The sequence below is a fragment of the Rhipicephalus microplus genome, chromosome 6 (assembly GCF_043290135.1).
Source record: "Rhipicephalus microplus isolate Deutch F79 chromosome 6, USDA_Rmic, whole genome shotgun sequence".
Classification (NCBI taxonomy): Eukaryota; Metazoa; Arthropoda; class Arachnida; order Ixodida; family Ixodidae; genus Rhipicephalus; species Rhipicephalus microplus.
The window spans coordinates 8,606,162-8,678,250 of NC_134705.1; positions in this window are offsets into that span (position 1 = coordinate 8,606,162).

The window sequence follows — 72,089 nt, forward strand, 5'->3', positions numbered from 1 at the left end:
GTTTATTGTACTGTTCCTTCTCTTTTAATTCGAGAAGCAGATCTCCACTTGGAATCTTCGTGGCCTTATAAACGGTTCTAATGGTTTCTCTCAAGCACTTGGCCACAAGGAAGGGTGAGATTGCTCTAGCTTTGGTAGATGATTGTTCGCAGTGGAGGACATGGTATTTTGGGAAAGTTTCTCTGTTTTGGGGCCAAAGTAGTGAAGTTGCGTCGGTGCGTACTCTTTTCGAGGCACGATCAGTTAGAGAGGGGGTCGAGGATCCCGTGGGAAATGTGTATTTTTCAGTAACGGTGCCTACCGCCCGCCACGGAGTTCAACAAGGGGACGTGGCAGAGCATGAGGCATGTCTGCGCAACGCCAGCAGTACGCAGTTACTATAACTCAAGATGGTTTACCCTTTTTTGGATAGCCACACAAGGTTAACCCTTGCCGCCAGGAAAAAACAGAAGTAAATTGAAGAGGGGAGAGAACAGGAAAGATTGAAAGTAAGAGGCATAGACAAAGATGACGAGAGAGAGAGAGAGAGAGAGAGAGAAGAAAAGGCGACTGCCAGTTTCCCCTGAGTGGGTCAGCCCAGGGGTGCCGTCTAGATATAACTACCCAAGGTTGGGTAACTACACAGGGTTAAACATCGCTGCCAGGAAATTCGGAAATAAACGGAAAAGAGAAGATTACAGGACAGATAAAAAGTGAGAGATAAAGACAAAGATGTAGGAAGAGAGAGATAGGAAAAAGCGACTGCCAATTTCCCCTGGGTAGCCCAGGGGGGCCGTTTACGTGAAGCCGGGGCCAAAGGGGTGTGTTGCCTCTGCCGGGGGCCTTAAAGGTCTAATCACCCGGTGTTGGCTCAACCCCCAGGATCGCCTTTTCTCTAGACACGGCAAAGCCACGCACGGCTAGGCGTGGGAGGGAGTCAAAACTCCCCCGTTTTCAAGTTCAAGTTTCATTTTTTCCAAATACAAGGCAAAAATCTATGATAAACAGACGAGGGTTTAGGAGCCAGAGACTTTAGTGGGACCCTCGGTTTGTCAATACAAATCGACGGTAAAATTTATACAGAGTAACAGGAAATTCTTACAATATACGGACATCAAAATGCACTTTTATATCACAAATCAAGCCAAAACACGCAACAAGGAATAAAAAAACGAAGAACAAACGAGTCAAACAGGTAAACGATCACAAGTAAGGTTATTCTAAAAAATTATTTTTGACGGACTTTTTGAACGAAGGAATTGAAGTGCAACGCCTAAGGCTAGAAGGTAACGCATTCCAAAAGAATATCGCACCCAGTGAACTGGTTCACGTGGTGCAGGTGAATAGAACGGACCAATTGTCTGTATGGCAGGTGTTGGCTGCACCAGTGCCTCCTCTATACCTGGTTGAAACCAGGTTGAAACCTGGTTGAAACCAGGTAGAAACTGGTTGAAACCTGGTTCAAACGAGGTTAGCTACAGAAGCTATACACTTGGACAAGCCTCAGTCAAGGGTCTGCTCTCTCATCGTTAACGAAATGAGAATAAAAGAAAAGTTACAGTACCACAAGCAAAGGGATTGCTTTGTTGGGCACGTAGACGTTGATCTAGAACAAAAGAGCAGCAGCCCTGTTTTAGCCAATTCACTTCTTTGTTTCGTGATTAGTGGCATGAGCACAGCATACCGAATACCAGTGGCTTACTATTTTACGAAGGGACTTACCGGCGACTAACTCCATAAATTGATTGTTTTTTAATGAAGAAAGTGGAAGCATGTGGATTTAAGATTGTGCGGCTAGTGACCGACTATCACAAAGTTAATGTGAATGCCATCAAACTTCTCGGGAATGGATTGGTAACCTACAAAACTGAACATCCCTGTGACCCAGACAGACTCTTTTTCATGAGTTTCGACCCGTGTCGTGTGCTAAAGAACGTCCGGTCGCAACTGTTGTCGCATGATATTGGGCCACAATGTTAAATTTCTGCTTCCCTCATCAAGGATCTGTACGAGATGCAGAAAGGTTTAACTGTAAAACCTGTCCGATATTTGAGCCGGAAGCATGTTTTCCCTAATAATCATATAGAAAAATTGAACGTTGGTAGAGCTGTTCAGCTCCTCTCCCTAAGCGTGACGGCTGCTTTAGAGTACTTGAAAGGTCAAGCTGGGCATACATGCTCCAAATCATTTCTCCATGCAGGCCCAACCATTACCTTCATAAAGAATTTTTACCGCTCGTTTATACTGCACGACACAAGCAATACTGTGCAGCACATATATCAGAATTTTGCTGATGCTCGACACTATGACGACGTTGAAGATCCTAGGCTCGAATGGCTTGAAGTCACCTTTTCATTGTATTTGGATGGGCTGAAGAAGAGGTGCAACCATCCGCGAGAATTTCTTACGAAGGCGACGTACGAGGCTGTTCTCGTCACCATTTACTTTACAGTGGCATGTATAAGACACCGGCTCACAGATGAAAGCTTCTTCTTTGTTCTTACACGCGGGTTCAACAGTGACCCAATAGAGTCATTGTTTGGAACATTGAGGATGTGATCAGGCACAAATGACACGCTGGATGTTCGTGCTGCACTTTCGGGTCTAGTGAAAATCCTGAAGACCGGAATCGCTACGGCTAGCGCAGCATCAAATGTTGCTCATGCTGAGAGTTCAACATCAGTGCCCCTACCTGCCGGTGCTTCAAGTTCGTCACCGTCGTGTACTTTGTCCGTGCCGCTTCCTTCTACTGCAAACACAGATGTGCAAACACCACCTTTTTGAAAAAGGCAGTTCTGGCGTTGCAAAGGCTAACGTTACACTTCTGTGTTGCCTCAGTACATGCCATCTCTTCAAATATCGGCCACAGCATATGTAGGGGGCTACATTGCCTATGTGGTGAGTGAAAAGGGGAAATGTGAAAACTGTGTCTCTGTGTGTTCAAAGCCAGCCAGCAACCAGCCGCTCCTGCAGCTGACACGCCACCAGGACCGAGGTGGTTTGCTGTATCCATCTGACCAGAACCTTTTTGTCCTTGATACTTTGCGAGCTTTTGCAGACTGTGCGCTCAAAGACAACCCGACTTTGGCAAAGCTACTCAGTACCTTGACAAAGTACACAATTCCAGCCCTCTTTGCATCAAGGCTCCTTAAGTGCCACAGTGATGGCAGCTATGACCACAGGATGCAACTCATGAACATCATATGTATTTACTTCCTCAGGCCACTCCTCTCGAACTATGCGTTTAATGCGACTGACAAGCAGGATGCTTGCAAGTATTTCGCGAGGAAGCCACTTTCAAGGAAGGATGTAAGGATTTGAGAAAGGTTGTGTCCTTGTGTATTATGTGATATTTTATTTTGTCAACAAATATTTTCATTGCAAGCCATTTTATGCAGCGCTGTGATAAATATTCTCTTATGCAATTGATAATATTTTTTCTTGTCAGCGAATGTTTTAACCTTATGCTATTGTATGCATGGCTTTGAAAAATAGTTTTGTGCAATTTATGATCCTTTTTCTTGTCAGCAAATGTCTCACTCTTAGGCCAATGTATTCATGGTTGTGAAATATTGTTTCCTTGTGCAGTTAACGTTTTTTGTTAATTGCCACCAAATGTTTCACTATTAGGGCAATGGATGTAAGGGTGTGAAAATAATTGTGTGTGTAATTTTATATTTATTTTTGTGCGCAAATGTTTTAATAGCGGGGCAGCATATGTACGGCTGCGAGAAAGGTTGCTTTCTTCCAATAATTTTTTTCCTTGTCACCTGGTGATTTAATCCTAGGCAGTAGGTTGGACCCTGGACAAAGAAACAGCCCGCCTTTTTCTTAATTTTGGGTTAATAATTCACAAGATACTTCGAATTGCGACAGCAAATTGGTTCAGTTGTATTTGGTTAATGGTGGAACGTAGACTCATTTTGAATCGTGTTTTGTATAAACTTGCTCCGCGGCCAAGCACCAAGTCAGCAACTGCGGGTTTTGCCAAGTCTTGTGTTTGTTGCGAGCGAGCTCAAGAGCTTAGCGATCGAGTAGGCATTGCTTCTACCGATCATTGTCAGCATTTCAAGAAACCCTGAAGTCGAAAAAATCGCGACACGAAACTAGCAGCCGCACCTACGCAACTGATGCGCGGGCAGCGAGCGAAAGCGGCGAAAGACCGCGAAGCCCTGTTTGGGTGGCGGCGCCTGGCGCGGAACGGTTGTACTCGCGCCGACGGTCGCGCCTTTTGTTCTTCTCCCCATCCACCAGCCACTGAAAGTTATAGAGGAGGCACTGGCTGCACCTATTCGCAATGGCAGCGTCTTCTGCGCCGCGCGACGCAGCAGCCAGCTTTACACAGAAGTGGCTTCTGCACCGCTCGGAAGTGACGTCACTTTAAATATTATTACCTAAAGCTAGTTAAATGTGTAAATTATTGGTGTGTAATGCGTTAAACCTACAAAAATTTTACTAAACAGGTGTTTAACGCGTCAATTAGCCTAGGTTTGTTATTTAAATACATATTACAAGTATTTTAAATACAGGTACGCCATGGGCGCTGCGGCTGCGAAAGGTAAACACTGCGAGATGGTAGCCGCCTGCGATGTGTTAGGTGGTGAAAACTCCGATGAAATCGTGGCCATGGCCTAGGCCACTCCCAAGGAGGACTGGAGTGTCGTCGCTGCTTCATGTGATTGCTGGATGCTTAGTTGAACCTGGTGGTTGGAGCTAGCGCGGCCGTCTACCGCGCCGCAGCTTCATCTGAGTGTGTGCGCCTTAAAGTTTCTCAGTATGATGTGCGGATAATAGTTGTTGGACGTATTGCATTTTCTAGATTGCAATGCCAAGCATGGTGTCAAAGGTGAAAGTGTTCTTGCTGCCGAGTTTTGCTTGTCGCGAAGGACGAAGTCGACGATAAAATAAATGCTTTCACACAGTTCACGTGTGACTGACCGGACGCACATGCATGAAACCCTAGTGCGTCGGCGAAGTGTTCATATGGTGGATGGAAACAACTTTCTTGTAATGTTCTTACGAAGCCTGTGATCTACGAAGGCCAGAACTACTGCATTTCCGTCTGTTTTGTCACGGCTGTTTTCATCTGTTGCTACGTGAATGCTCCCGTGCTGTCACAGGCCGCGCGTGTTATTGGGCTAGGCAGACGAGCTGTTTTATAGTTAGATGGGCTAACGCCGTCTGCACTTGCCCTTGGGCATTGTTTATCAAGTGCTGATTGCCTAGAACATTGTGGTGACACGTCAGTATTTTTAAAAAAGCGGCCTGCCGATCACCTCGTCAGGTGACCGGTACACTGAGCGACATAAAAAAAGTTGCCCGAGATTACGTGGCAGTGCACCTTTCTGTCATCAAAACTTTGATAAACCGAGGAAATCAACATTCCTGACACCTGTGCCGAAGAAACAAATGCAGCCAGCTGCATTCGAGTTTTTTGTGTCTTTTTGCGTCTCGCCGATTAAGAGCACTAATTCGCAAAACAATTTATCATAATAAATATAGTCAATCGTGCAAGAGTCATAGAAGATCCAATATTAAAGGCCCTGTGGACGGAACCACCACCAGCAGCAAGTCGGGCTGATGAGGAGGCGCAAATGTTAAAACAATACATGCGTGAACAAAAAAAAAAAGACAGAGTATCGTTAACAGCAATGGGACTTGAACCACCTACCTCTCACCACTTGATGTGTTGTTTTAACCAACTACGCCACAGCTGCATTTATATTCTTTATTGCATGTGTACATACAACATTCGGAAACATATATACATCACACAAAGTAGAAACGTCAAACAAAGAAAAGAGGTAAAAAGCGTCATATTTAACAGTTTTTAAAATTCCTTCGTCTGTAGAAGGCTTTCTACTTGATGAAGCCATTCGGGCACCTCTTGTTGAACCTTTTGTGATTCCGCGAACGAACAGACAGATTGAAAGAAGTATTGCCTAACCGGACGTGCATTAACATCAGCATGGCGCACTGCCATTCTGGATTGCCATATACCGTGCAGGCCCAGTAACATAACTAGGTCGAAAGGTACTCCTTCTTCATTTGATACTGGTAGAAATTTAGTGCCATAGGCATCGAGAGGCAGATCCTTTTTGAAAGTCCTTTGGAGAACATCCCAGAAATAGACTGCATCCCAGCAGTCAAGGAAAACATGTTCGATTGTTTCCGGCTTTTTGCAGAGAAGGCAATCAACACTCCAAAGAACGAATAAGCCTTTTTCTTGCATCTATGTTTTCACGGGCAAGGTCCCAAAGTGCAATTTAAAGAAAAAGGATTTCGCTCCAGGTGATACCTCCATTTTTTTTACACGGCTTAAGACATTTTGGCGTGGACCTACACGGTATGATGTTCTATATCGGGGAACAGGAAGAGCTGTTTCTACTAAATTTTTGTACAACATTTTACGCGAAACCGTACTGAGGTATTCCAATGAAAAACGCGTTTTTAGAAAGAGACATGAATCAACAACTTCTTTTAGGAAACCTCTAATGCTTGCTTTCATGTGAACAGATGCTACCACAAATTCTGGCAACCGTCTTCCAAGCCTAAGTTGTATAACAGTACGTATGAATGGGTCTCGATTATTTCGGGAAAACATCAACCGATTAACTAACTGACGAAGGTATAAATGACACAGACCAAGTCCTCCAGAGCGAACCTGTCTGAATAAGTTAGTTCTACTTGCTCGCTCCCAAGAAGAACCCCACAAGAAAACAGCAAATATTCGATGAAGCTTCTGTAGATTCACACGTGAACAATGCAATACCTGAAGGACATACCAGAGCTTACTGACTAAAAATACGTTACAAAAGGTCGCTCTGGCGAAAATTGATAGCTGGAAACCATTGAGTCAGCTTTTTCTCGTAGCTCCACGGCCTGACGTCGCCAGTACGGTTCACTGTCACAATAATATTCTAATGGCGCACCTAGGTATCTTACCGGAGTAGTAGACCATGAAATACCAGCCACAAATTGTGGAGTCACAGGCCATTCGCCGTGCCAGTAACCCAGGCACTTGCTCCAGTTTACCAAACTACCACTTCTACCATTTTTAAAAAATTGCCATTTTCATGGTTTCAGCGATACTGTCATAATCCTTAGAAAGCACAGCTATATCATCTGCGTATTCTAGTACCCGTACTTCAGCTTCTTGTAGTTTGTACCCCGCTATGTTACTGCTTTTCATGACTTTTTGGCAAAATAACTCTATATAAATTGAAAATAGGAGGGAAGACAAAAGGCAGCCTTGTCGTACAGAACGTCTGACATTAATTCATTTCCCAAGAACTTTGTTGATGATTAGCCGAGTTTTACATCCAGTATATGCCATTCGAACTGTATCTCAAATTACTTTGCCTACATTGACATGGTCTAACAAAAGAAAGAAAATTTCGTGCGGTACTCGGTCAAATGCTTTTTGTGAATCTATCTGGATCATCGCGATGTGATCGTTTGTGGCATCGCAGCACTCCGATACACTTCGTGCCTTGTGGATGTTTGTGAATATAGTGCGCCTTTTATTCCCACATGTCTGGTGGTCGCCAACAATGTTATTAATAACTGTCTGCAGTCTCCTTGCTAACACTTTCATCAAAATCTTGTAGTCGATATTTGATAGACTGATTGGCCTGTACGATTTAACTTCACGTAATTTAACTGCGTCCTCAGTTTTTGAAATTAAAATAGTATGAGATAGCAGAATAGAAGGTGGCAGAATTTTTATGTCTAAGGCTTCGTTAAAAACCGCTGCCAGGATAGGTGCTAGTTCGTGTTTGAATTTTTCATAAAATGCGGCTGTTAACCCATCAGGTCCTGGGGACTTTCTCAAATGGAGGGCAATGATTGCTTTTGTCACTTCCGGTTCAGAAATAGGACATACTAAGCTGTCTTTCCTGCACGCCTCAACCTTTGGCATTAATTTTAAAAATTCATTCTTGAAATCATATACATTTACTTTACATTTATCAAATAAAGTGGTGTAGTACTCGTTGAAAGCATCCTCTATATATCTTTGTTCACTTGTAACGTTACCCGTGTATTCAATCTGATGTATAACATTCCGATGAGCGTTTCGTTTTTCAAGACCAAGCATTCTTTTGGTCGGTTTCTCTCCTACGGTCATTTTCTCTGCCCTTGCCCTTATTTGCGCGCCACGATACTTCTCCTCGTCAATTTGTTCCAATTTGGATTTTACTGACAATATATCGTTTGTGAATAAGCCTGGCGTTTTGCTTTCCTCTGCTAGCAGTTCTTTCAGATTTAAGCGTAGGGTACTTTCTTCTTCACTCTTTTCGTGTTTTATTACACATGAGCGTTCTATAGCTTTCAACTTTATATTCTGTTTAAATTGTTCCCACTTCACTACGTATTTTTTTGTCTCCTCTGTCAATGTTTACCAATGCCTCTCAAACACTGTCTATAAATATTTCATCTTCCAAGAGATTAGAATTTAGCTTCCACGTGTCCCAGTTAAATACTGGTCTACGTCTATTTCTCAAACCTATTACAAATGATACTAAGCAACGATCACTAAATGAAATAGGGAGGACATTGTACTCACTGATAATCGGAACTAAATCCAGTGGCACGTAGGCCCTATCTAGACGCACATGACTGGAGCCTTGGAAATGCGAATACAGTGTTGTTCCTTTACCGATACCCTCTGCAACATCCTCAAGGCCTAAGTGAGAAATTAGATTCGTTAACGCGACTGTGCTTGAGTCGTTGAAATTGGATGTACTTGTTTTATCATCGGCACTGATCACACAATTAAAATTTCCCATAAGGATGACTATGCGATCGCATTCACAATAAGTACGAATTTCGTCAAATGTTACACACCGTTCATCAACTTTAAGTGGTGCATATAAACAAATCACTCGCCAATTAAGAGAAAAAAAGGCCAAATCACATACAACAAACCTTCCGGATGAATCAGACGTGACGTTTTGAACACTGGCACCTAAACTATTCCGCACAAAGATCACACACCCTGCCGACCTACCAACTGCATGACTGACGCTGGCGGTGTAGCGTCCGGTCAAACATGTTGCAGTAGGCTCTCGGTGGCGTCCACGCTCTCCACTTCGGTTTCCTGAACCGCAATAATGTCCAGGTCTTGGTCCATGGCTAGTCTGTAGAGCTGAGTCTCTTTCTTTCTGGAAGCCAGTCCTCGTACATTGAGCGTCGCTGCTTTCACGAACCCGCTCAGCGACGTGATCGGTGAGCAGGTTCAAGCTGAGAGCCCTGCATGTTCACTTATTGGGCTCTCGTCGTTCAGGGTGGATCCATGTTGTTCACCTTTAGTTTGAGCGGCCATCGTCGCGTTTGAGCGACGACGTCCGTTGTCGGGCAGCGTTTCGTTTCTTGCCTCCACTGACCACCTTCCACTGCACTTCCGACTTTACTTGCGTTTCGTCTACTTGAGCGCCGTCGTCTGAGTCGTGACGGCGTTTTGCAGACGCCGATTCTAATTCCATCTTTGAGGCATCCAGGTCACCAGGCAAATCCTCATTTTTGTGTGTTTCGTTCGCCAAAGAGTGCTGTGAAGCCGAGTTTAGAGGAGTCGAAGCAGCGTTGGCCTGGGACGCCGGCGTTTCAGGGCGCGTTGCTTGCAGCTGCGACGCGGCGTGCATCGCAGGCGCAGGACGCGTCTGTTCGCTAGTCGTTGGGGTCGCTGGACTTCCCATCTTCCGGCCGGCGTTCATGTCCAGGGCTGAAGAAACTTGCTTGTTTTTGTTCAGCACCGGCGTGTCGTCCGATGTCGTCTGCTTCTGTGGTGTCACAGGCAAAGACGCTTGTTCAGATTCCTCCTCATCCATGAGAAGTTCACTTTGTTGAGTCTCTGGTCGCCGCCCTGCAGCTCGTGCGTATGGACGGATGCCCTCGTCCTGCTCATGACCGAAAGAGTGGCATTCGCTGCACCTTGGGACCTTACAATCGCGTCGCATATGCACCGTGCTTCGGCACCGCAAGCGCAAAGGCGGTCTTCCCGGCACCACGACCAGTGCCGTACTGCTGCCAATACGCACCTGATGGGGCAGTTGATTCACAGAAACGCCGTCTCGCATTTGCAAGCGTATTACAGGAGTTGTCGATTCAACTCCTTCAAAATCTTCGACTCTCAATCGGTCACCTCCTTGACGTCGCCGTATTCATAGAAGGCACGTCGAATAGCGTCTTTTGTAACATCGAACGCTAGCCAGCGAAATTTCATCTTAACCTCTTGCCCCGTCGGGTCAATGACGAGACATAGCCGGTCTATAACTTTGAGAACGCCTGCGTCTGTCAGCGCTTTCTTTGCTTCTATGGTATTCATGTTCAATAGCCACACGTGCGACATCTGATATGCTCCAATGCCACTTACTTGCTGTATGACGCCTAAATATTTGCGAGGTTTCCTGAAGTCGTCGATGCGGTACGGTCGACCGCTGACGTCGCAGTGTAGGGCTACTGCTCGGCGCATCGCTTCACTTGATGGCAACGAAGGCAGAATAATCCTGTAGTCCTTTGGAACGAGGGGAGACGCTGTACCGCGGCCGCTTTCCATCCTGCGTCAACACCAACCGGCGTCCAGGAGCAGAATGACTACGCCACAGCTGCCGATCAGTTTGAGATGGCAAACAAGCCGGTTTTGTATTGTTGTCCTGCTAAACCTAACTAACATTGTTGTTCACTTTTTCGCTTGGACGTAATTTTAACTGCTTTTATCGTTATGTCTAGACGTACCGCTAGACACTCCCGACTATACAAACAAAGCAACTAACCGGAAAATGCATGACGTCACGTCCGTGCGGCGCAGCAGCCGTTTCTGTGTGGGGGTGGCCAGCGCCTCCTAGAATTTGCAAGGCCCCTTCACTCCCTTCGTTTCCTTGTCTGACGTCTGGAGTGGTTCTTAAGAGAAAGGAAGAGAAAAGTGAGCCCCGTTATTGTCTGCTTCAGTGAGCGACACCGCCACAGAGCTCACAAAGGGATGGGGGTAAGGAGGGATAAAAGGGTAGAAGTAAAGGCATAGGAAAGAGGAAGAAGAAGCAACAACAAACTGAGGGGATAGGAGAGACAGGAAAGATGGAAGAACGGTCACTGGAGTCCGAGGACGGGGTACACTTGCGAGAGATGTTGTCGGCGTCTGTAGATGGCGTAGAGCAGGACCAGTAAATCAGAGTTGCGCTGTCGTCGAAGGTCGTCGGTGACAGGAGATGACGTAGGGCGAGCCCAGTCGGCCAGAGCTACGATGACGCCGAAGGTCGCGAGCGCGCGGTGCGCGCGGGTGCACAACCGGTCGGCACGAAATCCAGGGAGCGTTTTTGTCTGACGTCAGCACACCTAGCCCGACGAACTGGTGGGCATTGTGAGGACCGGTTGGGGAATGCAAGCTCAGTGACTCCTTTCGTTAGGGCGAGCCTGTTAGAACTTGTTTGACCCAGGCAAAGCGAGGTGCTACGCTGCACAAGAATTTTTAAATAGTGCTGGGGGACGTTCTTCGGCGATATGTGCAAATTTTGGTCCTGGCTGTGTTATTTGGAGTCCAAGATGTGAAGTTTGTTCGCGTAAAATTACCAGGAAGTTCACAGGATGGGCCGCTGCTGCGTGCCGAGCTGTCGTGGAAATTATGACGGTGGACAGAAGGTCCGCTTGTTCTCCTTCCCTAAAGACGACCGCAGGATAGAATGGAAACGCACTATTCGTCGCGAGGACGTCGACATCGACACTCTGCGTGATCCGAAGGTAAGAATTTAAAATTTTTACCGATAAACCTTCACATAAAGCGGATTCTGTGTCGCAGATCTGTGCTAGTGCAGTGCATTACGGAGCAGCGTCACTCTAGATCCCAATCCTTGCTAATTATAACGTTCTAGAATGCAATCAGGCAGAAAAACATATATAAAATGTTGCTAAAATATTTTAAAACATTCTTTTTGCTTTTGCATATCGCAGGTCTGCGAACTTCATTTCATAGCAGAGTATTTGAGGACTAACACCACTTACACGGATAGCAACGGAAAGACTATAGAAGTTCTGATGAGCCTTACTCGACTAACCGAAGATGCAGTGCCGACGATGTTTCCGAACAGTTCCGCTTACCTATTCGACTGTGCTAGAAAAGCTGACCTCGAAAGAGAACACCGCCTGGTTTCACGCAGCACGGCACCAAAGGCAGCTTCTCAGTGTGGTGAAGCACCTTTTAATTGACAATGAAGATTTGGACATTTGTTGCAAAGGACACCATCCAGAAACAGTGCTTCACAACATCTTGTGGGCAGCCACCAACACCTTCCTAAAAAACTACGTCCAAATGAAAATCGGCAAGTCAACGGCGGCAAAGAAGGGCGCAACACTGAAGAGGACACTGAAAACGCTCAGTTAAGCTACCTTCAACGTCTTGAATATTCACGTTAGAATAAATAAATGATGTAGACTCCACGAAATATATTGTATCGTAGTTTATTTCTTTTTATTCAAGGAAATCTAAATGCGCCATACCACATTCTGGCACACTTCTAACGCTACGGTTTTCGGGCACAATAATCAAAGCTTCTTTTAGCATGTCTTAGTTTGATATAACTTGCCCTCAAATTTATATCTGCACGCTTGGCAGAGAAGTACATATATGTGATTAGCACTCTGCGACTTGTGGAAGGCAACCCCACACATCTAGTGCATGGAAGTGAGTACAGCCTGGACGGCTAGCAGACAAACTTTTTCGCGAGGCGTGGCCCACTCGGGCAAAATGCGTGACGTCACGGAGGGAGTGCGCAGGCCTTAACCTGTTCTAGGTGGCTTTGGGGTGGCTCGAGCGCCGCGCGGTGCAGCAGTCTCTGTCATTCGCAATGCACACAGACGGTCGCGCCAAGTAGCGGCCGGTGAGAGCAAAATCTCAGAGATGATCAGTTGAGGAGTGGAGCCAGGCGGGGTTCTCATTTCTTGCCAACTGTCATGCACGCGAAGGCAAAAAAATCTAAAAGCAACAGGATGTGTTGCGTGCCTCAGTGCACGAACAGAGCGGCGAAGGATGAGATAAGCCTTCATTCGTTTCCGCTGGACGTGCGACTCAAGAAGAAGTGAGTGGTGAAGCTCCGTATAAGCAAGCCTGTGACGCCGCCAGTGAAAGTTTGCAGCGCACATTTTGTCACCGAAGACTTATTTTGGAGCAGCATTGGTAAGCCTAATGCTAATTGTTGAATTTTTTCACAAAAGCATAAGGATTACGCTCTAACGATATTGTTGAAATGAACGGCGCCGTCGATGCGGGACGATGGACGTAAACACCGCAACACTTGATTGTTGCTTTTGGAGAGTTAGGAAGCTAGTCCCTAGCGTCTGTCGCCCGCATGAAATGGAGAGAGCGTTAATTTTGGCATTCTGTCGGTCTTTTTAACAGACCGTATTGCGCGACTGCACTTTAAAGTGTCTTTCGTTGCGGGCTCTTTCATTGTGAACAGGGCCAATCCGGATCGGATTTTGTAATCTACACTGACCGCTGTTACACGGCAAAAACCTGTCCGGATCATGTTTGGTGCAGACGTCAACGAAACCACGATCATATCAATCCCAATCACACTTAAACGCAAGTGGCATTGTAGGGGCGATTGATCTGGACCGAGCCCGATGCAAGTCGGCCCTGATCGCGAGAAAAATTTCCTTGTGACACAGGCTTTGCTTTCCAGCGCGATAGCTTTACGACTGGTTTTTAAGTCTCATTAGTGTGCATTAGCAATTTCGTTTAATCAACAAAACAATTTAATTTTTAATTCCACCTATGGCCGATGCATCGTTATGAATGCAGAATCACGTAAAATGATTGGCTACCACGCATGCATTGAATGCTCGTTTAACAGTAAGGTATTCGAAATGTCTTTTTTTGTATTGCACCAAATTAGATTGTTGTTGTGGCACATGAAATTGCAGGATTTCATTTTAATCCTCATTTTATGTAGATCTAAAATTATGGACGCCTAATCAAAGACCACTGAAGAAGACTGCTTCCCGCGGAGCTTGCCCATAAGAACACATGAAAAAGAAGACCTGGCAAGGATTCAGGATGCAGCAGCGCGAGATGCCCGTGCCTCTGCTAGACATGAGCATGGTATGTTTGTGACTATTAACATTTATTATGACACGCCACACAGGGCATACAACAAAGAAATTTTGGAAGGCTGTGGAATCGACCATAAGTGGGTCACACTGTGGGATATTGTTTATTAGTCTGCACTTGTTCTGCTAGATTAGAAAAGATAGTAAGCCTGTAGATAGTCATATTTGAAAGGTTTTTTCAGCACGCAAACACAGCTAAAAAGGGGCAGGACAGGGTCCACAAGGCTGAAGAGTTTACGACACTTCTTTTGTTTAGCTACTGTGCGATGGTTACCGAGAAGTTGTATTTGCAGGGCTTGACGGTACAGGCGAGCCTGCCGAAGCTATTCCGAGCGTAGAATCTTGGATACTCTTAAACCATTGCCAACAGAGGGAGTGAGGCCACCAAACAATGCCTTGATTCGGAAAGTGTCTTTAGCCGGATGCAACACGCCTGAAAGCAAGTGCAGCAAACAACCACACTAATTAAACTGACAAAAACGGCTCGTAGAAAAGGAGATGTAGATGCCCGATGTACTAGAAATGCAACTAAAATGTAAGATAGTCAGTTGTAAGAAAGTAGTCAGTTGTGTGATGTCAAACCAATTCATTTCCGTTCTGGAAGTGCTGTAAGCTATTTAAGCACTACTGGCTGTCAGCGATCTCTACACTATCCATAGGCAAAGGTTTCATCTTTCCTAGATTTTCTAGGATTCTAATTTCTTCTGCAACTACCATGATGTTGCAGTCACTGCAAAACAATGCTACCCGACATTAAGGCTACCACTGAATTGTGCGTCATTGAACTGCTAAGAATGCACACAATGAAACTCATGAAAAGTGTCATAAGTGCATGACACCAATATTAGCAATTGGTTGAAACGTGCACTCATCACTTCCAGAAACAAAGGCACAAAGAAGACACACACAGAGCGCGTTTTTGTGTCTTTGTTTGTCCTTATGTAGCGCTCACACTGCCTTTGTGTCTCTGTTTGTCTTTTGTGTTGAGTTCGTGCCTTGCAATCACATTTGAAAGAAACTTAAAAGTGCCTAAGTCTTAAAAAAATGCAACAGCTGGCTGCAAAAATGCATGGCTGACGAACCTTAAACGAGCCAGACTGATTGGCAGCCAAAACCTATCGCTCTGACTATTTGACGTGAAAAAGCTGCTGTGCAGTTTCAAGTGCATGTTTTAAAAAGTCTGTAGCAAAAAAAACTAACAAGGAATAGAATGTGTCTTGTGACATTGTCCAAAGGGCAATTTCTCATGCTCCAGCTCAAGCAGTGAAGAAATGACAGGACAGGAAGTGAGAGCTTTCAGTTACACTCCTTTACTCTCCAAAAATTAGCTTCTTTGCAGTGATTTCAGGTGGTCACAAGACGTAATAATGCCAGACGCATGTCAGCAAAACATGTGGAGCTCACTCACGCTCGGCAAATACATTTTGCCCTTAGGGCTCATTCGGCCTCAGGCTTACAAAACATTTTTTTTAATCAGACTCAAATTGACAAAATACTTACCCCGACTCACTCATACACAGACTCACCACTTCGAGTTTGAGCGAGTTCACTTGTGAGTTTGCCAACCTTTGATGCCAGATAATATCTTGAAATTCAGGACACAACAGGGCTAATTTAAAGCATTACTCACATGCCTTGACTATATTACTGTAAACAAGAATAAAAATGTGCTGCTCAGTAGAGCTGCTTGCACACATCTGGGGCAGGAAAATGTAAACCAATCTACAAATATTCAAAGTATACCTATGTCATGCTATGGCCAAGATAAAGCAGTTTTCAATCACTCTTTAATATAAACTGCCTCAGGCTTGCATGTTCAACATATCGTAAGTACACTCTGAGCTGTCACTGTGCCTGTATACTCTTTTGTAATGCAGTATGTTTACGAATTCTTTCATTTTACTTTTGTGCATGATCAGCTTCTCAAGGAACATGTGATGAAGCCCTTTGTGATGCAAAGGCTCAATCATATGCTGTAATATGTAGTGCTATTGTAGTTATATGCATCCAGGGTGAATGCTTGGAAACTAAAATAAGGATTTATACTAACCAGAGAGAGAACAACCTTATGTCAATAGCTTGAAGCAAGTATCCCTCAAAGCATTGTTACGCCCTCTCGCAACTTTTTTACCACCATAAGCCATACACTGATCTAACCTTCGATATTTGCACGATTAATAGCTGGCAGGACTACAGCGGAGAATAAAGTGAGCAACACGAGCTAGTATGCAAGGTATGCTCAGAGTAAAACTACAAAACGGTTCAAGGTATGAATATCAACTTATGCACTATCATCGAATATAAAGTGAAAACTTCTACTGATTTTCAGAGACGCTTCAGGAAAAAATATACCACTTTCACCTATTGCAAGCATTCATACTCTTGTTTCAAAATAGGGTTGTTGCAGCATGTACCTTAAATGTTCTCATATTTTTCTCCATAGTCGAAAATCTCAACATGCCACTTTATCACAGAAAGAATGAGTCAAGCAGCTGACAAGATAAACAAGGAGTGAAAGGCCAGAACACTGATACAGTGGAACTCAATTATAACAGACACTAATATAAGAAACAATTGAATATAAGAGACACTTGTGTGTGTAGATTTAAATAGGGGTTCATAAGAAAATGCTCACGTGGTACCCTGCTCATAGGACTTCTCATGTACATGACAAGAATCGCTGCCCGGTGTATGCCTCTTATAATAGGGTTCAACCGTATGCACAAATTGATATAAACAGTATAATATCATGGCATCCCACTATCGCACGCATCATCAATCGTTGGGCAACTGTGTATACATGTGATGCTATGAAGCATTTAAAAACAATTACAAAGCCAAACGAGCTATGTAATTGCTTTTTATAGCAATTAAGCCAAAACAAGTTAAATCATTTTGACGTCATTTCTTCAAAGAATTAGAAAATTCTCAGCTCTCTTGCATTGGCAAGAGAGCTGAGAATTTTGTCTGAGAAATCTGTCTTTACGGGAAATCTTTCTTGCGTGCAGGTACAAGAGCAGGGCCAGGAAACTGCATCGCATCCATGTGCTAGTGGTGCAACTGCTACAGCTGTATCAACAGTGGAGGTTGCAGAAGCCCTTCTTCAGCTTTCGCAGTGCATGAAGGGTGTACCAGACATCATGTGCACATAAGACAAAGGCATCCAGGTCGATGTAGACTCCATTATAGGGAAGCTGTTAAGGCTTGTAGATATGCTGACATCAGATAATACTGTGCTTGCTTTTACTGGTGTGTCATCAATGAATTTGCTTGTAGCCATTAGCACAGTCCCTCAATGCCGTTCTGGTCACGAAACTTCTCCGTCACTCTATGGGAGAGCTTGATATGGTGCCAAGAGCGGCCGCTACGCGGCGCAAGCCATCCTAGGGGGGCCATCGCCCCGCTGCGCCCGGCGGGGCACACTGGCCGCGGCGGCATCCCGAAGGCGTTGTGTGCTGGCAGCTCGCGGTTTCTGCATCAGCGAAACGCGAACTTCATGTGCCAGTGCACCGTGCTCAAGGTGGGCGGCATGAAAATTCGAATGAACAATGCCTAAACGTGCTGTGTAACGGGTAGCAGCTCCGGATACCGAAGCAACAAAGAAAAGGCGTCGCTCTTCTGTTTCCCAAGTAGCGCCGAACTCCGAGAGAAATGGAAGCGAGCTATACCGCGCTTGGAAGCTGGCGGTTTCAGCTTCGAAAGTAAGAACGTTCGTGTGTGTGAAAAGCATTTTGACGCTAGCGACGTTGTGAGAACCGACGAGCACATCGTGAACGGGGTGGTCGTGTCGCTTCAGCGAGAGAGACCGAGGTTTCGCACGAACGCCGTTCCAGGAATTTTTGACGGGCTTTCTGACAGAATTTTTGACTTTCTCCCCATTACATGCACCATATGTGAATCTCCCATTCATAAGTACACACCTGGCTACTAGGCGTCGTATCATTAGCACCAAATTTAAGATTTATTGCATGCCTTAAATCATAACCGCCCTTCCCCCCCCCTCCCAACCAAAAAATAAAAACAAATGTGTGGTGAGGTACCTCGGCAGTGGCAGAGGTGGCCAAGCGGCTAGCACTGGCATCAAAAGGAACTCCCAGATTAGGCTGCAGTACTTCCGTTCCCGGAGAAATCATGGGTTGTCGGCCGGTAAATAATAATGCCCTAAACAGTAACACACAAGGAAACGTCAAGCGGCGGGTGTCCCGTGTAAACTGCGTGGAAAGAAGTGATCAATCAAATGTTCAACACGTTTAGAGCGGTCGCGAAAGCCCTCGGCATCGAAAGTCCCCGCGTCAAAAAAGCGATCGGCGTTTACAAACGTGCGTCCAATACAACTGCGCATTTGGGTATAAACTCAATTGAAAGGTCTGGAATAAAACTTCTGGCTCAACCATTCAGTTCATTTGAATACTTGGGTAGTAGCGCGTGAGAGGCGAGCCGGATATAAACCAATGTGATTGCTCCAGTACTACCAAGTCGTGTTTCATTTCGTTCACCTTCCTTCCCCTATTAGCGGCCCTACCAGAATATAAAGCTTACCTACCGCATAAACATAATCGCCCTTTGGCCGGGCGCAAATACAAACATGTTGTCGAGCAGATCAAGCAGTAGCTGCTCGCATCAAGAGCATGGAGCATAAGCATCGTCTTTCAACACTTGCGAGCTATAGCTCGCAAGTACCGCTTCGGGGCATCGTAAGTATGCATATAATTGGGCTATGAGACAATTGTTGACACAATGCGTTATCGCGCGGTGTGAGAACACTTTTAATGCGCTGCTGTTTATAAGGTGGGCCCGCACTTCCAAGTAAACTACGCGTGCGTTCCAAAGTAAACAGCTCTCATTCGTCGTCGACACTGGATCCCGTTTCAACTTATTTATCTGGTGGCATTGATGCGTTCAGAGACGTTTAAAAAAAGTAACAGGCAGAACAGCAACCACATAATCGCGTCGAAACGTCGGCCGCAGTGCGCATACAAGCCCAGCAGTGGCGGCGGCTTGTGGCCCCCATACGACGGGTGGCGCCTCTAGCGACAGATTTTGTCCCTATATCAACCTTCGGGCGGAGTTTCGTGACCAGAAGAGCATTGAAGGACTCTGCCATTAGTAATGAAGTGAGCAGGATTGAAGACGCAGTAGCTGAAATGTCTACTTTTGAACGAGTCATTCTCGTTCTTGTGTGATTGAAAACTTACTTACCCTTTGTGTGTATTGCACCACTATTTTCTGTGAGCCGCACAACCATCTCTCGCCACTTCTACAGCCCACTGTGTAACCTTGCAGCGGTACTGAATCGTGCAATTTCATGGCCAAACAAACAAGAAATTGCAAGCAATCTGCCTCGATGCTTTCAAGAATATAAAGAGGTACGTGTTGTGCTAGACTGCACAGAGGTTGCAGTCGAAAAATCACACTGTGCTTTTTGTAGGAGTTTAACATACTCTCATTACAAAGGTACACACACAGCAAAGCTTCTTATTGGCGTCTCACCTGCTGGCTTAATTCTGTGAGCTGTGGTTTCGGAGGCCCAGCGTCGGACAGGACTTGCGTAGAGAAATCGGGAGTTTTAGAAACACTCCACAGTTTTAAAGATGATGTCACGGTTGACAAAGGTTTCAACTTGGGCTCGCTATGCGAAAACCTTGGGCTGGGGGTTGTGCACCCTCCGTTTCTTCGTGGACAGCTGCAGTTCACGACAAAAGATTCAGAAAAAGACTCTAAAAGTAGCCAGGGCATAAGTGCACGTCGAGCGTGCAATCCAGAGGATGAAAGTTTTTAAAGTTCTGAAGGAACCTGTACCTTGGGAAGTCGTCGGCGCCCTTGATGAAATCTTTATTGTGATCGGTGGAATTGTAAATCTCTCCTCCCCTATTCTCTCTGAGAAAAGGTTCGAGTGATATTATGGAACTTGTGTTCACAATGAAATGTAGTAGAACTTATTATGCAGGTAGTCAGAAACAGAGGTCAATGAGGAAGCTAAAGAAGCTGAGCACCACAACATGAGGGATAACACACTATTGTGCTATGTAAAGGCTATTAAGTTGATGGACCGACACACAGGGTCCCTTGGGCCATCACCTAAGAAGACTTGAAAACGAAAGCCACCTTCCTTTTCTTCTATGTCGATGCACAGTTGTACCCCCCACCCAGGACACATGTGTTTGTGAAGACAGTTATTTTAACTGCATTTCCGAGCTGAGGAAGTTATTTTCGATGTACTCCTAAGCATATGCATAGCTGTGTGGTAGAACACCTGCTAGCCACGCAAATGCCCTGAGCTCAATCCTCACTCGGACCCGGAAATTCATTACTTATTTTATTCGCATATGTCTCGATTTTTCAATCATGGACAAGATGATTGGTCACTCACAACCAACGATCCCGACGCCGGAATTTCTGTGAAACGAGCTCTTCATTGCTACCGCATTAATAATCGCAAACCCATTGATGGTTCCGACTGCTCACACCATGGCCGTGTATAGAGCACATGACGAGTGACATTACACATATCTTAAGGGCAGAGGGTAGGCCCAAATCTCCCATGTATTCTAAGGCTTCAGTAGCATGCATTTTTTTACTGCACGTAAAGTGTTTGGGTTTGTTTCATTTTGTGCATTAGTATATTATTGCAGTGGAACTAAATGATAATAATCTATTCACTGTGGATATTTTTCACATTTGTTTAGCGAATCATGTACATTTCATCATTACCTCATCATAGTTCGGTAGCTTCGTATTGATGTTTGGTTTATTTGAAGAAAAATTGATCTTCTGTCTTAAATTGGAAGTATTTCTCAGTGAACTGCAGGCCATCTGTCTCGCCGCCTAAGCTTGGATGCTATGCCTCATGATCGCCTTCTTGACTTGGGGTAGACCAAAATGAGTAGGGAAGGATAAGAGGGTTTTGAGAATATATGTGGCTGATCATAATATGAATAACGGGACAATCATGTCACGTACATCATCTAAACCTTTCTTCAAGACACGTGTGGTCCATACCTGTTATAATGGGTCGCGGTAGACTGGTAATGCGAGAAAGGTTATTGACAGTTTTTATTCACTCAGGAATGGCGAGAAAAAACATTGGTGATTCTTTGGGGCATTCAAACATTCTATCATAGTACCACACTAGGTCTCGAAACAGTTTTAGAAAAAGGCCCTGTGTAGCCATAATGCCAGTGCAGTGTCAATTGTGATGCTCACTACCTAATTATATAAACCTAAATATTACCCATGTACTGTAATGATGCAGGCGTCATGTTGAGTTAACGTCATTTGGAGCTAGGCGCCATCTTTCAAAGTTGGTTTAGGTTGCATTAGCCAGGACTACTGTCCTCGCAAGCATAAGGGATACATATCAGTTAACCACTTCTGATGTTGGTAATATCCACATTGCTGTTGGAATTGTTACGGAACTCTTAACAAGTGGTTATATAAAACACATGTGACTGTGTGTGCGCCCAACATTTGTGCATATCTTTAGCATCAGTTTGACTTGATTGCTTTCAATATGGTGCATTCTGCCAAGCTGATGCAGAGCCAATGCACTCTCGTGTGCTGTCGCAATCAGTCGCTGACGTATTTCCTCTTGTTGCTCGGTGCCCAGAACTGGCAGCGGTTAGGACTGTACATGGCATAGTTTTTTTTAGTTTACAGGCCTCATATAGTGCATTTTTCTTTAACTTGCCTCAGGCTTGTGTAACATCAGTAGACGTCAGCAGGTCCAAGTTCTGGATGCCAGTCCTATTAATAAAATCAAAGGAACCACAACTAACACTCACGATAGCTTCTGCTACACTGCAGTGCTGCGAAATAGATTACTTGGGAAGCATGTGTCGAGCATGTTTTGCAAAGTCGCACATAAAGATTTACTGGTTAGTAACCTGTGATTTTGGCTCACTTTCTGAGACATGCCTGTTACACAGTTATCTTGAACATTTTGTTGTGCACGTCAATGTTCCCAGTTTTGAGAATTTATTTTGCTCTGTATCAATGAGTCTTTAGCAGTGGTTCTGGCATAAACCAAACAGCATGAAGAAACCATAATGAACCATAATATTACTTTTCCGCTCATTTGTAACTTTAGCTACTTATACAAAATATTTGTGTGCAGTCAGTCTTGAGCTACTTGATTGAGTAGAGGCAAATTGAAAAAAAAAATGCTGCAAAAGGTTTTCGCACAAATATTTTTGGTGGTACAGCTTCTGGTACTACCATCAGAGTTTACGAACAATTTCTGTTGAGACAGTAGCCCCGTTGAATTATACTAGAGGCACCAGAAGCATCAGTGCATTTGAATGCTGGCTCATCATCATCATCATCAGCCTGACTACGTCCACTGCAGGACAAAGGCCTCTCCCATGTTCCGCCAGTTAACCCGGTCCTGTGCTTGCTGCTGCCATTTATACCCGCAAACTTCTTAATCTCATCTGCCCACCTAACCTTCTGTCTCCCCCTAACCCGCTTCCCTTCTCTGGGAATCCAGTCAGTTACCCTTAATGACCAGCGGTTATCCTGTCTACGTGCTACATGCCCTGCCCATGTCCATTTCTTCATCTTGATTTCAGCTATGATATCCTTAACCCCCGTTTGTTCCCTAATCCACTCTGCTCTCTTCTTGTCTCTTAAGGTTACACCTACCATTTTTCTTTCCATTGCTCGCTGCGTCATCCTCAATTTAAGCTGAACCCTCTTTGTAAGTCTCCAGGTTTCTGCTCCGTAGCTGAGTACCGGCAAGATACAGCTGTTATATACCTTCCTCTTGAGGGATAGTGGCAATCTACCTGTCATAACTTGAGAGTGCTTGCCGAATATGCTCCACCCCATTCTTATTCTTCTAGTTACTTCAATCTCGTGGTTCGGCTCTGCGGTTATTACCTGCCCTAAGTAGACATGGTCTTTTACAACTTCAAGTGCACTATTACCTATCTCGAAGCGCTGCTCCTTGCCGAGGTTGTTGTACATTACTTTCGTTTTCTGCAGATTAATTTTAAGACCCACCTTTCTGCTCTCCTTGTCTAACTCCGTAATCATGAGTTGCAATTCGTCCCTCGAGTTACTCAGCAATGCAATGTCATCGGCGAAGCGTAGGTTACTAAGGTATTCTCCATTGACTCTTATCCCTAACTGCTCCCATTCTAGGCTTCTGAAAACCTCCTGTAAGCGCGCGGTAAATAGCGTTGGGGAAATTGTGTCCCCCTGCCTTACACCCTTCTTGATTGGTATTCTGTTGCTTTCTTTATGAAGCACTTTATGAATGCTGGCTACTGCAGCATTAAAAGCCAAAAGCCGAAAGTGGCGAAGGGAAAATTAGAACCACCTCTAATGTTTGTTTGTTTCTGAGTTTTGGACACCATGGATTTGAATGGTGTGTATGCTATGCCTGAGACTGTGAGAAGTCCAGTTGCTGTAAGAGGCAATACTTGTGATAGCAACAGATCAGTATCATCATTTGATAGTGAGTGCAAATTTGTGCATGCTTTTTGTAACCTGTTTGATTATGACCATGTGACTACATGCACTTGCTAATGTCTGTATCATGAATATATAGTGTAGGGTGATGATAAATAAAAGCTGAAAGTTGGCGCCTGTTCATGTTCATTCTTTCCAAGTCCCTGCCGAGTTGATAAGCACATACCAGTTTTACCTTCAAGTGTGAACCAAAGCGCCCAGCTACAAGTTTCATCACTGCAGAAAACATTGATGGAAGTTTAGATCGCGTTGTTTTGCTATCTGTATGCTAGGCTGGTGTTTTATACAATTGAATAAAATGAGAAAACTGCTCCTTGCCTGTTCACATGTAGCAACATTGCAATCATATGTTTGCAATGCTCAGAGTTTCCGGCCTTGCAGAAGCAGTGGCCCTGCAGAAGAAAGTAGGTTATGCACATAAGCCACCTTTGAGAACATGGTAGCACTTCTTCCAAATAAAGATTGCACTACTGCGTTAGTCACCTAGGCTCAGAAAGGAAAGCTGCTTCCAGATGGCGGATGGCAACTGTCAAACTTGGTCCACCATAACCACCCAAAGTTTACCTAAAAATACTTTAATTGGGTCAGTTATAAAAGCATAAAATCTGCAAACTAATTTTAGGTACTCCTACTACTGCGGTTTTGTTTACAACAAAAAATTTGGTTGCTTTGGGTAAAGTTTCATTATTTAGGAGCGCCATAATTATAGTGGGCTAAAATTGAGTTAAGAACACTGCTTGATCACTTGCATCATACACACAGTTTATCACCGCTGTGGATGGATTTTGAGTGTTTGATAGTTTGGCGAGAATACAATAAAATTTTGAAGTACAGAAGTGCAGCTCGCAATGCAGGAAAAAATGGCAAGGTACAGCCTGTTTCATACTCAACGGAATACCAGGAGCGCACTACAATGAGTTTTCACCGTAACGTACACCGATTAATGCTTGGGTTTCGGCTATTCGCGGCGCTTTTTTTCTAACCCACGTAGGTTGTACGATAGTGCTTTCAACCCCACCCCAAGCAACTTGCTTTGTTTTCGTTGCTGAGGCGGGCGAAAGAGAATAAGCAAATTTCATGCGCGGCACGCTGAAGCGCACGTCCTTCACCTCGCAGGCTCATTGCATACGAACTTAACAGGGTCCGCAGCTCCGCGCCGTCACTAGCTATCTAATCTATATCTTATATCGTGCACTAACTACCTTCGATCATAATCCGATTTGCAAACAAGAACAGCGTACTTTTTCTGGCCTACTTCGAAAACGCACACAGCCATATCGTAGTTTTCAGATACTGTGCGGTAAGATAAGCGCGTACGCACTTCTTGTTCGTCACGGCATGGTGGAGAGCACGTACGCATTACTTATTGAACATCCTAAACATCGATATTTACATAGGGTATGTGACGGTTCGGTGTAGACATATGCGCAGCCACTGTGACCGCATAAAGCTCACGTAGTACATACCTTGATGCAACTTTTCACGTCTTAAACAAGCTCCAGCTCATGAGGCTTCCCTCGAACATGGGACGTTTGCAGGCAGAGTCCTTGAATGGCAACGGCGTCGATGTTGCATGCTTAGACGCCACAACAAATAAGGTGGCCGGCGTTCAAAACCTCTTCTCCCTCGATGAGACACTGAATCCTTTTTTCAGAAGCTTCGAGGTGTGCCATAATACTAGCTAGTCATAGCTGCTTTGTAAAAGGCAGCGGAATTTTACAGCCGTTCAGAATCAACTCTGACAGAGACTACAAAAGGCCGGCCTGCTACGACACGCTACGTGCAGTGAACAAGTTGATCATCTCTCGGTCCTCCATCTTGAATCGCCACGCGCGTCACCTATAGTTTGTGTGCATTGCGAATAGTAACACTAGTCACGTGAAAGTGAGTTAAACGAAACCCTCTAGTCTTGAGGGGGTTGGGTTAAACCACTTTGCCCATTGGTATTTCTCATCATGGCGTCTGTCTATTCACCGAGTGGTGCTACGTGGAACACGCGGAAGTAGTGCCAATCTGCAATTCGGTGCTGGTACAAAAATAAAACCTTCTTGTATCTCTTCTTCAATGAGTCCATCAATTAAACCTATTCTAGGGGGCTGCATAGAAGACTATACACCTGACACACTTGGAAAAGTAAAGTACATTGTGAGAGATCACTTATGCTAATTGAAAGACGTGTAGACCATCCCCATCTACACTGTGGTGTTCTGCGGAAAGGTGTTGAGCCAATGACGTGCCGCATCAGGTTCTAAATTTAACATAGATGTGTCCAGACAGAAATATTCTAACAGCACATTAGCCTGCCCTGTGTACCGACTGTAAGTTTTTAAAAAAAAACGTTTTTTGTTTTACTCAGAAAAATAATTTTGAATTGGCGTTTTACTAATCTCAGTCCTCGCATGTGTTTACATAAAGAGGGTTAGTTTATACTTTAAGCAATGCATCTGAGCATTAGGTGCAAGCTGAGTGGAGCCCCGCCACGGTGGTCTAGTGGCTAAGGTACTCGGCTGCTGACCCGCAGGTCGCGGGATCAAATCCCGGCTGTGGCGGCTGCATTTTCGATGGAGGCGGAAATGTTGTAGGCCCGTGTGCTCAGATTTGGGTGCACGTTAAAGAACCCCAGGTGGTCGAAATTTCCGGAGCCCTCCACTACGGCGTCTCTCATAATCATATGGTGGTTTTGGGACGTTAAACCCCACAAATCAATCAATCAATCAAGCTGAGTGGACGCGAGAATCATCTAGACAGCATATCTAGCTCTCTAAGTACTTATTCCAATTATTTCCGTGCAAGTATTAACTTTAGTCAATGAGGAATCCGAATACATTTAGAGTGCGCCACGTGGACCTCTCGTGACACTGTGAAAGGATACCGACGTGTCAAGCACCTCGTTAAATACACCCAAACATTTATAAATTGATAGAGCGCAACGATCAATCTAGGAATCCACGAAAATAAAAAAGGTTTGCTTTGCGATGAATAAGTTGCAATTATAAACCAACACATAATTACTGGGTAATTAAACATGGTCACTCAAATACTATTGAGTTAGTTCATAACTGTGGCTTCTCTGCCATGCAACACAACACTTTTTTTATTTTCATAGATTTTTTGCTTTTGTCGCACAGGTTGGTATCACTTCCCAGTAAGTGGAGAGCTGCACGCGGTTTAAATGCACCCGGGTAGGGTTCGCATTTATAGTTGACTAAAGCTATAACAATGTGGTACTCGATATGCCGAAAATTAAAATGAAGAACTTTTGGAATGCCGAAATTTAGAACACCGAAAAATCAAAAAGTGTAAAATGTCAAAAAATCAAAACACCTAACTATCCAAACGCCGAAATATCACAATGTCTGCATCACCTAGCTACACTGGATAATGAATAACCTAGCTAAATTAGAGGTCATGCCAGCACACTCGTTCACTCTTATTTCTAGTTGACCCTTTACATTTTTCTCAAGCCTTCATAAAAATAGCAAACTATAAACTTTTCCACCTCCAATCGCACATCAGAGTGATTTCTTGCTTATCGCAAACAGCTTGTGTGCAATTCTTTGTCGAAAACTTGAAACGTCATTGTCCGGGTTGCCCAGAGCAGCATCAAGTGATTTTGCGTAACCCTTGATTCTTCCTCTGGAAACGGCGGGGTTGTCACTTCCTTGACGATGTCTTCGAGACTGGCTTGCTTCCTCTTCATGATATCAATAAGCCGTAAGAGCATGGCTGTCGTAGATCACTTTCTTCGAGATTGCCATACGAGTACCTTCTACGGGAAGGTCTGTAGCCGCTCTGGAGTTGCAGTTTCCTCACTTTTCGCACCTCCAATAGTGCCTAGAATACACCTTCTTGTCAAACACATAAACATAACCACAACTGCAACAAATTATTGGTTTTCCTTATTGGGAACACATCCCGCCACACCTTCGTTCATTTCCCTCCAGATCGGGGATATTCACGTGCATGGTTCAAGGAATTTTCAGCGATATGTCTTTCGAGAACTTTTATTTTCCAGCATTCGTTGTTTTGGCTGTTTCAATATTATGGCATTTAAGTTTTTCAGCCTTCTGACATTCGACCTTTTAATAAATCGGCGTCTTGATTTTCGGCATTTCGATAGAGACCCAAGCTAATACTCTCTAATAAATCACTCCAATCAGCCTAAAAAAAGCTCAATATGTCCTCTAAATGCTCCTCGTTTCCACGCAGCGTGTACTTCATGCTAGGATTCATTGTTACAAGGCATGGACACGTGCAAGCACACAGATAACTTAGGTAAGCCGAAGATAACTAGTGTACAATTTTCTCACCTAAAGCAAAACGTAAACAAAAGCTTTCAGTCAGTACGCAATGAAAATCACTACTAAATGAACTGTTCAGTATATTTTTATTTGGACCACGTCAATGTTACTTATGAGCAAAAAAAAGATTTTTTAGCAAATTTTGTCGCCAGTTATACACACTATTTTGCATTACGTACGTTTAAAATTATTTTTCGCCTACAGGAAAACTCCTCGACAATTCTTTAATACAATCTATTTCATTTCGCTATTATCTGTCTATGGAAAAAAATGTCCAATATGGGTCATATTTCTCTTCTTTAAGGCAGCGACAAACACCCATGAAAGAGTTCGTGAAAATTATTTCAAGTTAAAAGGACACCCCTGTGCAATTGGACAAACTTTTCTCTGTTTTTATATAGGAGTGAGTTAGTAAAAATTTTATTGAGAATGTAGAACGAATTTTTTGGCAGTACAATTTACGAGTCAAGCTTTAAGCTTTGCGAAAACGATTCGCATGCGTCTTACGGTACTGAAAAATGTATGTCAAGAAACATTTCATGGGAAAACCCCTTGCTCTATAAATAGATGATCCTCCGTTTTTTAAAGCTAATCTCTAATGATCAAGCGCCAAGGTTTGGAGAGATGGCGTGAAACAGCCCAGTGATAACACTTCCCACATAAAGCTGTTTGTTTGCTCCAGATGGAGGTATAAAGTTAATTTTCACTTGGAGCCCCACGTAATGTAAATAGCGTCTCAATGTGGACCCAAATTACGATTTTCTTAAGCCCGTGTTTTTTCTCACAAAAGTAAAAAAAAACTTTAGTCCTCTAAAAATATAGGCATAATATACCTTCCCCAAAGCAAGCATTTTCTTACTCAGGTATTTATGCATAGAGCAACAACAAAAAGAAATAAATCAGGGGCAGCATCAAGATTATTTTACCGATGGGGCACCCATGATAAGTGAGTTCCTTAAGGGTGGGCAGGGAGGCAGGGAACTTAGCCATTGTGTTGTGACTATGTTCCCTCTTGGGGGCAATGGGGGCGAGTGAAAATTGAGGGGGGGGGGAAGAGAGATCTCCAGCTCCACCGTGCTCACCCCTTGCACCGCTACCTGGAAGAAATGCAAACGGAGCATTTCGGCAAGATTTCTGGATGCTTGCATGACAGAAAAATAGCAGCAACATTGTTCAGCTTTTAACACCTGGAACAAACGATTTTGCTTAATATGAAAACCAAATTCGCCATTCAAACGAGCAAGGTTATAGTACATTTCGCAAACAACACTCAGACTACACGCTGCGGAATACGGAAAGATCCCACGTACGGCATAGGTTGGCAAAATAAATCGAACTCACTCAGACTAACTCAATAACCACATATAAAAATATTTTGCTTTGGACCCACTCGGACTGAGACTATCGAAATTTCACTCTAAATAAACTCACTCGGACTCAGACTCACCGATGTTTTTGTCAACCGGATCCACTAATACTTTCCTCAAATATACCAACTCATACTCAGACTCATCAAAACGTTCTTTCAGCGGACTCACTCGGACTTAAACTCACCAAAATAAAATAAAAATATAACTCTGGCAGACTCCTACTCACCAAAATTTCCCTGAAAAGGACTCGCTCGGACTCATAGATTCTCCAAATGTTTCTAAAACAGACCCACTCAGACCAAAAATGAGTGATATTCGACTTGTTCCGGCTCGTACAATAAACGTCGAAGAAGCGCCATTAAAAAACACATGTGAAAGAATTGCAATTGCAGAGCAACCTAGAAAAAATATACATAATAGCTTTCAACATACAAAAACAAGTTATTTCCCGTGCCTCTAAATATTGTATAAAGAAAAACTCAACATTACACGCAATTTCCGCAACAGGCACATGCGCGCTGATAGCACTAAATACAATGAGTACCACATGAATTGGCTGCTGTAAGTACCTGAGCTATTTTGAAATTTGGTGATACTATGCTGATAAATACATTCGCCAACGCTTTTAATTTGGTAATTGTGCGGAATGTTGTAATATAAAATTTTTGTCAGCAGAAAATCTGAGAACCATGACTTGACAGGGTTGCATTCTGTAATAAGTTTGTTACCTGTCCCGAGTTTTGAATCAGGTAAGGTACATTTATGGTTCATCATTCATCAAGTCTTCCTGCAAAACACTGCAAGAAAAACTATCTTTATTATATGCACTGGTGTTAGTGTACATGTACGCGTTATCCTACATAAGCATAGTCTTGCGACAATAACACGCCAGTTGCAATACAGCACCTGTGTTTGCGTCTTTTTAGGCGGGCATTATTTTGTTGTATTGTGTGCTGCTTTCTCAAAAAGAAAATAATGACTAAAGTATTAGCTACCTGCGGAGACGAAAAAACAAGATGCAACATTTTTTTCCGTCAATACTCCTCTTTCTACCCCCCCCCCCCCCACACACACACACGCACACCAGAGCTATAAGCGTCCAAGAAGGAAGAGGGGTTCTTTATGGTTGTGCACCTTTCATTCTTTCTCTAAATGTTTTAGTGTGAGGGGGTTTGCCGGAGCAGCGAGGATATAACGTACGACTGGAATCAAAGGTGAACGTTCGACATAAGTCTGCCTGTTTTGGATAGAAACAGAAGGAATGAGAACACCAGCTAAAATATGTTTAGGAAAAAAAAAACCCGATGTTTAGAAGCTGGTTCGGCTTCTTCCTCAGGGGTGAGAGATTGGCTTCAAAACGTCGGTTTTTTTTAAATATATTTTAGCTGGAGTTTTCTTATTACTTCAATGTACGACTAGAAGTGGGTATGATGGTGGTAAAAGAAAGGGTTGCCGTAGTGGCTTTCGCAATACTCCATTAGGCAAAATATCATCTCTTTCTGTCTTGCTGTGGAATCTCCTTGCGTTCTCATGTCTCTCGGCTAAGCTTTGTTTTGTGCTCGGCAGCTCACGGTGAGGTGAGTTTCCACGAACCTTATCTGCCTTACAAACCAGTTAAGGCAAGCAAGCTTCCCTTGAATGGATGAATGTCTGGTCGAAGAAAAGGAAAGAGGCACTATCTTTCCTTGCGAAAGCACTGCTCAGCACCTTGAAGGGAGGGGGAGGGGAGAAAAGAGTTTAGAAGTAGGTAGAAGGAGAATTTTTGGAAGAATAATTGATTAATATGTGGGGTTCAACGTCCCAAAACCACCATTTGATTATGAGAGACGCCGTAGTGGAGGGCTCTGGAAATTTCGACCACCTGGGGTTCTTTAACGTGCACCCAAATCTGAGCACACGGGCCTACAGCATTTCCGCCTCCATCGAAAATGCAGCCGCCGCAGCCGGGGTTCGAACTCGCGACCTGCGTGTCAGCAGCCGAGTACCTTAGCCACTAGACCACCGCGGCGGGGTAATTTTTGGAAGAACGTGACGGCCTTGGCTGCTAGAGCAGAAAGAGAACAGGGGCCGCTGGCAGAGCAGTCCGAATCGCACGACTCGGAAATGTGGAACTGCAACCACATACGCACATACGTATGGTCATTCCCACGAAAAAAAAAATATGTTCTAGATCACTTTTCTTGGGCAAGAATACAGAAAACTAGCTAAACGAGAAAACTGAAGTAAATAAATAAATAACCAATATTGCAACCACCAATTGTTACCACAGCCGGGGAAGGAAGGAAAAATGTAATCCGTGACCTCGGCACCAGCGGCTACACAGAGGCATTTATTCGCATAACACTGTGTATAGGAAAAGACGCGGGAAAATGACACATATGGCGCCGAAACGACGGCGCCTTTCGACCCAACTTGAGCTCACGGAACAGCGAACGGAGCGCAATGGCAGAACACTGCGACACCACTCGCAACATGTTTGCCCCATACCAGTCCCGACGGCACGGTGTACAGCTCGTTGCGTTGTTTTGTAGTATTTCTGAATTCCTTGAAGTGCACAAAGAGCGCGAAAGGTTGGTTAAGAGGAACTTGAACATAGAAAACGACTTTGCCATCAAGCCTTTTTGTACTGGACGAACGCAACGACAGGTAATGTTGAACAATAGGAATTCAGTTCTTATGCGCTTCAGAAATGACTATGAATGGAAACGTTTTTGAATGAATATGAAAAAAATCTTCAAAAACATGGGTATTGCTATGTCGGTGCAACAGAACTGCAGGCCTGTTAGAAAAAGATGGCAGCAATATCTCATAAAGAGACTGGAGAATTAAAAGCCTCTCTGATTGCCGAGAAGTAACAGAATTCTTTAATCACGTTACAGCTTGAATAAATTTATTTCCACGAGTAATGAAGGATCACGTATGGCATGAACGGTGCGTTTCTGCCTCCTTCCTTCTTGAAGTATCGCCGCGACAATTTTCATGGTAACCTAAATTACGCAGCCACTGTTTAATTGGTAGCAAATGACATGACAAAAACCCATGATCTGTGTCATCGCTACATTTTAACAAAACTTGAAATCCTGTGAGATGGCGCATTGCTATCGGGAAATTTTGAACGCTAACTAATGCCTCCACACGACGTTCACAAGCACTCGTCCTGTCTCTCTCATTCTTGTTAGCGCCTTGTTTGGTGATCACAACTTTCTTGATCGCCACATGTATTCAAAAAGAAATTGAAGTGGCATCTCAGGGCACACGCAGTTCAACGAAATAGAGCGAGAGAACGGGCGCTCGATTGCTCGCGAATCGCGCTGTTTTCTCGTCTTTGAAGCCACATTAATAATGAATCCGGAGCTTAGCTCTTATTCTCCGTTGATTAGGTACATAATCATAGATTAAGATCAGTGTTGATTCCGGTGTCATGTAATAAAGGTGACCTGGAGTGGCACATGTGTCACAGCATGCTGCAGGACCCAATTCCATGCCTTCGTACTGTCATGCTCGTTTAATACGAACGTTTGTAGATTGGACTACAGAAACAACATGAAAAGACCGAGAATTATTTAATTCTTCCGTTCGTTCGTAATGCACTTCCGATGCGTTTTTCTGTTCTCTGGGAGCATATCACGAGAGTTTTGTAGCATGAATTAACATAAATTGCTGTTTCTATTTCACCACAGTCGTTGAACGGTGCACTCTATAAACATATCATCTACAATAAACTTCGTGCCAGCACAATGCATAAAATGCTCAAATACATCGCCAAAAAAAAAACGGATTTCGCCGAAAGAAACTCCTTATGCCTCGTTAGATATTCAAACGTTAAATTTAGAAATAGCACCACCATGAACGCGGTTAACTCCATGGCCAAATTTTACCGCAAAAAGCGCTCGAATAACTGCACCTTGCAGGTATGCAGTATACATTGCATGAGGTTTTAGAAGTGTGGTGACATTATCAGTTCAGGGTACATTGTTCTAGTGTTGAATTAGCTTTTTAGTCACGTTTACTGTGCTTTTAAAGTTAATATTTCACCTCATCGGTAATTTAGTGACGTCATTTCATTTCCACATCCTTAAATGAGAGTTATGAATAGTTGATATCCAAGCATTTTTTTAAAGATATGTGACTGGTGTTTATCAAAGGACCAACCCTAGAACGAGTGCTGGGGAGGGGAGGGGGGGAAGATATGAACAGTTTATATTTTGAAAAATAAAACTTTCGGCTTGACAAGCCGGAACGTCAATACGACACCAAGGCACGCCATAGTGGGAGTTTTTAAATATTCGAAACCATAGGTCGGCAAAATAAATAGAGCCTATACATAGACTCTCTCAGTAAATATGCTTTTATCTTAGGGCTGAATATAGGGCCCAGCCTATAGCTGGAATTTCCATCACATATAGGTGATCAAAAATATTTTTCTCTGGAAAGAATTTCCGCGATAGACTGATTTCAATGGAGTAAATCAGCCTGACTTTTTTTTTTCGAATACACCTCAGATAAGCGAAAAAACGTTTGGGACGTTTGACGGGGAACGACCGGTCAAACTTTACGTCGATACCTATCACTTTTCGTCTCCACTGTCTCTTTCTAAGTTCATGTTCTTCCTTTCTTGACATTCAACTTCACAGTACTTTAGCAAATCCGCATCATATTGGTTCTATAGAAGAAAATAGCTTGTGGTATACGCATCTTAAACAAAACTTGGGCGTGCACTTACGCCCCATTTCACTGTTTTGTATCAATCATTTCACCGTTCTCATCTTACTTACCTTATTGCCACGTGGTTGCGACGGCAAAGGATATGGTACTTGGGTTGCTCAAGACGACACTTTTTATTGAGTGAACATGTGCCTAGGAAAGTACAAAGTACTAGAAATTCACGGTTTACGCAGATAGCGGTAATCAGAGCATTGGTCGTCGGTAATATGATCTGCGCGAAGGTACGTCGCCATTTAAACACGTGGCATCCATATCGTAGGTGTCTCAAGCCTATATGAAGATTATATAATAATCTAGAATTTTTGGAGACAGCTGAGCGTGCTTTGCGCAAGGCAATCGTTAATATGTAGTGTTTAACGTCCCAACACCACTATATGAGAGATATACCGTAGAAGAGCACTCCAAAAATTTTGACCACCTGGGGTTCTTTAACATGCACCCAAATCTGAGCGCATGGGCCTACAGCATTTTCGCCTCTATCGAAAGTGCAGCCGCCGTAGCCAGGATTCAATCCCGTGAACTGCGGGTCAGCAGCCGAGTATACCTTAGCCACTGAACTGCTACGGCGGCGCCTTTGCGCTAGGCAGTGACATAAAAATACAAGCGAGCGTGGCAGTATAATAATGTTGCAATAAAATTTCAGCAGATACAACAGCTTCCACTGTGGATGCCATTTCCATACAGAACAGTCAGCGGGTATAACCACGCGTTGCAAGGTGGATCGACGTCTTTGGGTATATATTTTCAGCAGGCTAAATTTCTATTTAAAACATACGGCGTTACGACAGCACTCACGTTGGCTGTAAATTTTAGCGAAACAAAGTGCACGCTTCGGTGGGATAATATGCATATCATAAAGAAGCTGTTGTGTATCCCTCAAAGGTCGAGATCCTCAATGGTCGAGGAACCCTTCACTATAGCATGCTGGGTCAAAGGAATATATTCATGTAATGTTTACAGCCAGCCTATAGACCACAACCACAACTGACGGTGTGGGCTGACATCAATCTAGTAGGTCTATTTAGTGTTGTATTTGTTACAGTGAAAAGTAACTAAATACGTTACTTGTTACTCTAATAAAAAAGGGAACGCTTCACGGCTGTACGTTATATACATGTATATATATATACATGTATATATATATATATATATATATATATATATATATATATATATATATATATATATATATATATATTTATATATATACATATATATATATATATATATATATTCAGCAGGAAGTTCAAGGGGTCTGGTACGTATAAAGAACACAAGCGAGTACACGTACGAAAGAGCAATACTTTTATGCCAACGTTTCAGCCGTGGCACGGCCTTCGTCAGGGAAGGACGAAGGCCGTTCCCTGACGAAGGCCGTGCCACGGCTGAAACGTTGGCATAAAAGTATTGCTCTTTCGTACGTGTACTCGCTTGTGTTCTTTATATATATATATATATATATATAATGGGTTCGTCACTTTATACTAATATTCCCCACAAAGACGGAATTCGTGCAGTAGTGGATGCTTATAACGACTCATCATGTGACAAATCTGTTGATAGCTGTACATTACCCACATTATTAAAACTCATCCTGGAGCTTAACAATTTTCAGTTCGACGGTGTTCACTACGTACAAGTTAGTGGCACTTCAATGGGCACCAAAATTGGTCCAAATTACGCGAATATATTCATGGGCCAATTGGAAAGTCATTTTCTTTCAACGTGCAGACTACAGCCATACTACTACAAACGTTTTATAGACGACATTTTTTTATTTGGCATCACGGCGAAGCGGAACTAATGACTTTCATTGCAGACTTTAACAAGGTTCATCCATCCATTTCATTGTCACAATTGTACTCGAAGGCATCCATCTGTTTCCTGGATGTAACAGTATCCCTTTGCGGCGAAAAATTATCTACTAAAGTATACAGAAAACCCACTGACGCTCACCGATACCTTCATTTCAAAAGCAGCCATGTAAAACATCGCAAGACGAGTATACCCTACAGTCAAACAGATCGTTTCAAAAGGCTGTGCTCTGAAAATTCAGACTTTGTTGAAAACTGTGATAAGCTTCGTGATGCCCTAACTGTACAACAGTACCCGCCTCAGATTATCGACAACGCGATCATGCGCGCCGATGCAATGGACCGAAGAGCGCTTCTAAAATCAAATAAAGAACCTGCGCACCGGAAGCACATCAATTTATTTCTGACACATTTTCCGTCAATTCCAAATGCTAACGCGATTCTCAAAAAGCACTACAACATACTAATGCACAGCAATCGTCTCAAAGACGTCTTCCCGGAGCCTCCACGAGCAGTTTACCGCCGATCGAGAAACCTACGAGACATACTTACGTCATCCAGACTATCAACGCCAGCCCATGTGGGGTGTCACCCATGCAACAAGCCACGCTGCAAGGTGTGCCCCCACATGACCACGTCGCGTATTGTTAAGAGCTCTGCGTCAAACTTCACTCTCTGGATACAAGGCAATTTCGACTGCGACACGAGCAATGCAATCTACTTGCTCCAATGCTCATTGTGTGACGTCCAATATATTGGTCAAAAGGAGACAGCTTTCCGGTTGCGCTTCAATAATCACAGGTCACACGTCAGGTGCCTGGCTAGCCTTCCCCTGTCCAAACACCTCGCTACCCCAGGCCACTCTTTCGACAACATAACTGCCACAATACTCGAATCTGGTTTTAAATCGCACTACGAAAGGGAAGTCCGTGAATCTTTTCTTATTCATAAACTTAACGCCATAGCGTCTGGAATAAACGAGAACCCAGGGAGGCTTACGTTTTTACCGGCAAAACGGATAAATCAACCGCCGTAGCCCACATACACGTTTGTTCACTGCCGTGATTACGTTGCGGGGTCATTGGTAACACATTAGTTAGTTGACCAGAACGCATGCACACTCTGTTACCACATTTGTGACATCAATGGTGATATTATGCTCATGCATATTTCATTGACAATGAACGTAACTTACCATGGCATTGTATTTTTTTTTGTTCATTCACAAATGTTGCGATATCACACGTGTCCATCATATTATTTGTATCTATGTTTTCAAGTCACCTTGCCCTACCATATGCTGTATAGTGCACTGCTGCTCCGCTATCAACCAAATGCTGCGCATGTCTGAATATCTTGTTGTTAACATGTATGTCAATATTGCTAAGAGTGATTATTCACAATTGGGGGCCCCGATGCTATGTCCTTAAGAAGATCGTGTTAGTGTAATATGCATGTATGCCCTGACAAAGGCCGGTCCCCGGCCGTAACGTTGGCAATAAAGCACCGTTTTTTGTTTGCTCGTTCGCTTCTTCTGGTGACTCATAACTCGACCGGAATCCAGGAAGACTTTCAAGAAATATATATATATATATATATATATATATATATATATAGACTCGTTTCTTAAGAGTGTGCCACTAAAGCCGGAGCATTTCAAACGCTACATCGATGACATATTTTTTATTTGGACACATGGTGAAACAGAACTTCTAAACTTTATAGCTAAATTCAACCAGGTACATCCCGCTATAACATTCTCCCATACTTACTCACCCTTGTCTGTAGCCTTTCTCGACGCCAGGATTACCATTTCCCATGGACGCCTAATTACGAAGCTTTTTAAAAAGCCAACCGATAATCAGCAGTTTCTTCATTTTGAAAGTAGCCACGTGCGCCATTGGAAGACTGGAATTCCATATAGCCAGGCACAGCGCTTTAGGCGCATATGCTCTGAAGATCAAGATTTCAATTCTTGCTGCCATGATCTGAAAAAGAAGCTTCTTAAGCGAAAATATCCAGAAAAAATTATTGACGACGCGATACACCGAGCCAGAGGACGCGATCGAATGGACTGTTTAAAAGGTAGCATAAAAAGCAACGAGCTTCAGTCAGCCAATTTAGTACTAACACACTCAGCGTCCATCCCCAAAGTTCAAGGTATACTGCGTAACCATTACAACATCCTCACCCAAAGCGACAGACTAAAAGCGGTCTTTCCTGAACCCCTTCGAGTAGTGTATAGGCGCTCAAAAAACATAGGTGACATTCTGACGTCATCTAAAATTGCTACTACTAACCGTACTGGTTGTAGCCGCTGCAACAAACCCCGTTGTAAAGTTTGTCCTCACATAGAACCATCATTAACAGCCACCAGCACATCTAACCAATTCATTTTCACAATTAGGGGAAGCTTTAATTGTGATTCATCCAATGTAGTGTATTTACTTGAGTGTGGCACCTGCCATATGCAATACATAGGCCACACTGAAACCCCATTCAGAATACGTTTCAACAATCACAGATCGCATGCTAAAACCCAACCAAACCTTCCATTATCAAAGCATGTGAACATGCCCGGCCACTCATTTAGTAACCTCAAAGTCACGATACTAGAATCGGGATTCCGCACTAGCCATGATCGTGAACTGCGCGAATCATATCTCATTCATAAATTTAACACTGTTTCAGCTGGAATCAACGAAAACAAAGGAAAACTGACCTGTCTTTCCATAGATTAAGAGCGATGATGCACTGGTTTCAAATTGTACCACCTAAATCATGCCTTCTATGTCTGCCCTTTTTTATTTTAATTTTTTATTATCTTCAACCATTTCACAGTGGCTTCCATTATACGTTCACATATCACTAAGATTGTTCTTATGCTGCCAAGCAATGTCATTACACATCTACATCTCTTAACTACGTATAAGCATGGTATCACGTCACTCTACATGTAAGGGAATCTTTAACTATGTCTTTAGTATGTATGTGCCCTTCTGGTTTTCGTATTTTTGTCTTTTTTCTTTTTTTTCTTTTTTTCTGAAGTACTTGACATTTTATGATGCGCATTGTAATGCTAACCAGAGCAGATGGCGCTGACCTGTTATTGAAAGGAGCTTTTAAAGCCATGTATGAACTGTTGTCACATTACTCTGACGAAGGCTGGTCCACCAGCTGAAAACGTTTAGTAAAGACGCTTCCACGAAAGTTTCGTCGCCCCTTTTTTGCTTACAATACGTCGGGTCCAGCGTGAATGACGTTCAAAGCACCTGGTATATATATATATATATATATATATATATATATATATATATATATATATATATATATATATATATATATATATATATATATATATATATATATATATATATATATATATATATATATATATATATTTCGTCGAAGAATGCCTTGTCAGTATTGAATGCTTCGTTTAGTTTTTGTGCGTGGTATATTAACAACCCGGTCGTGACCAGGCCATGACCAGGTCGTTACATTTTACGTAGAATAACACGTTGCCCATGTTTCGTTATCATGGCCATTTTATCTTTTCGTTCATCTCTTGTGGTTACGAATCCTTTAATATTCCAGTAAGCTCCGCGTTCTCTAACTTAATCTTCTACAGTCTATTTCAATGCAACATGACAAAGACCTTTCCTTGATATTTCATTTACTTTGACTTGTACGACCCAATTCCATTTTAATTATCATGAAAATGGCCCGCGGCGGCTTGAGAGGATAAAATACGAAGAGTGTAAACATTTACTCGCATGTGGCTGTACACCTCAGCGCTATAACAAAGCAAAAAAACTTGCTCAATATACGATTGAAGATTTCGTAGTACTGCAACTTCACGAGAGGAAAGCTGCATGGTGCCTGAGTTTCAGTTTCAGTTTCAGTTTTATTGAGCATTTTCTTCACACACTTGCGAAAAAGAAAACGCAAGGATAAGAGCAAAAAGCTGCTATGTTAGCAGCTTGACGAGGCTCCTACTCCTTTTACTTGGAGTTACAAAATCGGCAGAGCCCAAACAGAAAAAAACAATTTGACGTCGATCTTCAAAACATCAAGAAATTAGGAAATAAAAAATGCATCAAAATTACATCAGTTTCAGGTTTACATGAAATAATCAAATCACAAAGAGAGAAAAACAACAAATAACAAAAGAAAACAGCGTACGGTCAATCATGAAACAATGCACACGTTGCTAAACGGCTACCAAAGTATTACAAAATGATTATACAACGTTTACAACACCGGGTATGCGAAAAGCACAAGTTTCGATGCACAAGGAAAACACTGACGAGTGAAATGTTGCATGCTTTACTCGTAAAAAAAGCAACGAAAAAAATGTCAAAGAAAGCAAACATCATAGGATGCCATGTTACACACGAGCACTATTATAGGGTGTTTCTTTTACATATAGTGTTGTAGCCGGACAATTAGAAAAAGCTAAACAACACGCCGCCATTCTGGTTGAGAAGGTTCCTAAATTGTTTTTATGTATAGTAAAGATGTCAGTGTTTTTATTTTCAAACATGTTAAAACAAGCAGAAATACAGTGTTCAAGTCTTCTCAAACCATGATTAGTTCGCGAATAAGGAACGAACCAGGAAGGCCTTTTCCGAATGTCATAATAGGATTGTGTAGGTTTTCTGAGGTTACACAGTTTAAGAAAACAAGCGTTGTTTGATAGCAAGCTTTGTTTGTATTTCATAATAAGGTTGAAGCTGTGTATCTGATCGATCGGTAAAATCTTATATTCTCTGAATAAATGACTTGTATGTGCGTCGTAAGGTACGTTTGCAATATGACGAATCGTTTTTTTCTGCAGTAAAAATATTTTGTTCTGATTTGCTTTAGATGTATCTGCCCAGACTAGAGTACAATAGTTTATGTGAGATGAAAACAACGTATTATAGAGTAAATGTTTAATGTTTGCTGGAAGTATGTGTCGAAATTTAGAGAGAGCACCACACGTCCTAGCTATATTTCTAGTTACTTTATTAACGTGTTCGTCTCAATTAAGATTTTCATTAAAAATTACTCCTAATGATGAAACTTCTTTGACAACCACAATTTTTTCGGGCCCGAGATATATACCCAAACCACGACAGACAGCCTTCTGAACCGGTGCGAATACCACAGCTTTGGATTTTTTTGTGTTGATGAATAAATAATTTGCAGTACTCCGTATGAAGATGTCGTTAAGAATGTTGTTGGCTGAGTCTGCAAGCTTACCTAAATCATTACCATGAAAAAATATACTAGTGTCATCTGCATAAATTATAAAGTCCACATATTTGCTGACACTTGTTATGTCGTTTATATAAATATTAAACAGTAGGGGCCCTAATATGCTGCCCTGAGGTACACCTGACGTTATGGTTAGTAGGGAGGATTGGCTGTCATTTATAACTACAGATTGCTTTCTTTGTGATAGATAAGAGAGAGAAAGAGAGAGAAATAAAGATGCAAGGAAAGGCATGGAGGTTAATTAGACGCACATCCGGTTTGCTACCCTGCACTAGGTAAGGGATAAAGGGGAGAAAAGAGGTTGCATAAAGATAAGAAGGTACACACATTCACGAGCACACTCGGGGAGCACACACAGTCTACAGGCGGTCGCTCAGGTTTGTTTACTTAAGGTAAAGTAGCAGTGCTTTAGTTGCTTTCTGCGCAACTGAGGCAGATGCCCAAGGTCCTAGTATCTTCTGCACACAAAATTGTCCGGGGTCAAGTCGATTCAAAACCATCCGGAGCTGGCATCGCTGTGTGTCGTAGCAAGCGCAGCTGCACAGGACGGGTTCGATGGTCTCTTCAGCTCCGCAGTAGTCGCATGTAGGAGTGTCTGCCATACCAATGCGAAAGGAGTGCACCTTTGTAAATGCAACACCCAACCAAAGGCGGCATAAAAGTGTCGCATCGGAGCGGGAAAGTTGTGATGGTAGCTTTAGCTTGAGCGAAGGATCCAGTTTATAAAACTAACACCTTTGGAAGCTGGTAGACGACCAGAACGTGCGTGTGAGATCTCGAGCCAGCAGGTAAAATGTCTTGCTGCATCATTCCTTGATAGAGGAATCGGGACTACACGGGTTTCTTCATGGGCTGAGCGGGCTGCATCATCGGCTAATTGATTTCCAGTAATACCGTTATGTCCAGGCAGCCATCGATATATAATATCATGCCCTCGTGCTAGAGCTTCATGATGGCAATCACTTATTTCTAGTACCAGTTGGTCATGACTCCTCCTACGCATGGCAGACTGCAAACTCTGAAGCGGTGCCTTCGAATCACAGAATATGACCCATTTTCCTGGACGTTCTTGAACGAGATATTGTAAAGCATCCCTTATAGCAGCAAGCTCTGATGCCGTAGATGTAGTCATATGCGACAACTTAAACTTTATTGTCATTTCTGCAGCCGGAATTACAGCGGCACCTGATGAGCTGCTGGACGAGACGGACTCATCAGTGTATATCTGCGTTCGGTCTAAGTACAACCCATGTAATAATAGCAGTGTTGCTTGCTTCAATGCTACTCTGGAGTGACTGCTTTTCTTTTTGATTCCCGGAATTTCTAGACGTACTTGCGGCTGGTCGAGGCACCACAAAGGACACGCCGTTCTCGCAGCTGGCGTATATCCTGGTGGAATGCTGTTTAGGTGCTTGGCTATGACGTCTGAAAACGTAGCACGTGGTCTTCCGGAAAGTAGAAGGGCCAAGTGGTGGTCGGGTACACGGCTAGCATGTCGAATGTGCGCTCTGAGGCAATCCACAACTATATATGTCCTGACCGGATGGTCTTTCGCAAGCATAATTGTGGCATAAGTAGAAGCGCATCGGGGCAGTCCTAGGCAGATACGCAGTGCCTGACCCTGCAAACTCTCCAAAGAATGAGTATTCGATTTGCAACTGTTAGTCAGTACCGGCAAGCTGTAGCGCAATAGACCCAGAAATAGGGCCCTGTAGAGCTGTAGCATGGAAGCCACAGAAGTTCCCCATGCTTTACCGCACAAGAATTTCATGATTTGCACAATAGATAGCAGTCTCTTCTTCAAGTACGCACAATGTGGGCTCCACGAAAGACTTCTGTCGATTATTATGCCGAGGAAACCATGCGTTCGTGCATATTTGACACTCTGCCCATTGATGTAAACAGGGTATGGCGTCATTGGTTTGCGTGTAAACGCCATCAACGCGCACTTCACAGTTGATATATTTAGGCCTTGTTTCTGAAGGTAGGCTGTTGTGATGGTTGCTGCCCGCTGTATTCGTGCACGCACCTGAGGGCGAGTAACTGCAGCACTCCAGAGGCAAATATCATAGGCGTATATAGATAGGCTAACCGACTTTGGCAGAACCTTCGCCAGACCAATGAGGGCTACATTGAACAATGTGGGGCTTAAAACACCTCCCTGAGGTACTCCGCAGTAGGTGTAATGTTGGGCAGTTGTACCCTCATATGTTTGTACGAAGAAACCCCTGCCAGGTATATAATCTTTTATCCATTGAAACATTCGTCCACCAATGCCCATTGCTGCGAGAGAAGTGAGGATGGCATCGTGAGCTACATTATCATATGCACCCTTCACGTCAAGAAAGAGTGCCACTGATATGCGCTTGCGACTTTTTTCTTGTTGAACAAATGTCGATAAGTCAAGGACACAGTCAATGGAGGAGTGGCCCCGACGAAAGCCTGCCATGCAAGAAGGGTATTTGGTGTATCGTTCCAAGTACCACTCGAGACGAAATAGAACCATTCTTTCCATCACCTTTCCGTGGCAGCTTGCGAGGGCAATAGGGCGATGCGCTGTCAAGTCCAATGGTGATTTTTCCGATTTCAAAAGTGGTATTAGTCGACTTATTTTCCATTCTCGGGGAACACTGCCGCTAAGCCAGGAGTTGTTGAAGCATGTTAAAAGTTCTTTTCTGGCTTTTTGTCCAAGGTGTCCCAACGCACCATAAGTAATACCATCAGAACCTGGCGATGACATGCGCTTAGAAGCGAATAAAGCACCTTCCAGTTCGTCCATGGTGAACGGAATGTCCATTTCTGGTAATCGCGTCTCAGGAACGATCACGGCGTCGATGCTCTCGTTCCTAATATTCCCGGCAACTCTCGTGCAAAATTCTTCCGCCACCTCGAGTTCTGTTTTTCCATGATGGAGTGCCAAAGCTTTAAAAGGGTGCCGTTGTTGCGGAGAGGAGCGAAGACCACGAACTGTGTTCCAGATATATGACAGCGGTTTATGGGGGTCTGGAGATTCGCAGAATGCTTTCCAGCGTTCGCTCTCCAGTTTGTAAATGCGTCGTTGCATCTTTTTCTAGAGCCGCCTTGCTTCCCTCAGATCGTAAATTGATCTTGTGCGTCTGTATCCTCGTTCAGCACGCCTTCGTATAGCTCGTAATTTTTTCCAGTTCGATGTCAAACTGTGTTATTTTAGACGAAAATGGTAATTTACATTTGGACGCTTGCATAGCTTCCGCTATGGTATTTTCCAGGCTACAGGCGAGGCCTTCTTGGCAAGCGTTCTCAACACGCGATGCAAACATCGACCAGTCAGTGCCAATTGTAACACCGGAAGAGAAATTTTTTATATACCATCGATCGTCACGTAGGTGGGTATGTGATCACTCCCATGAGTCTCAATATCGCAAAACCACTTAACTTTGTGAGAGAAGCACCGGGACACCAATGTCAGGTCAAGGCAACTGCCATACGTGAGACCCCGCAGATATGTGGGGGTACCATAGTTCATGATGGAAAGGTCGTAATCGGAAGCGAATGTAACAATGTTCCGGCCCCTGGCATTCAACCTAGTGCTCCCCCAAAGCATGTGATAGGCGTTGAAGTCACCGGTGATGATCCAAGGCCCATCGGTTCTCATTAGGATGTCTTTTAATCTGTCGCAGTGAAATCGCGATGACGGATATATATATCCACCAATAAGCGTGAACGAAACTGCATTCTTCTTTACACGAAGACACACGGTACTGATTGTCGTCATTTGAACTTATTGGGTGCGAAAGATAAGTCAAGTCTGTGCGAATGTAAACAATTACTTTGCTTCGTTCTTCGCAAGCGGCTGAACAAAAAGCTTCATAACCGGACAATCTATAAGGCGTTGATACGTTTGGTTCCCATATGACAAGTATAGGAAATTGATTGGCCCGAACAAATTGGCGAAAATCCGAGATACGGGACTTCATGCCTCTGGCATTCCACTGAAAAATCGACGCACTTTTAACTTCAAAGCGGAAGATGAGATTTTGTTGAGCCATTGTGCTTATACGAAGTTAGCAAGAACTGGATTCAGTGCATCCAGTATTTGCAGTGCACTCTTAGCAGACGGAGATTGTATGCTGCTCAGTAGCATGCGAATCGTGGCAATTAATGATTGCACGATTGAAGTCACTTGCCTGTCTTGGTAGGAAAGATCTCGAACCGGGACGATTGCGATTGTGACTGTGATTGTGATTGCGATGCGATTGTGATTGTGAACCGGGACGATTGTGATAAATAAGATTTCGGAAAGTCAAGTGGGGTTCCGCCAAAACCATGATGACGCAATTTCGCATAGAGTACTTCGTGGTTGATTCTATCGAATGCTTTGGAATAGTCAATAAAAACACTCCGTGTTAACAGTTTCTTTTCAAGTGAGTTAAGTATGAGTTCTTTTTGTGTGAGGAGAGCCAGTTCCGTAGACATGCCCCGTCGGAAGCCAAATTGATGTGGTGATAATATAGAGTACTTTTCACAAAAAGACATGACACGTTGATACATGATTTTCTCTAGCCCTTTAGATATAACAGGAAGTATGGAGATCGGACGATTATTAGAAAAGATATTTCGGTCACCAGATTTGTATAAGACAATAACTCTCGCATGCTTCATTCTTTCTGGGAAAACTCCCGTAAATAAGCAGATATTAAACAGATGGGTAAGAACAGGTAACAAAAGATCAAGTGCTGCTTTAATAGGCTTAATTTGTAGGTCATCTATGTCCCGAGCAGTAGTGTTTTTCAGTGTCATAAATACAGACAATACTTCTTCAGGAGCTGTGTTTAAAAAATATGCAGTGCTCATCTTTGGCACACCTAGAAAGTCCCTGTAATCACTATTACAGGCACGAGAAAGGTTTGATAAATCAGAGGACACCAGCGTTGTGAAATACACATTAATATTATTAGCAAGTTCTTCACCTTTTACTATCTTGTTATCTATATTTAACTCAAGTGCGTTGTCTCTAGAGCAACTTCTATTTAGAAGCTTATTTATTTCTCGCCAAAGCACGTCGCCACGAGTGCTGACCCTCTTAAAGAGAGCTTCATAGTACGCATCCTTAGTTTTTCTCTGGTGCTTCGTTACAAAAGTTCTATACCGCTTGAGTTCCGAAAGATCGTTATGGCGTCTTGTTTTCACGAATTTCGCGTACAGTAGATTTTTCTTCTTAATCATTTCCAGACACTCTCACGTCATCCATTTATTCCGACCTTTCTTTAGTGTTTCGACAGTTTTATATTTAAAACACTTATGGTAAGTTTTTCTTAACAGGCACATGAATTTTTCATACGCCTCATTAGCGTTAACTGATTTATAGACAGGATCCCAACAAATCTGGGCAATTTCACGCCTGAAAGTGCCTAATGTTTTGTTAACACAAATTTTTTGTATTTTGTATCATTCTGGAGCTGATACTTTTGCACGATTAAGATACTCGTTGCGATTTTGAAACATGTATATAGGGTAGCGATCACTAATATTGGCAATAACAGTTCCAGATACGGTTGAATCACTTATGTCATTTGTAATAAGTCGATAAGGCTTTCAGTATCTGAAGTGACATGTGTAGGTTCAGTGATAATATTAGCACACGCAAAGGAATCAAGTAGTAGTTTGAAGTTACCAGAGGTTTCAGTTTGCTGCAGAAGGTTAATGTTGCAGTCGCCCCCTATGATAATGTGCAACTTGTTAGTGCACGTATACGTAAGCAGATTTTAAAGAAATCGAAAAAACGCTTCTGTTTTTCCATCAGGTGGACGATAAACTACCACATATGCATACTTGTGACATGCTAGTGATAATGCCTCATAGTCTGGTGTAATCGCTGAATAGTCTGAGAGAAAGCTGCAAACTAAATTGTCAGCAATTAGTTGCAACACACGTCCCCCTCGACGAGAGGGCCTGTTTAGAAAGAACGATTTATACGTTGGCAAGCATAGTACCTCGTCATTGCACGTGTACCAAGTTTCAGAAATCATGATGATGTCGAATTTAAACGAGAATTCGCCGAGAAACGTAGTTGTATCATCGTGCTTGTTCCGAGCTGAGCGAGCATTTAAGTGCATGATACTGCAATACCCTCTAGTGTAAGGTATATGGATATCATGTGGTAATATCGCCATCTTAACAAAAGGAAAAAAAAGAAGAAAAAAAAACGTCGCGCCGCAAAAACGAAAAGCGCTAATCAGATAAGCTTACGGCATGCTAGACGCCCCGCGGCTGCTTGAAGCGGCCGCGTGCATCTTGTGGAAGTCGGCTTCACATGTGATTTGAACTGCACGAGATGTTTCCGTTTCACGCGCAAATATTTTGCCACCACTTGCCCACGCGAAGCGCCAGCTCATTTCCCGTTTCCGTGCAATCGTCATACCCAGCAATTTTTTCAGTTGGGGACAAAGATGCTCATTTACGAAAACAGACTGTTTAGTTGTGAATCTCAGTTCCTCAGCTGTGAATCGAGTTCTCCGTGCTTTCTTAACGATGACATCCCTCTTAGCTAGGCGATTGAAAACAACCACAATGTTTTCGTTCAGGGGGGCGTCACTGCCTGCTTTGCTACCCCGATCGGGAACAGCGCTTGCAGGAGGGCGTACCTCGTTGTTCTTTGCAACAGCTGGGTCTGGTGCCGTGTTACTTTGCGAAGCTGCACTCCTCGCTGGCAAACGGTGGCATATTTCTAGGTCTTGTTCACTTATTGGCTCCCCCAAGGCATCGCCAACTTTGGCAAGCAATTGCACAAGGTTTTTATTAGGGGTACGTGGGATCCCTTTAATTTCTATATTTTTGTTTCGGGAGTATTGATCCTGAGCAGTTAGGCGCGTGGAATTTTCGAGCACCAACTTTCTCAAACGGTCTATCTCACATTGCATTGCCTCGTGGGACGCCCTGAGAGCAGCGTTTTCCTTTCTAATTTCAGCGCACTCTTGTTTTATATTTTCGTAGTCTTTGTTCATGTATTCAAGGCTATTGTTTAACTCTCTGATTTCTTTCCGAATGTCGCGTTTGAAGTCAGCGAAATCAGTACCCATGATTAAAGGGCAGTTACAGATTCAACAGCGGGCAAAACAAGTACGAACTTTGAAAAAAAGGCAACAGAGACAGCGCTAGGATAGCGAAGGAACTATACAAAACTGGAGGGCAAATGCCTAACCTGGGAAAACAACAGCAATAAGCGTGCCCGTCGTATGCTGTCCCAGCTGCCAAGTGATCGAGGGAGGCGTTGCCGCTGTCTTTTTGAAGGGCCAGGGGTGGCCGATGCCACGTGGTATAGTGCCGGGCGCAAAAACGTAGCCAGTCGGTCAGCGCTGCACTCCCGCAAGGCGCTGAATGCAGCACGCTCCGCTATCAACGCCGATAGTCAGCCACTGTACGCCTCGAACACCTGGGAAAACAACAGCAATAAGCGTCCCCGTCGTATGCTGTCCCTGCTGCCAAGTGTTTGTGTTCCGCCCATGCCATGCCTTGAAACAAGCATGAGATTTAGAATTTACACTGGACGTACTGAACACGAAAATGTGCTAACTTGGTTGTGGAGAGAGGTGTGAACCATGAATGATTAAATGACAACAGAATATTTCTTGTGATAATCCTCATTTAGGTTATTTTCAGCAGGTTTTTAATACTTGTGGTTGCTGTTTTTATTTCAGAGAACTTCGAGCTTGTATCGTAGACTCTGAGCCCCAGGCATATGAATGAAAGGCACACAGGCCCTGCAATAATGAATGAATTTCAAAGGTGCATAGAAGAGTTTGGTATGGAAGAAAAAGAAGTGTACGCAGTTACTGACACTGATTCCAACATGAGGCACGCTGCGGCTCTCGCTCGCACAGAACACCACTTATGTATAGGGCATGCCTTGCATAATTTGGTCATGAAGGACGGATTTGGAAGCGTCCCAGAACTTCACAGCTTGTTGATCAACTGTCATGAAATTGTGAAGACTGTGCATTATCGAGCTTCGGAGCTTCAAGAGATTGCAGACTCTGAACTGAATGCCACGGTACACTCGTTGGTAAGCACTGCGGAAACTCTCGAACACGACGAAAACGATCCAGTACTTGACGAAGGCTATCAAAACAGTGAACACTCGTACAATGCCGCTCCAGTGGCACGGGGAGGAGCAGTCACCATGAAGCTTGACACGCCTACCAGGTGGCATAGCATATTGGCGATGTTCGAGAGCCTCCAAGCCAATAAGGCTGCGCTTAGAAGGTTGCTGGCTAGGCTAGGGCACCCATTCCTGGGCATTGAAGACTAGTGTCTTATTGAAGAAGTTGTAAAATTTCTGAGGCAATTTAAGTGCGCAGTGGAGCTGTTTTCGCAGCGAAAATCAAGCACGTTCAATGTGCTCATAGTCATAAGAAGCGAGCTTCTCACTTCATTGAAAGACACATCAGGAAGCAGCGACGTGCAAGAATTGAAGACATAGATATGTTGCAGAGGTTTGAACACAGGTTTCCCCTTGCTGATGCTATGGTCACGGCATCACTTCTTTATCCCAGATTTCAAAACCTACATGCCGTTGAAGAGTAGCTAGCACAGAACAACACATTAAAACTTGAATTTCTAGCGACGCAGGTGCGTCGCCATATCAAAGGATGCGATGAAATAAGGACAACTGAACGTGACAAGCGCCCTAACAGTGACGCTTTGACGTCCTTAGCCCGGCGTCATTCCAATAAACTACAGCATTGGACAAATGAGATCAACTCAAAATGTCACACACTGTTAAGTAAGCCTTGCGCCCAAGTAAACGACGTGCTGAAATTTCGGAAGGACACTCAGAACGAGCTGCCGTGGCTCTCGTGCCTGGCTAAGAAAATGCTGTGTATCCCGGCCACGAGCACCCCAAGTAAAAGAGTCTTTTCCGTGGCTGGTCTTGTCCTTCGATCTCGATGAGCCAATTTGCACCCACTAACTGTAGATAAACTTTTGTTTATTCATGATAACTACAGTCACTGCAAATCTTGCTCATGAGCGACATTTCTATACAAACACTGTTTTCGGCCCAGTTGGTTTGTTTGCTCGTTTGATGCCTGTTTTCCAGGTTTCTTTGGTTCCGAAATAAATATTCTACATTATCCACAACATGGTGTGCTTGTGTTCTCACTTACACGTTAAAAAAGATCTGGTATGACTGACACAGAAAGTTGCACCGAAGTTGAATTACGTTGTGCATCATGAAAAATATTTTTTGAGAAATAACTGTGCATCTGAGCAAATATTGTATTTGCTCTCATCTGCACAAATGAACGTCGACAGGATTTTGTCTTTTGTCTTGAGGGGGATACAAACCCTTCTCTCAACTTGCATCATGGCTGAGAGAGAGGGGGGGTCGTGTTGGTGTCGCTAGAGCGAGTAGCAAGTGCTGGCGTGGCTTGAGGGGGTCAAGTGCCCCATTTGCACCACCCGCCTCGCCCACGCCCATGTTTACACTTCATTTATTGAACACTGTGCTGATGACTAGTTCACTAAATGTGCAGATTTGTTTTCTTCCGCGTCTTATACCGCTGCATAAAACATTCTCACATTGTGAAAAGTAGGTATTTTGATTCGTTTAAAGGAAAGTTACATTCAAGGAAGTACAGATACTCAAAAAAGCGATTTCATGCAATCGCAATAAGAGAACTCGTAGCAGAGGCGCTTCTTTTTTCGTGCAGTATATATTGTAAAAGTATGATCGGATTCAGAACTAGCGAACGTATACCTAACCGAGTGATGTGCGCCGGTGCTTGCTCATTGTTCAATGAAAGAAGGCTTCATGAAGTATGACTTAGCGAAGAACAGCAACAAACTGCGGTATCCTAAATTAAAAAAAAACAAGCGAAGTGCTGCACATTCATGGTAGAACATGGGCATAGATTGAAATACGCGTTATATTTTTATGAAAGCGAAATCAAAACTATTTTACAAATCGCTTTGCATTCATCGTGATTTTGACACATCTGTGTTGTGTCCTTTATGCTATTCGAATGAACATCTCTGACTTTGAGCTAATTCAGTAACCTGTGCCAGAACAGCCTTTTGAATTTTTAGTTTCGGTTTCCGCGCCGCCGGCGCTGCCGCCGTGAACGAAAATTGACCACACGCCGCCGCCCATGAAATAACCGGCGCGCGCCGCCGCCACCGCCGACTCCGGACGACCCCCACGCCGCCGCCGGTCGAAATCTCCTCGGCGCACATCATAGAGTTTCTCAAAATTAACTAGAGGGCACTCTGGCACTGCGATCGTTCAGCGACCATGGGAATGATGGGTAGTACACATTTGCCTAGTCTTCGTACTTGCGGGCGGCGAATCGTACTTGCGGCTTCGTTTATTCCTATGTTTCGGTTTTGTTTTGAAAGAAAGATTGAATGCTTTTGAACTTCGTAAGCCAATTCGGAAAGTAAGTCTAAAAAAATAAAATGGTGAAGCGCTACCACTGAACATTTGCTACTACTTGTTTCGTAAGAAAACAGCTCCAAGCCACACGAACACACACGGAGCCAAAGGCAGGCCAGAAGTACGAATATTAGACAAATGTGTGTACTACCTTCAGTGGCTAGAATAGGGAAGTGTGATGAACGCGCCGGCTAGCGCGTAAAGTGCCAACCACTGGCACGCGTATGCTCGCGTCTACGCGTCAAAAGCGTCAAATGCGCCTCTCGGCGTCGGCGTCGCAGGGGCATACGCGAGGAGGCGCGAGGGATCAAGCCGGGCTTCATATTTTTGCCACGCGTACGCCACGTCACCACGCGTACAGCGGCGCCAACCAACCAGGGGCCGCGCGCTTACCAACCAGAGGACGCGATGCCTCAGAAAGTTATGCCTAATGGCCGCCGCTTCGAAGGCACAGCCGAGTGTTATATGCAAGCACGAAAACTACACGAAACGTTCCTGAATTACCGCTTCGTAATCTAGAACGACAACGACACGACGAACGACTGCGAGTGCTACAAGCGTGACGCGGTTTCGTGCCGAGTTCGAGCGACGCCGACAAATCCAGCGAATGCCAGCCGGCTATGCTAGCGCCGGTCTCGAGTGCGATCGTCGGCCGAGCGACAGGAGCAGTTTGGTGTTCTTGTGTTTTGATCTGTGACTTTCTGAGCTAAAACGAGTGTAAACAGACTTCGGAGGTTCAAAGGTTTGAGAGTGAGCCCTCACCTACCATGGAGGCAATTCAGAGCGGTGTCATCTGCATCCAGCGCAGGCCTCTACCGTCTAGTTCGTATGAACTAGCACATGCGAGGAACATCGGCTGAAAAAACTCTACGGTAATTTCCGTCGCAACATAGACACCATATACGACATCCGAAACATCGCGTAGTTCATACGGAGGAGTTTTTATCTGCACTGTGTTTGTTTTCAACATCGGTATTCATCATCGCTGAAAGCGAACCTCGCACTAGCCAACACATTTCGGTGATGTGAAAACGTACGTACTTATATAAGTGTATTCGCGGATTGTGCGACGTTGAAACATTCGTTGGCTTCGGTGCAAATCGTTTGCGTGTGTTGCCAAGCTAATAACAAGCGTGCGCTGGTTGGTAGCAGTGAGATGTGACTTCGTGTCGTGTACCACCAACGCTGAAACATTCAGCTGTCAACGGTCTCATTTCCATTCACGTACAAGACAGGAACTCGAGAGTGCGTTGCTGTGGTGATCGTAAAAAAAGTTGCGTGATTAAGTGCTGCTGTATTGCCTGCTATTTCACTTCTCGCTTCTTCTGCTTCTCTGCCACGCTCACTAGCACATACGTTGTTTGGAGGCATTCTAACACACACATTCTTAATTTATAGTTCATTCTGATACTCATAGCTATAGGCATACAATGGTGCTTCTCCGTCGTTTTACAATTTACTATATTATAACGCGCCTTTTGTTTACAGCTGCACAGATAACTGAAAACCCTATGAGAAGCACCTGATTTGAAATCAGCTGCACCGGCGCATTCAGCATGGTATGGCCGATGGCAGAAATCAACTGCACGATGGCACGATAGTTGGAAGAGAAGATCACGACATATATGCACAGAATGAATGAAGGTGCACTAGTATGGTACTGCACTTTATATAGAAGAAATGCAAAAAAGTACCTCATGTGACTTATGAGACCTTTCAGAACTGTGCATGTATTTATCTGTTCCTCCAAACTCTGATAAGCTGAAGATATTATTCCATGGTTCCTAACATTGAATATTTTTATGTCTTTCCAAGACATAAAAATTCATTTCTGTTCAGTTTTTTACTATATGCATTAACTTAGATTATATATATGCATGCACTTAAGCATATCCAGTTTAGCTCTGTAAAAAACTTGCCAAAACTTCTGTACAGTGCTCTGGTGCAGTCCTATGATCGGTATCTGTCCCATCAAAAATTTTGGGCATACTTTATTGCATTATAGGGTATTTTGACAATTGATAACATGTGAAAGCCACAGTGCTTGGCTGTAATCTCAAAACCAATGTCTGTCTCATCAAGAAGTGTCAGATGCATTTTGTAGATGTTAAAGGATATTTGAACCACCAGCAAAGTGCTGAAGCCTTCAACACAGCCCTGATCCGCAATCACCATCCAGCTTAGAGGTCATTTGTAGTGCTCTCTAACACCTTCAAATCAAGTTATCGAACACTGCATTGATCTACTTGCTTTGATTCCTAATACCAGTGTGTCTGACTTTTTGGAGGCACTTGTATTATAATAATGTTCTATTTCTCTGATTTCTTACCAGGGTGCACTCAAGGGTAGTGATATTTGTTCACCTTGGCACACTTATTATGATAATACTATTTAAATTCTTTCATTTTGTATATATATATATATATATATATATATATATATATATATATATATATATATATATATATATATATATATATATATATATATATATATATATATATATATATATATATATATATATATATATATATATATATATATATATATATACGCCACTTTTGCAGTAGCCTCACATTGGGCTGCCTTATTTGAAAATAAATAAATTGATCATCCGCAAGTGTTCCACACTGTGCTCGGTTCCAATCTGATCACTAGTATCTGTTGCATCATGATGTTTGGGGTGTGTTTTATTGCATTAGAGAACATTTTGGCTGCCTTCCATACAGGGTGCCATTCCAGTATTATGACCAATATTTGTGACTTTATGAAGAGTTCAGTGCGGTTTGTCAGTTTGGGGAATACTTTAACTACAGAAAACGTCCAGAAGTCTTCCATACAAGGTTCAGTTTTAGTCCTATGGCCAATATCTGTCTTATCATGAATGTTTCAAGTACAGTTAGTTGCATTAGAGCACACTTTGACTACAAAAAATGCCCGGAGGCATTCTACGTGATGCTTGGTTCCATTCTTATGACCAGTATCTGTTGTATCATTAAGAGCCAGATGCGGTTTCTTGCATTAGAGGATATTTCCAATACGCTTATCATTCAAAAGCCCTCCGCACAGGGCACAATTACAGCCTCATGACCTAAATCTGTCACATCATGAAGAGTAGGGTGTGGGTTGTTGCATTGGAGAACATTTCGGCTGCAGACAACGTTCAAAAGCCTTCTGTACAGGGTTCAGTTCCAATATTATGACCGATATCTGTGACTTTATGAACAGTTGTGGGTGGTTTGTCATTTTAGAGAATAATTTGACTAAAGACAATGTCCAGAAGTCTTCGATACAGGGTGCAGTTCCAATATTATGACCGATATCTGTGACTTCATGAAGAGTTGGGTGTCGTTTGTCGTTTTAGAGAATACTTTGACTAAAGACAACGTCCAGAAGCCTTCCATACAGAGTTCAGTTCCGATATTATGACCGATATCTGTGACTTTATAAACAGTTGGGTGTCGTTTGTTGTTTTATAGAATACTTTGAGTAAAGACAACGTCCAGAGGTCTTGCACTAAGGTTTACATTCTAATATTATGACCGATATCTGTGATTTTTTCGTGAACAGTTGGGTGTCGTCTGTCAATTTAGAGAATACTTTGACTGAAGACAACGTCCAGAAGTCTTCCATTAAGGATTCAGTTCTAATATTATGACCGATATTAGTGACTTCATGAACAGTTGGGTGTCGTTTGTCGTTTTAGAGAATACTTTGACTAAAGACAACGTCCAGAGATCTTGCATTAAGGTTTCAGTTCTGATATTATGACCGATATCTGAACTGCATGAACAGTTGGGTGTCGTCTGTCGTTTTAGAGAATACTTAGGCTAAAGACAACCTCTAGAAGTCTTGCATTAAGGTTTCAGTTCTAATATTATGACCGATATTAGTGACTTCATGAACAGTTGGGTGTCGTTTGTCGTTTTAGAGAATACTTTGACTAAAGACAACGTCCAGAAGTCTTCCATGCAAGGTTCAGTTGCAATATTATAACCAATATCTGTCACATCATGAAGTGTCAGGCACAGTTAGTTGCATTAGAGCACATTTCGACTATGGAAAACGCTCGAAGGCATTGTACCCAGTATTTGGTTCCTATATTATGACCAATATCTGTTGTATCAATAAGAACCCGGTGTGCTTTGTTGCATTAAAGGATATTTCGAACACACACATCAACCGAAAGCCTGCTACTCTGGCCTCAATTGTAGTTGAGTTGATTATTAATTGATTATAACTTGAGTGCTATAAAATATGATGTGTATATATGCTGAAGGTACCAGCATATTCAAGATATTGTTAATAAATTTGGTAGTGCAGGTATAGAAACCTGGTGGTTTGTAAACCTGATCAGAAGGGCAGCCGCCGCCTCATTCACCGAAGACAGAAGGGGGGGGGAGCGAAATGTCAACGCGACATATTAACATAATAGGGAGGGGGCGCTAAGTCAGCCCCTACATGGAGGGGGGCACTGCGACAAACTTTCGCCCACCCCCCTTAAGGAGAACTCTGCACACGCCTATGATAGACGTACAGTATGCTAGACGCGAAAGTTCATTCGCGGGAGCGGCGCACGCACCAATGTTGATTTCTGGTGCATACCGCTGTAGTTACTTAGGGCACTGGAATGTCATTTACTTCTAAAATAGCCTAAACTGTGGTGGGCGAAGCACTATCAATTTTTCGACGTGCTCTCATATCCTCTAAAACATATAAACCCGCTCTAGTTAGGAACGTGCCGTTCTGTGCTGAACTTGGACAGTTCTGAGCCAAAAGGTCAAGCAACATTGTGCATCGGCCTTGGACGCGTGGGCGTTAACGCGGTGGACGCGTGCCAGTGGTTGCGCGCCCTTTTCCTCCACAGGCGCGAGTAGACGCTTTTGACGCGTAGGCGCGTGCATACGCGTGCCAGAGGTTGGCACTTAACGCCTTGGGAGGAAACCGCCAGATGGCGCTGGCACACGTTTGCACGTTTGCAAGAGGAATTGTGGGGAATACTGGACACACTAGGCGTGGATCATGTAGTCACTAATCTTTTAAAGGGTGTCTATAAAGGTAACAAGGTAGTTGTAAAGTGGGAAAAACAGGTATCCAAGCCTGCAGAGGTAAAACGGGGGCTTAGGCAGGGGTGCCCCCTGTCACCCTTATTATTCATGATGTACCTACAAGGATTAGAGGCAAAATTAGAGGGAAGTGGACTTGGCTTCAACCTCTCTTTAGTCAAACAAGGAAAACTTATTGATCAGGCACTACCGGCATTAATGTACGCAGATGATATAGTGCTAATGGCCAACAACAAGGAAGATTTGCAGAGATTGATGGACATCTGCGGTAATGAGGGAGATAGGTTAGATTTTAGATTCAGTAAGGAAAAATCAGCAGTCATGATTTTTAATGACAACGAAGGTAGTGAGCTTAGAATACAGGAGGTCACGCTAGAGATGACAGATAAATACAAATATCTGGGCGTATGGATAAGCAATGGGACCGAGTATCTGAGGGAACACGAAATATACGTGACGACTAAAGGTAACAGGAATGCAGCAGTCATGAAAAATAGGGCACTGTGGAATTACAATAGGTATGATGTTGTGAGAGGACTATGGAAAGGGGTCATGGTTCCTGGGCTGACGTTCAGCAATGCGGTCTTGTGCATGAGATCAGAAGTTCAAGCAAGATTAGAAATTAAGCAACGTGGAATAGGTAGGCTTGCTTTAGGAGCTCACGGGAATACACCAAATTAGGAAGTACAAGGTGATATGGGATGGACATCATTTGAGGGCAGGGAGGCTAGCAGCAAGATAAAATTTGAGAAGCGATTGAGAGAAATGGGGGAAGAGCGTTGGGCTAGGAAGGTTTTCAGCTACTTGTACATGAAGAATGTCGATACAAAATGGAGGAAGCGAACCAGGAAGTTAACTGGTAAATACTTAGAAAACAGCAGGTGGCCAAACCAAAAAGAACTATCAGTTAAGAAAAAAGTGAAGGAAACGGAGACTGACATGTGGAGAATGGGCATGATTAAGAAGTCCGCACTAGAGATCTATCGAACTTTTAAGCAGGAAATTGCCAAGGAAAGGATCTATGATAATACTCGGGGTAGTTCTCTACTGTTTGAGGCCAGGACGGGAGTACTGCGAACCAAGACATATCGGACCAAATACGAAGGGGTCGACACAATATGCAGTGCGTGTGGAGAGGAAGAAGAAACTGCCGAACACTTGATAATGTTCTGTAAAGGGCTTCACCCTATAGTTCAGGATGATGGCGCAGAGTTTTTCAAAGCACTGGGATTTAGGGACAGCGAGGGCAAAATAGACTTTAAGCGGGTAGACTTAACTAGAAAGAGGTTATCTGATTGGTGGCTAAAGTCAAGGCACGAGTGAAAATTAAACCCTTCACTGCGAAGTACGAATCCTCAACTTCATTATTTATAGGAAAAAAAGATAAATGTAATGGTTAGTTCACTAAGTATTACGGCTAGGTGGCGTTAGCCGCCGCCCGATCTAAAGGGTACAGCCACATCCATCCATCCATCCATCCATCCATCCACGTCAACCAAGCTGGCGATGCGCTGCGCATGTATGAGACGGGAATCAACCGCGCGCGTGGGCAACGCGAAACATATAAAATATATTTTGTTGCTCGTGCATGGTTTCAAATTGCGACTGAGAAAATATGCTAATAAGCTGCTGGAATTATTGGATGCCTACGCGGGCGCGCGACTGAACTAAAATATCGACAGGGTGCCGAAAGTGAGTGCGTTGCGGCACTGAAACATTTTATTGATGTGAAATGGTAGAGGAGTGGAACGATGGACTAGGTTGTGAGCCACTGTTTGCAACACCTTCTACGGCGAACCATCATTTCAAGGACGAGAATCCTGAGGGGTATCTTAATGAAAACCTTTTATTTTCTGCACACTGGTTATACAAGGCCGAGTAGTGACTCACTATCTGTTTACAACAATGCATACTTGATAATTGGTCGCGCGTCTTTTTTTTTATCCCCTAGAAAAAAAGTTTTATATTTCTCAAGTACCCCACAGAACATTATTTCCTTTGGACTAATAGCAGATGACGCGCCTGGGCCTCAGGTATTTCTTTTCACGGGAAGATGCTCGCTCCTTGTGGAGTGCCTTTGTGTAAAGACGCAAATGGGTGAGCAGAAAAAAACGTGTTCACCTGATTGGTGAGGCTCGAACCATGTTTTGCGCAGCCCAGTGTGACATCTTTGTTTTGTTTTTGTTTTTATCAGAACAAAGGCTCTTTCAAGCTGTCACTGTGAAGCTCGTTGTAGCAAAACTACTTTGAAAAAGGGATTTCAAGGGCGTCTACAAATACGAAAAGCTTCACTGAAAAGCCTACCAATAGGCGTCCGCACAAGGGGGGCCAAGGTGGTGAGCACCCCCCCCCCCTAGTCACCTGTGAGGGGGACGCTAAGTCTGCTCTATACATTGACTAGGCAGCGGGGCACTCTGTAAGTAATCTAAAGGGAGGGGGGCGCAAAATCTGCCTCATACACTGAATTAATAGGGAGGGGGCGCACTGCAACGAACCTTCGCCCCCCCCCCCCCCCGGATGACAAGCACGTCTACGGGCCTACCCCTTTCTATGCGGAGCATTTCGCCGTTCACAGTGAGCTCGAAGTGCCGGGAGATGTGCATACCTCTCGTTGAAGTGCAGTTTGCACACAGCCAAGTTTTCTTGAAGCGGCTTGTCAGCACGCGGGATCGCTCTCCGCCACTGCTTAGAGTTTTGTTCTTACTAACACCGAACAACCTGACTTGTAGCCTGCAGTGCAACCTGGGACGAAGCAATGACTTTATTTTCGTGCCATGAGAGTGCATACAGAAGCATTGGTGTGAGAGTGCCACGGATTAAAAAAAAAGGAAGACGAACGCGCCCGACCAACCTGTCGGAAACGTGCAAACAACGTATAAACGACTGCGCGCGCCCCCAACCGGCTCCTCCTCAGAGGCTTCAGTGCGCTCCGTAGGCGCTGCTTGCCGCTCGTCACACTTCCCTATTCTAGCCACTGTAGTACTACCCATCATTCCCATGCTCACTGAGCAGTGAAGCACCGTGCGTTGCAGCTGCAATAGACACTAGCGCCAGAGTTCCCTCTAGTAAGTATTGTGGGAAACTCTACGGCGCACACCTCGACTCGAGGGGTAGAATGCTTGCTTCCTTCTCAAAAGATGCAGGTTCGATTTGCAACTATGGACGATAGATTTTTGTTCTTAACTTTACTTGCACAGGTGTATTCATTAGCTTTTTTTTTTTAAATTCTGGCTTCAGTTGCTACACATTGCTACAAAAAATCACGCAAAATATGAAGTGAAGAAGAAAAAAACTTGACAGCGCGCATTTATTTTCAGCGCTGCCACACGAGATTTAACAAAAACTTAAAAGAATGGCTTCCGAGATTTCAATGAATAAGAGAGACAGTGCGCTTTCTCTCGCTTGCGATCGCTGCCCACTGGCTCGATTTAAAAAAAAAGAAAACTGACAGTAAACGATCTTCGGCCGGCAGGAAATCGGGAAGGTTTGAAAACTGGTAAAGCAGCGATGTTCTTTCTGAGCTTTCCGTGTTCCTCCTGACGCTAAAAACAAAAGCTATTGGCGTGTAACATTAATTAGGGCGATTACGAGGTGTGCGGAAAATGTCAGGTGAACGTGTTTATAATTTTGTGGCAAACGATAAAAAGCGCCGTCCACAGTGCTCGTGCTCGAAACTTCATAGTTGCTGCAGCGGGCCAGCGGTGGAGCCGAGCAGACGACACGCGTGTTTCCCTTCAAATGTGGACCCCTCTCTACAAGTGAGAGTCTCACGTCCTGTTACACCTTTTGGCAAATGAAACCAACGCGGCAGGGCAACTACTGTGTGCCTGGCTGCGGGGTTCCCCGCAGAGGATTGACTGAAGGCACTAAGTGTTCACTATTCGCCGTTCCAACATGTCTGACCCAGAGAGAGAAATGGGAATACAGCTTACGCTTGCCAAGAAGGCACAAAAAAAGTTCAAGAGCGGTCTGCGAGGCACATTTTGAGCCACGTCATGTGCTTCGAGACTTCGTGGCACATTATAGGCGGTAGAAAAGTCAGGTTGCCCCGTGACCGGTCAAAGCTTGCAGTCGGAGCAGTGCCTGCTATATTCAGCGGACAAAAACGTCCCGACGGGGGTGACCAGGAGACGTATGATACGACAAATCCTCAACACGCCAAACGAGATGCCCCTGGCCATAAACGGCCAAGTGTGAAGAGGAAAAACGTCCACCAGAGCTGCGAGCTTGACAGAGAGGCGTGAAAAGTGAGTGAAGTCGGCAGCGCATTCCGTGATGGACTGCAATTTGGAGACACAAGGCGGTAACACAAACGAAGGAAGATGAGCCCTTCATACTCTGAAGATGCCATCAACCTCCAGATGGACAGCCCTTCAGTTCCCATATGTTGATGGTGTCTTCTATGTCACCTCCACACTAATACTGCCTTCAGAAATATCCCATGACAAAGTTATATTTCTGAAACAAGAAGGAGACGGCCTTCTCTGCCGAACACAACTAAACAGCAGTCCTTACGACGAAAAACGGGGTCTATCTCAGGCAGAGGCACACATGAACAAAACCGACGTAGTTTCTTTATGCCCTGGTGCCATAAGAAAAAAAATGAACCTAATGATGGTCCACTAGAGACATTTGCCTCTGGACTGAACTTCAGATGCCATGGAGAGGCGTTTTGCAGCAGATGCTGTGAAGGTGTGGTACCTGACGTAGGTAGGTAGGTCAATACACTTCACCGATACGGACTGAGCTTAAACTAAAGCCTATAGGAGAGGGACGTTTTGAGAAAATGTATGATGATTTTGAACAAGCTGCCAAAATATAAGCAACGAAACTGCATTATATGTACATCTTATTTCTATTTGGATATTTTAATTGCTAACGGGAAAGGATGTTTCTCTTACAGAGGTATAAAAAAAGATCGCACAAGTTTACATTTCTAGTATATAATTGATATCACGAAAATAAAAGAAAAAGAACTCGTGTGAAATATATATCTCAGGTTAACAATACTGTGTGTTAATGTTCTTACTATTACTCTTCTCAAATTGAGAAAGCTTGATGAATGAGAGAGCGTGTGTGCATATGTGTGCGTGCGTTAATTCAAGGGTTTGAGGGCAGGCGTCTGTGTGTGCACGCATGTGCGTGTGTCTGCCTGTGGTGCGTAAACATGTAGTTAGACCTTGTTTTTCAATTGTGCAGGTGTAAAATGCCGAACATAGGCCAAGGAAAGGCTGTCCCTAATTAGAAAAAAAAATGCAAGGTGATGCGTACCACTGATGCTACTGGTGCCACTTCTGCAAAGTGAGCCATTTGTCACCAAACAAAAAACAGGAGACAGCAAAATCGCCGACTGCTTGTACAAGTGTCAGACATAAAATGAAAACTAAGAGATATGGTGAAGCAGAAAAAGGCTGTAAAGGAAGGCCCTTTAAAAAAAGTATTGGTGACATGCCTCCAAAGCAAAGAGAAGCAGCACTGGATTTTCTTTGTGCTCCCAAGTGAGCGAGTACCAGGGGATTAAAATTCACTGAGAATTATATGTTAGAGTGTCTGCTCATGAAGATGAAAAGTCCAAAGCTGTACAAATACATGAGAACCAATAAGGTCTTAGTCCTACCAAGTGAAGACACGTTGAGAAAAATCTGAACTCATACAAGATGGGGCTCAGTTACGGCACAAGGGTTCTGAGTGCTTTAAAAAAAATATGAGGTCGATGGAGGTCTTTAAGCGACACAGAGGGCTGCTAACTGACGAATTGAAACTAGCCGAACACTTGTCAGCCACATCCACCACTACTATTGAAGGTTTGTTTGATCTAGACCACTTTACATTAAAAGACAGATGTGAGCCATGCGACCATGGCATGGTGATTATGCTTGCACCTTTCACAGGCAACTGGACGCAAGTCCTAGCAGTGCTTGCAACACACGGAAACGTTAAAAAAGAGCTCCTCGCGAAAATTCCGGTGGAGGCTGTATTGCTTGCAGAAGATGCAGGTCTTTTCGTGGACTTTGTCACTTGCGACGGTGCGACTTGGAACAGAAAGATGTGGAAGGTACTGGGAATTGAAGCAACATCCGAGAACATTCAATGCGGAATGAGGCACGCCAAAGACAGCAGTCGCTACGTACACTTCCTTTTCGACTTTCCTAATCTCATAAAGTGTCTTCGCAATAACTTGCTCCTCCACGACTTTAACCTTCTTGATGGCCTGTTAGGTTTTGCAGCTCCCTTTTATTCTTATTTTGTCTGTTGTTTTATTGTTGTGTATTTGTTATAGAACTTGAACGAATGTTTTCCTATCATTTTTGTGTTTATGTTATGGGGATACAATTCGTCGTGAAATGTATACCTCTTGTTCAGTTGGTTGATTGAGTAAATGTCAATTCAAGATAGAACTCACACACTACTGCTGGAGAAGATAAACAGAGAAACTTGATTGGAACAGGCACGAAACAAGTTTTTTTTTTCAATGCTTTTTAAGTTCCGGAATCAACTAACGAATTTAACAGAGAATTTTTTTGTAGGAGTAATTTCTTTGAGAATATGTTCTAACGCTACTACACTATAACGTATACAGACATTTTTTTTTAACGGAGAGGAGGATCCCGTCCTTTCTGGGCTGTTGCATGGGAGCACTAAATCCGACGTCTCAAGCTCAGCAGTTTTTTTTTTGGGGGGGGGGGTCACACATGGTAACAACAGCCCACAGAGAGGACTATGGCAGGGCCCAGGCAACCTTCAGTGAGAAAGTCTATACTTCTTACTATGTTAGCTTTCGTTCGACGAAGCCACAAGCCACCTACAGGCATTGAGTATTGGACTCTGTAGTCGAGCTTTTACGTACCGTATAAAGCGTGCGGCGATGGTCGGTTTCATGATGTCATGGCAATAACCATCTCTTTCCAACCTTGTGCATCAGCCTCAGTGGCGGATGCAGAGCTGGGGAGAGTAAAAGCGATCCCCCCCCCCCCCGGAAAATTAAAATCCTCTGTCTGCGCTTCTCCCTCTCAATTTAATGCTTCATGTCATCAATTAGGACAAATCAGTGAAAGTACTGTGAGCACACATTGACAGAATTTGTGCAATGAAGAGGTTTTCCTGCTAGCAAAAACAAAAAAGTCATGTCCACGCCTCCTTTTTTTGTTTTACTTTATGTGAACCCCTGTCCCGCTAAAATTAGTGGCTGGATCCGTCCCTGCTAACACAATAACTTTATTAGTTTACCGCGTGTTTGCATACCGTGAATTACGTCATCATTGCTACCTAACGCATACACGGTTCCATTTATGTCCGGGCAACATTAGAGGAGGCTTCATGTCAGAGCCCCCTAGCAGATTTTTATATATGCAGGATTATATTGTTGTCAATAACGATGACCTGATAGTATTTATGTCGCCTCATTGAATTGAAGAGCCATGAAATTACTTCCTCATAAAGTTTAAAAGTTTCCGGGTTTTACTAAATAATTCGAGTGTCCCCGTCACTTTAATAGAAAGAGTTTCAATTGCATATGATTTATGTTTCAGGTCTCCTAGGACGCTGTCATAGACGTTTACATGATGGATAGAAATATTGTGACACTTCACGTGATGAATGGCATACGCGAGGCCCACCTCCATCACAACAACTTCGAAAAGATTCGCGTCCTCTATGCCTACCATTTGTTTGGTCCACAAGTGACCCGTGGTCTGCGCTCCTACCAACAAGATGTCGATTTATCAAGACGCAACTGCATACAGGCGAATTTGCGGTTCTTTCAGTAAGTGTTTGCTAAATCTTAATTCTGTTCATCTCAACAGCAAAGCTTATGATATGTTTGGAAACTCAACTAGAAGGAAATATTTGTCTGTGCAGCTGGGCACTTGGGCAAGCAATATACACTAGAGCGAGTGTACCGTGCTGAGTGTGTATATACACAAGAGTCACCTGAAAGGGCATATTGCAGGGCACTTGGAACATGCTCCAAGGAAAGCCTGCGGCGTCCTACTTCCGAAACCACATAAAACGTTGTTATACATTTTTCGAACATGTTACTGAAATGCAGGCTTCCAAGAATAAAACAAAGTTTTCTCTAAGAAGAACATCTATCGTGACAATTACTGCGTTTTTTTGTTGCCCAAACTCACGGCGTTTCTTGTAAAATGAGTAGTAAATTTCACAACGTTGCATGTGCGAAGTTGTACTAGAACAGTGTACCTCTGTTCATAAAGCAAACAGCATAATGTTACCGTACTAATTTTGCGACTTCATGCACCTGAAATAATGAGGCGTGAATCCCCACGATATGGCATTCAGTGGTATGTGAATTGCGCGTCCCTGGTAAAATTACCTTGCACACGTACAAATATATAAATCAGCGTGCATAGAGTAAAGTTCTTCTTACTTTCTTTTCTTTTATGCAGGGTGATAAACAGCATCATCATCATGTCCTCTCAATACGCCAGAGTAGCGCTGCGGTTGAACTCGAATGCGGTCGACTGCCTCTACACATTTCTTGCGTACTTGACAAAATGGGTGTCACACGCAAAAGGCAAGCAGGGCTTCCTCAGTCAGTTCACAGCACCATGGTTTCGAATCACCATCAAAAGTACCTTGCTATTGCTGGAATACCTGACGATGGAAGTAGGTTATGCCTACCTGATGACAGCCCGGCTCCACCAAGACCCCCTGGAGAACACTTTTGGTAAAGTGCGGCAGTGCAGCGGGAATAACAATCAACCTACACCGCAGCAGTTCCTGGACACAATGGCATGCATCAGCTTTTGCAACTTTGTGCACTCGATGGACAAGGGAAATGTGACTCCTGACACATTTGACTCTCTTTTGTTCCTTGGACTGTGCGTGCCCCCATCACCGCCACCGCAGAACCCCGGCTTCACTCATGCACAAGGTGAAATGCAGTATGAAATATATGAAAACGAAATGTTGGACGATGTGGTGACATATGAGAGTGACCATGAAGCATACGCGTCCGTCAGAAGTGACTGCAGACTGGTCCATTACATACGTGGGTATGTTGCGAGGAAACGCATCATGCCGTTGCACTGTTTTATGTTGCGAAAATGACTTGTTGAGTTCTCGAGAATCTGAAAGTGCTATCGCGCAGTTCACCCAACAGTGCGATTACGGGGGCCTTTTGTACCCATCTTCGACCTTGTTAGACTTTCTTGGTTTTCTTGAGGACACATTAACCGAATGTTTTAGCACCCGCCGCGTACACCATGACAGCATCATGGATCTCACAGAGCTCCTAAAGGTTAACAAAGTGAAACTTGCGAGAAGCACCGTGAACAATGAATGGTAGGTTTTTATATGCTGACAAGGCTGAGATTCTTCGTCGAAACCTTGAACCGTGCACAACCATTTACGCGGAAGTCTGCACAAGACAGAAAACTGAGCAGGTGCTCATAATGAGCCAGCGTTGTTTATAAATAAAGCAGTGGGCATCAAAACAAATGCAATTGTTAGAACTGCATGAGCCCTTTTGTGAGCTACTGAAGGAAGACAGCGATTTGACAAAGAGACTTACGCGCAGTTTGGCCTGTGTGGCATTTAGTAGCCTGTGTGGCGTGTGTTTTATTATGTGTTAGTAAACTATCCTTTTTTATTACGAGGTCAAATACAACATTTCAGAAGTGGGATTGCCATACTATCGTCACAGAGAGAAAATGTGTGCTTGGTCAGCCTACGTAGCTCGTTAACGTAACCTTCAATCAAACGAAGAGACAACCAGACCTGCGCAGGGGGTACAGACGTTAGCCTTAAAGACACTATCTCGGCTCGTGACCTATTCCAAGTTCTCCAAGAAAAAGATCGACTACTATCAACCCTGCTGGAACGATTGTCTGTGGCCGGTGCGGCGCAACCTCGAACAGCGCCAACATTCCATGTGATTCCCAACTTAAGTCACAACATCAGAGCCTTCGACGGCTCCGAGAACGCTCCATCGGCGCGTGAGTGGATCGAGAATATTCGTCCCACGTCTAACCTTCACGGGTGGCCAGCTGCGTACACGCTGGAAACCGCGAAGACCCAATTGGTAGAAGCTGCCAAGGACTGGTACCACCCAAAAAGTTCCCAGATCATTTCGTGGAAAGAATTCAAGGTGCACTTCTGTCTTACCTTCATCGGCCAGACTCCCATTGCAGAACAGTGGCGCAGGATGCTACAGCGCGTGCAGCAGCGTAAAGAGAGTACAGCCGCCTACTTCCAATCTCAGGTGATTCTGTGCCACAAAGTCAACCTCGAGTTTACAGATATGCGAGAGCAAGTTATCTCGGGGTTGAAATCTCGTGAACTATGCACCATGCTTTTGGGTAGGATGCATGACAATGTCGACGACCTACTGCACGGCATCTTGAAGCTCGAACGCATCGAACGGGAACGACAGGAGGTTTTCGGCACACGCAACAGTTGAACGTGAACGAAGCCTCAAACCTCCTTCAGGTTCAGAATGCTGCCTGCCCATTACCACGGTAAGAAAATCAACGACCGACGTGAACGAAAGAACGGAATGATTCCAACCATTGCCGCCCGTCGACCAACACAGAGACCGAAGTCTATGTGACAGCTAGCCATCATCTACTCTCAACAGGATGCGCCCAAGCAAAAACAGGCGACGCCCCGAGTCTACAAGAAGTGGAAGTCGTGCTTGATACGACCTTCAAAGGACACGTGATCTCGTTTCTCAAACAAGCCCCACCTTGTGTCGAGCTTCTCAGAGACAGCGAAGCTCCGAAAACGAACGTAGGTGAAGAACCGAAGCCGAATATGTCTGTCATAGAAACAGGAAACCTGAAAGATAAGGACACGGCCGAAGCTAAATGGTAAAGAAAATCAGACGAACTCCCAACCAGGTGCTGCGAGAAAAAGACACCGAGGTGGAGAGAGTGAAGAGAAAACTCGAAGTGGTGAAAGAAACAGTAGGAAAAAGCGGCGAAAAAGGAATGAACGAGGAAAAATAGGAAGAAGAATTAGGCAATGGACAAAAGGCGCCAAATAATGATCAACAGGAGGACAGTGAGGTTGCAGAAGACAAAACGCGGAAAGGCAAGCCGAGCCAAGAAGACATAACTGGCGTCAAGCCATTGGTTCAATCGAGGAAAAGTGCCAGAAAATAGTCGAAAAAAGAGGACATGGGCATCATAAAGCCGGAACTCAGTAAAGCAAGCGGCTCGTCGTCTGTAGAGAATTGCAATGAGGTGTTTTTGTACGGTACAAAAATTCTGTTTCTTCACTTTGTGTTGTGGTTTTCCTCAAGGTCAACTCAGTCAAGCTGGTCGGAAAATACAACATCTTCTTGAATGTTTCACGCTACGAAAGGGCGAAGTTTCACGTTTCGTGAAGAACTTAAAGCTTCACTGTATAAATCTATATAAATGTAGAAATTTTCATGTGTTTTATTGTTTCTTTTTTATCTTGTTTCTATCATGTGTGATTCAAAAAGTAGTTTAATAGGACAGCCGACTGTTTGCGCAAAAAAGCAATCGGGTTACCTAGCCAAAAAACCTTAAAGAGGATGTTAAGTCGCTTCAGGGTGGCCGATTGTTAGAAATTCACGTGCCCTTTTGTGAGCCAGTGAAAGAAGACGTGTACTTAACAGAGATACTCATGGGCATCGGACTGTGTGGCGTTTAGTACCCTGTGTGGTGTGTGTTTTATTATGTGTTAGTAAACTGTTCTTTTTTATTTCGAGGTCGAAGACAACACAATGATAAATCAATTTCGATGTGCATTGCGAGTCCTCATGCAGTGTGTGTTTTATATTTTGCAAGCGGCATTTTATTAAAAGAACAGCTGCAAAGTTGGAAGTTGATGCTGAGTCGCATGAACTTTTTCTTTCAGTCACACAAGTTGACAACTGTTGTGACAAACCATTACTTAAGAAAACTTTCCTGATGTTATGATTTTGCAGCAAACTAACAGAACTGTTCAGACAAACTTAGTTTTCTTTTCTAACTTTCGGACATATATGACTGCACAAGACCCGGAAAATCTCTTCAGCGTTGTTTGTTGGCTCCCAACCATTCTGCATACTTTTTTGTTCTCTGTTGAATGAATACTTTGTCCGGCGCTTCTTCACCGACATACGCGAGTGCATCGTGAAATGCTTCGATTGTTCTTCTGCGAACATGATATTGTGCTGATCTTTGTATTTTGTACATCTGGGACTGATTTAGTACGGTTACAGACCACATCGCAAGAATCTCAAACGCACCTCACATAGCAGGCTGCATTCGGGATACTTAGTCCTGCGAGGGTCTTCACTGCAGTGAGGCAGGTTGACATGAAGGGGGAGGGGGGATGGAAGCCTGAACAAAACGTCATCTATAGTTCCCGATAGAAAGAAGATATTTCACATATATTCGATATGGGCCATTTCTAAAAGACACTTATTGTCAGGATTCGGAAAAAAATACCGATATTGATCTTCGAAATGAGCAAAATCAGTGCGCCGATTATGAGATAATAGAGTTTTTGGTCCCCGGTTATGCTTCAGCACACGGTGACACCATGTGATGTCTCTTGAAAAACATGCTCGCGAGCAGTATTGTCCAACTGGGCTCATGCATACTTATTGAGAAAACAAGAAACAATTATGAGACGAGACAGTCTTGTGCGGGCCGCTGGCCACATGCGGCGAGCGTGTTTGATGTTTGTGCAATATAGCTCTTTAAAACTCGAATGCCTTTGACATCCTTCATCATCACATCTTATCAAGTGATCTATAGAAACTGCGAAGGGCAGTTTGACATTTAAATAGCCTGCTGTGTGCACAGATATGGCATCCACGTCATCAATTATTGCTACTTTTTGTGAAGTCGGTGAAGCGTGCCATATGCAAACAATCCTGTATTTGAAAACACATCTAATATAGGTTTTATTGACATACTACTGCCTCTTGAAGTAACATCGGGTGACACTCAACATAGTTTGGTTTACAATAACATTATAGTCACCACACATCACCATCCTTTTTATCACAGTTATTATTCATACATAAAGACTGCTTCATGTTTGAACAGTGTAAATGTTTATAAAGCACTGAAGTACTTCTCCGACTACAGAACGCGATAGGTGGTTGGTGACGTGGCTTAGATCTAGTTATTTTCTTGTAATCGGTATCTGACAATGTATCGCTGATAGTAAACAAAACAGAAAAAGTGATGTGATGGAGCTTAGCGGTCTCAAGCATGGCATATATACGGGGCGCATGGCTGTACATATACTTTTACAGAGAATTTTCATTCATTGTTTGCTGTATACCTTCGACTTCTTCACCAGTTGAGCACAACTTATGCGGTAAGCGTTCAACGAATGAATCTGTACTATGTCCTTGCTACGTGTTTTTTTTTTACATACGTTGCTAAGAAGGCAAAACAAACCTCAACCACTTCGTTGCCTTGGGCATAGAATGCTACCTAGAATTACGAGACTTCACATTTACGCCTGACGAGGAAAACTCCCGTAGCTCCCATGCAATTATGAATCATTTTATGTCTTCATTTTTGGCCGCGTGCCTGAAAAAAACCAACGCACTCTCAACAACAAAACAGAGCAACAACAACAACAACAACAACAAGGGATTTGCGTGGTGAAACTATATACCGCGTGAGGCTTGCCCTACTCTGTGTAGCAGTCCGCAAATCACGACCACCTGTGGTTATTAGCGTCTACATCGAAGAACGTGGGCCTCCATGCCATCCAAATGCGACCTCGGTCTGCCGGTCGGGAGCCACGCACACAGCAATCACCACTGTGCCGTTGACAGCAAAAACGATTCCGGGAGACTACGCCTACAACTGTAACGGGCAAGTCTGGTTGGTACACTACTGAAACGGTCATGTTGTATTTGTCATTTTTACTTTGCGTCGCGTCTTAAACACTGTTCCGTGCCACCCAATCCCTAGAATGAACTCTAGAGGACATCGGTCGTATGCGCAAAGTGTGCACCACTAAATATGCTTTCAAAAGACAAAGCGTATACGTTCACAAAGATCAGTTGTACAACAAGCAAAGTACAGGTGTATCGCAATGCAACTTCATCAAAAGCACCAGGCAACCGGCGCCCTCTAGTTTTGCTGTTTAGCGGCCTTTGAGAGAGTCGGAAACAATGTAGGCGCCAATGACGCAAAAGCTAAACACAACAAAAAGCGCGCCGATCACTTATGCGCCCGTAAAACACATGCATTGGTTTGCGTCATTTATTTTTGCTTAGGTCTGCCATGAATATAAGATATACATGTTCGCAATATAACTTATACTACATATGTATCCAAAATCATAATATGTTCACCTGTCTGTTTCCGCAAAACTCGCGATCGCTTGAATAATGTTAAACACCAATAGCTTTCGTCTTTAGTGTCAGCAGTAACTCTGAAAACTCGCACAGAACATCGCTGCTTTAACAATATTCAAACCTGCGTGATTTCCTGCCGACCGAAAATCATTTACTTTCAGTTTTTCTTTTAAGCGAACCAGCGCGTGGCCACCACAGGTGAGTGAAAGCACATCGTCTCTCTTAATCGTTAAAATCTTGGAAGCCATGCTTTTAAGTTTTCGTTGAATCCTGTGCGGTGGCACTGCAAATAAATGCGCTAGGTCAAATAAATGCGCTTCAGAGAACGGACTGGCACGGTGGATAGACGCGTGTTTTCAGCACTCCCGATCAACTGCACAAGTAAGTGGCCTTGCATGCTTCGAGCTTGCTCTTATATATAATAGAGCAGCAGTTTAAACCTTTGTAGCACTTATTACATTGTAAGGCTCTTTCAGGGGTCAGTTACCAAGTATTTATTTGTTTGTGTGTGTGTGTTTGTGTTTTTTTCTTTTGCCACCCCATGGAGAGGTGCATGTAACCGAACGCACAAATGTTTGTAGTAGAGCTTAGACTTTCTTTTTTTTGTAGGACAAAATTTGTAGCACGCCATGTTTTGTAATTATCGAGTGGGACAGTTTATAAAGACAATCGGTGTCAAATAGACATGATTAAAAAAGCTGTAAAATGTTGACAATGCAGTGTGGGTTTGAAAATGAACGCAAGTGCAGACGCGAATGAAGAGGAAGCTGGCGCCAAGTGTAGGCAATGTGAAGTCGACAAAAAAATGGAGGAAATTATGGTTGCCCAGAGTGACCTGCTGATGACAATCGCGGAAAGGAAACTGCGTTGGCGACAGAGCAAGAAAGAACTAGGGCTATGAGAGAAAGGCTAAGGTCCGCCGAGGAGGCAGTAGCGAAGATGAACAAAGGAGTGGCCGACGAAGAGAACAGTAGGGCACTGGCAACCAGAACGACGGAGAAGAAAGAGCAAGCAAGTTCGGAAAAAATAGGTTCAGCCGGTTCAATGGTCGCAAGATCCAGCTTCAGCGAAGTTGTAGTGGGGTTAAAAGAAGACAAAGCAGCCGGCGTCACAGGTGCAAGTAACCCCCAGGTGCAGGACACTCCAGCTGAAAAGTCACAGCATGTGATACTGATGCGCAGAAGCATTCAAACAGAGGGTAAGACGTGACAAGAGGGTTGCAGTAGGGATGTTCCCAGGACGCCAGCTGGAAGCAGTAGTGAGGCAAGCGAGCGCAGAACTCGGCACT